The sequence below is a fragment of the Acipenser ruthenus genome, chromosome 45, assembly GCF_902713425.1.
Source record: "Acipenser ruthenus chromosome 45, fAciRut3.2 maternal haplotype, whole genome shotgun sequence".
Classification (NCBI taxonomy): domain Eukaryota; kingdom Metazoa; phylum Chordata; class Actinopteri; order Acipenseriformes; family Acipenseridae; genus Acipenser; species Acipenser ruthenus.
Window position 1 is genome coordinate 5072396 of NC_081233.1, and position 58349 is coordinate 5130744.

Below are 58349 nucleotides of genomic sequence, written 5' to 3' on the forward strand. Positions count from 1 at the left end.
ACACAGCCACGGACACACACACAGCCACGGACACACACAGCCACGGACACACACAGCCACGGACACACACAGCCACGGACACACACACAGCCACGGACACACACAGCCACGGACACACACAGCCACGGACACACACAGCCACGGACACACACACAGCCACGGACACACACAGCCACGGACACACACAGCCACGGACACACACAGCCACGGACACACACACAGCCACGGACACACACAGCCACGGACACACACACAGCCACGGACACACACACAGCCACGGACACACACAGCCACGGACACACACAGCCACGGACACACACACAGCCACGGACACACACAGCCACGGACACACACAGCCACGGACACACATGCAGCCATGGACACACACAGCCACGGACACACATGCAGCCACGGACACACACAGCCACGGACACACATGCAGCCACTGACACACACAGCCACGGACACACACAGCCACGGACACACACAGCCACGGACACACATGCAGCCACGGACACACACAGCCACGGACACACACACAGCCACGGACACACACAGCCACGGACACACATGCAGCCACGGACACACACAGCCACGGACACACATGCAGCCACGGACACACACAGCCACGGACACACATGCAGCCACGGACACACACAGCCACGGACACACATGCAGCCACGGACACACACAGCCACGGACACACATGCAGCCACGGACACACACAGCCACGGACACACACACAGCCACGGACACACACAGCCACGGACACACATGCAGCCACGGACACACACAGCCACGGACACACATGCAGCCACGGACACACACAGCCACGGACACACATGCAGCCACTGACACACACAGCCACGGACACACACAGCCACGGACACACACAGCCACGGACACACATGCAGCCACGGACACACACAGCCACGGACACACACACAGCCACGGACACACACAGCCACGGACACACATGCAGCCACGGACACACACAGCCACGGACACACACGCAGCCACGGACACACACGCAGCCACGGACACACGCAGCCACGGACACACACAGCCACGGACACACATGCAGCCACGGACACACACAGCCACGGACACACATGCAGCCACGGACACACACAGCCACGGACACACACGCAGCCACGGACACACACAGCCACGGACACACATGCAGCCACGGACACACACAGCCACGGACACACATGCAGCCACGGACACACACAGCCACTGACACACACGCAGCCACGGACACACACAGCCACGGACACACATGCAGCCACGGACACACACAGCCACGGACACACATGCAGCCACGGACACACACAGCCACGGACACACATGCAGCCACGGACACACACAGCCACGGACACACATGCAGCCACAGACACACACAGCCACGGACACACATGCAGCCACGGACACACACGCAGCTACTGACACACACAGCCACGGACACACATGCAGCCACGGACACACACAGCCACGGACACACACAGCCACGGACACACATGCAGCCACGGACACACACACAGCCACGGACACACACACAGCCACGGACACACACAGCCACGGACACACACAGTCACTAACACACACAGCCACTGACACACACAGCCACTGACACACACAGTCACTGACACACACAGCTACTGACACACACAGTCACTGACACACACAGCCACTGACACACACAGCCACTGACACACACAGCCACTAGCACACACAGTCACTAGCACACACAGCCACAGAGACACACACAGCCACAGACACACACAGTCACTAGCACACACAGTCACTGACAGACACAGCCATGGACACACAGTCACAGACACACAGTGTCATTAATCTTACCTATTGTGCGCTACCATTCACTATAAACATCACAAATGTGCAGTTTTCAAAAAAAAATATGATGCAGCAAACATGTACCTTTAAATAATACATCTGATAAAGTTTTCAATGTGCTTCCTTTGTATTCCAATAAATCTGTTCCACTTGTACTTCCTCGGGGGTTTCACTTGAAAATACAGCCCTCTTTCAAACTGCCCATCTGAGAGCTCTGTAGTGAAGTGTATGGAATGGTTGTGTTTGTTACAATTAAAGTTAAAGCCTTTTCTCTGTGTCTTGTATAAACATATTCTCAGTTACCCACAATGGCTCATGCGTGGCAGGGCTCTGTTTGTAATGCTAGAGAGGGGATATGGAGGATGGGGTGAGGAGAGCGATGGAAAAGGGGGTGGTGATAGGGAGATTGGGAGAGAGCGAGAGAGAGAAGGAGGGGTGAGGGGATGGAGGGGAGATTGGAGAGGGTTGGGAAAAGGGGGGTGGGAATCGGGAGAGGGGAAATTGGGAGACCCAACTGGTCAGCTGTCCTGTGAGCTCAAAGCAGACACATGCAGGGCTGGCCTTTGTCCTCCAGGGGGCGGTAAGGGAACATCACTGGACATTCTAAATTGGAGGGTAAAACAGAGGTACACTTCTAAACATGTAGTGTATCTTGGTTAAAGCTGAGCCACTGTGTGTTATTCCAGGTTCACGGTATTATACAAACAGGGGAAGGTGTGCGTGCGAATCATGGAGAGCTCAGAGAAAGAAAGAAGACGAGCAACAACTTAATGGAGATCACCATTTCCAAGGAGTGCTCGGAACAGGGACAACCAATAAGAAACTGTGACCTAGGGTTCCAATCCGGGGCTTCCAAACAGGCGTGGCTTTATCAAACTCTTGCCACACCTCCAGGCTGCTGGACTCTGAATTCTCATTAAAGAAATCTCTGTTTGCAAGCTGTGCTTTCAGCTGGTGTTACACTTCCTTGAAATTGTCCCCGCCCCTTCCTGTCATTAACTAACCAGCTGCTGCCAGTATTGACTGACTAACCTTTCACATGTTGTGTGTACGATACCATTGTTGTCTCTGTTTAAAGTATGCCCAACATTCTTGAACCACTGCAGTAAAACGTCACTGTATCTGCTTCTGAGATGTGCAGTGAGGTAGTTTGTAATATGATCACTAGGGGGAGTGCAGCTGTTAGTTGCCATGGTTAGGGAAATCACAGCAAAATAGCAGCTGTGGAGTATCTGGGACTCACCTCCATCTGTCTGTTGGCGTGTTGTCAAGAACTAGTGTTCACTGCAGACAAAACTAGACAAACAACTTCCGTTTCCTATCTATAACTATAGTTTGTGTGTCAAAAAGTATAGTTTTAGGAAAAATAACTCATTATTAATTGTTTTTGTAAGTGGTTGTGTTAAGAAAGGTTATGAGGCCGGATGTGTAATGCAGATTTTTGTAAAAAAAAAAAAAAAAAAAAAAAGTCTTTAATGAACTCCCAGAGGTAAAGCAGCTGTTCATTGTACTAAAACCAAACAGCGCTACAGATTTAAATCCTCTTCAGCACTCTGCGTGTTTTCATTTTGTAACATTAACGTGGTTTTCTCTCCTTAAAAAAATCAGGAGTTCATACAGAGGTGAAAATGTGAACCGCGGTTCTAAATAGGTACAGTTTGAACGCATTGTTGATACAAATGGGCTTCTTTACAGATAGTGTCAAACACAGACTCACTTTACCTGCGAGAAAAACAAACGCGGCCTCCGCGGGGTTTAAATGAGACGTGCCAAACAACAACATTCAAGCTTTCTTGTTATTATATAAATATAATCGTACACAGCTGACAAAGAGGAAGCACAGAATGCGCAATCGACACTGAACTCATTCGGCAACATGCGCTTCGTGTTTCGGGTTAAATATTTGGACAAAGGGTCATTTTCAAGTGAAATGTTTGCACAAAAGTTCACGAAGTGACCCATTTTTTTTTTTTTTTTTTTTTTTTTTTGTACTTTTTGCCACAAAACAATTTGCATAGCTTTCGCAAAGGCTTTTTTCACCGGAATGACGTATCTAGAAAAACACGCTGAGTAAATCTGTGGACACGATCCCTCGCTTGCTTTTTAAGCAAGGCTTTTAGAAGTGCGTACTTGTGCGCTGGGGGGTTGCCTGGCTGCGGTAAGGTGTGTGCAGGTAGAGAAGTCGGCGGTGACTCGCTCTGACAGACTGACTGCGTAATTGAATTAGGCAAAACTGCGCTCTGCAGCTTCTGGGGTGGGTGACACTCGATTTTCAAACACAGAAACAACTTATCACAGACTTTCAGGACTACCTGCGCCGTGACCGAAAGCGTTTTCAGTTGTTGGTTTTGTTTTTAATCATGCACGCCGAGGTCTTGGAAAGGCAGGCGACCCCGAGAAGGCGAGTTTTCTCCAGGTGTATGAGCGAGGACGGCGTTTTAGACTACATGATCAAGGAGGTGAGTGCGAATTTTACATTGCAAAAACAACAGACCAGTGGGTGCGAGCTAATTTCCGGAATTGTCTTCCGAACTACTATGAAGTTTTGGTCTTAAAAATTAATGCGTCGCAGAACAATAGCTCCGTGTATATGATATTGCTAAATGTAGACAGTGTGGCCCGGCTGGTCCCTATGTATTTATAAACGCGTTTTTGGAATTTTGAATATTCCGAAACATGCTTTTAATACTGTTTACAAACTCAATGGGGTATTTGTTCACGGTTTGTAACGTACTGGACTGTTTCCTCTCACACATTTTACAGTTCAGAAAAAATGACCACAATTTCCAGTACGGTGTGTTATTAATCTTGAAGTATGAGACCGCACTACATGTAGGGGTTGGGAACATGTCGTGTAACCGGCTCATATGGATTGTGACGGGCACACCCTGCCGCTGTTTTTTGCCTGTCGATTTGACAGATTTTGATTGGTCTGTCAGGGGACGGCTGGTTGGCATGTACATATGCAAACACATCGCTACGGCGTCACTAACGAGCTTTGCTGCAGTTTTCGGTCCCTGTTTAGGAATGTAGGTCACAGTTGGAAGGTGTTTCTTTATCCAGGGCTACATAAACTAGTGACATTTCTCAAGAAACTGCCTTACATTTCAAAATGACAAACTACAGCTGTATGCGGTGCTGTTCCTGTGACCGCCCTCCCCCTGTAAGCAGATCCATTCAGGTGTGGAGAATGGGCAGTAAAGCACTGTGCTGTTCCAGTGACTGCCCTTCCCTCCCTCTGCACGCCGGTTCATTCAGGTCTCAGTGTGAAGAATGGGCAGTAAAGCACTGTGCTGTTCCAGTGACTGCCCTCCCCTCCCTCTGCACGCCGGTTCATTCAGGTCTCAGTGTGAAGAATGGGCAGTAAAGCACTGTGCTGTTCCAGTGACTGCCCTCCCCTCCCTCTGCACGCCGGTTCATGCAGGTCTCAGTGTGGAGAATGGGCAGTAAAGCACTGTGCTGTTCCAGTGACTGCCCTCCCATCCCTCTGCACGCCGGTTCATGCAGGTCTCAGTGTGGAGAAAGGGCAGGCTGAGTGAGCACACAGGTGCTGTAGGTCAAGCTCACTGCATGGTCTCGCTGCAGTCGCACCATGTGAGCACAGGTACCAGGATGCAGCAGTTTATCTATATTTGTATTGAAGTGACTCAGACACTCTGGTTTAATCCTTAGTCTTGGTTAGGGTGCTTTCACCGCAGAGCAGGAGCTGCTCTTCAGTTTCAGTTTCTTTCTTGAATAAACTTTAAAAACAAACCGAGGGGCCGGATGAAAGGGACCCAACTGGTATCCATGGAACAGGGAAGTGAGGAGAGATTAGTGCTGCAATCAGAATGACTCAGAATTATTGCAAATACCACATCCACAATTTGACTTTGTACTTGTTCCCATAGGGGCAGGGATGGGAATAAGACTCCTATTGCACAGCAGTTTCACCCATTCCAGCCACAGGTAACAAGCTCAGATGTGTCTTACTAAACCCACAGTAAAACCAGGAATGGATCAAACTCCTATGCAATGGGAGTCTTATTCCCATGCCTGCATAGGGGGTATATTCACAGTAATGAACTTCTCTATTGCCACATTCTTAATCCTATGGAGGCTCACTTGTGTAATTTTGCTCATTTGAAGGCTTCCTCGTTGCATCTGTTTTTGAATGTCAGCGCTGTCTTCAAACAACTCCTCTTTTAATATTGATCACACCTCATCATGCTGGAGACTCAAAGGGTGAATTGCAACAAACTAAAATCTGCAGATGATTATTATTATTATTTATTTCTTAGCAGACGCCCTTATCCAGGGCGACTTACAATTGTTACAAGATATCACATTATTTTTACGTACAATTACCCATTTATACAGTTGGGTTTTTACTGGAGCAATCTAGGTAAAGTACCTTACTCAAGGGTACAGCAGCAGCGTCCCCCACCAGGGATTGAACCCACAACTCTCCGGTCAAGAGTCGAGAGCCCTAACCACTACTCCACACTGCTGCCCTGCGGTTAGTTCTTCAGGACTAGACTAAACTAGTACACTAGTTAGCACCAATTGCAATGAACCAAGAACCTCCAGATAGTCCCCAGGTGCCGATTAAAAATGTTCCCAATTGAAACGAACTCCAGATGATGACTGCTGCCCCTTAGATGTACCTCATAGATGGTACTAAATTAAACCATCAAACTCTGTAGACTAAGTAGAAGAGTTTTTTAGTCACTCTAAGGTTGCTAAATTGAAATCATGGCGGTGGATATTGTCTGTAGCCGACATGTTAATTGTTCCCGTAATTCGATTGGTGCAAAGACGAAGGCGAGTACGTTTATGTTTTGTATGCTCAGAGTACAGGCTGGCTGAATGATATCCAGATATTCTCGCTGTTTACAAGATCCATTTGCTACATAAAATGAACAGGAGTTTAAAAGGAGATATCGTTTCTCCAAGGCGGCAGTCAGAAGAGTTGCTGGAACCCTGGCTGCACACCAGAGGAAGAGGAGGCCTCTTATTGACCCCATACTTCAGGTTTTAATAGCTCTGCGATTTTCTGCCAAGGCATGCTTCTTGCATGTTTGGGGGGGTTGCGGGGTTGGGGGGGGGTATGATTAACATCCACGAAAGCACAGCTTGTCATGCCCAATTAAGAGGAGCAACGAGATATTTGCACTGCGTTTTATTCTACAGCTGAAATACCTGGAGTTATTGGAGCCATAGACACACACAGCTGTATTCGTTTTCACAGGCAATATAAGGATCCGAACTTCATCAACAGGCATAGCTACACGTCAGTCAATTGCCAGATGGTGTGTCACCATCATCTCTGTATATGCAACGAGGTAGCACGATGGGCCAGCAGGACGCGCGATGGGCCAGCAGGGCGCACGATGCATGGATTTTTGAGAATAGCTGATTTAAAACTACAATTCCAAGAAGGCTTTTATCACGATGTCCTCTTGGCTGACAAAGGCTATCCTTCAAGGAGGGATCTTCCCACACCGGTGCCAAATCCCACATCGCCTGTGAGCTGAAATACAGTAGGAGTCATAAGAAGGCAAGAGCAGGTATTGAGAAAATGTTTGGAATATTAAAACAGCATTTTGCTTGTCTCTTGTTTGGTTTGCGTACCACGCCCAGCAGAGCAGGCCAAATAATCATTGCATGTGTGGTTACTGTACTTCATAATGAGTCAATCAACTGGGATGACCCCACCATGCCTTACCCAGGGAGATACCAACCAAACCCTGAGAGTTGACACGGTTATGATTGGACCTCGACCAGAAGAAAGGGAAGGACAGGCATTTCCAAGGAGTTTAACATCACCACTTTTCATAGTGGCATGCGAGTACAGTGTTTATATATTGTAAATTAAACTTAATCACCAGCTGTAATAATTCAAAGAAACTATCTCATGCAATAACTCAAAACAAGTTTAATGTATCAAATCCTTTGCAACCCCCTTCAGACATCCCCCGCGACCCCCAGTTTGAGAACCACTTTATTAGGCTGATCTGAAACAAAAACACCAAGTTATCAAAAGTGCTGAGCCATTTAAAGTGGAGATATCAAAAACACAAGCTAAGTTTCAAGAAACAATTGGGGCAGCCTTGCCCAGCACAAAGCAAACAGGCACAACTGTAAAAGCGGTGGGGGTCAAGGTTGCCCCAGTTGTTTCTTGAAACTTGGCTTGTGTTTTCAGGCACAATAAAAGTGGATCGAACTTGCATCAAAGTGTTTGAAGATGACGCTCTCAGTGACAAATGGATGTTTAAAATGAGCGAAGTTGTTGTGGGCCTGTAGGATTCAATACACAGGGGAGAGAAATAATAATGTGGAAATAGACAAGTTAATTTCTACAGATGTACCCAACGGTAGTTGCTTTAAAGATGAAAAAGGTTCCATTGTAAAGAATTATGTTTTTGTTCATCACTTATAGGCAAAATTCTCATGTCCTTTTAACTGGGTCCTTTTCTGTTGGAACTGCCCTTGGGAAATGATTCAGTAGTATTAGCAGTAGACTCTGCCATCTGTAGCAATGTTCACTGGTGCTGTACAAACTTCAACAGCTCTCCCATTGTTTATTGTATCCAGCAGCTACAATACATTCAGCTGCAGTGTTCCACAGCTCAATTCTACACTCTTCTCTAAACCCTTGGGGTCTCTCCTCTACGTTCTCCGTTACCCACAGATCTCTGTGAACAGTCAAGTTTGATTCCACAGGTAGTTTTAGCCTTTAGACTGCAACTTAGTTATAGGCAAGGGTTTGTTTAGTAGAGCTCTGAAACAAGTCCTCTACACCCATCTAGCAAAAAAAACTTCAAACTCCTTTGATTTTGCTATGAGCCCTCTATAGATACTTTGGATTGTATTTGGCAGTAATCAAATAAACGATCAATTTTTTAACCCTTCAGGTATTGCATGCATTGGGTTTATTTTAACCCTTCAGGTATTGCATGCATTGGGTTTATTTGAACCCTTCAGGTATTGCATGCATTGTTTTTGATAAGTCTGTGTTAAGGTGCTTTGACTGTGATTTCATGAGTTGCTCTCCAGTAGCATTGGTCACAGTGCTGTTTGTTAGTAAGAGGCAGCACCATCTAGTGCACAGCAATGTCTGGCCTGCAAAACAAATGGGAATCTGTATGCAAAGTGGCCTGTCACTCGATGGCGCTGATCTAGCCCAGGTTACACATATCTATGGCAGGCAGCTCCTGAACTCAAACTCTTTAACCTGAAAATTAGGTAAGCACAGTATTCTTTTATGTATGTGATCTTTTTCTGCTGATCTCTGTTCTAGTCACACCCTCTGAATGTTGTGTGTCAATGCCAGAGGCAGTACAGTCAGCACAACAGGAACAGCAACTAGTCTCTGGTTTGAATGACAAGTTGTAGAAATCAAGCAACTGGTAGGCCTGTGTCTGGGCTCGCTTTTGTGTTCCAGCTTTATTAACTGTGATACTGGAAATGAACTGGTCAGGCTACACAGTTTGCTGGACTCGATTTTTTAAGTGATTTATTGTAAAACATTTCTACTTATACAATTGCCATTAAAAAAAGCTAGTTATTTCACGTTTCTGCCATTTCAGATCGGTATTTTTATTAAATAAGACAATGAAACTCTATGGGTTTAATTAATGCACTAGAACTGCATTTCTGCAATTTTTTTCATGCTTTGCTTGCAATTGAGCTGCATTTTAAGATCTCTCCACGATTTAGATAGGGCCCTCATTAATTTCAGTATTATATCATGAGTTGTGTTTCGGTGGGAGCACTAAAATCATCACGACGATGCTTCCGCCTCTGTTGTGCTAAGCCATTGTGTGTAGCCAGGTAATATGTTGCTGTTTGAACAGCATCACTTCTGATTGTTCATTCTGCCCTTTAATCAGAAAGGCAGGCTTTAGTACCACATTGTCCCCCATACCCTGGAGAGTCTGCCCTAGCCTGTGGTCTCTCAGGTGTAGTTTGATGTTATTTACTTTTTCAAAGAGCTTCACATTCTTCTTCACCTACACTAAAAGTAATGGGACAGGTGAATACCCTTATAAAAGTTTACCACGTGGTCATTATGCCCTTTTCCCATGCCTGTCCTGTACCACACCCTAGTTTTTCATGTTTTTGCCTCTTTGGGCTTTACAATGCTTTACCAGTCACTGTGCTTTATCACACTGTGATTTTACCATGGGAAACGTTTGTAAGGGTAATTGCAGATCAAATGGGGCTGCGGATTATAGCACATCTTACATGCATGCAAAACATTTTACTAAAATTCCTTTTTTATCTTCAGGGTAAAACAGTTTCTAAGATTCAGCCCCTTTTGGCACAGTGGTTCCTCCCTCACCTGTGATCTTGTGCCAGGTCTTGAAACCGGCATGGAATTCCTCAAGATAGCAGCGCATGTTGAAAAACTGCCACTGATGAAAGCACTGGCTGGAAATGTTAGTCTACTTGACTTAGTTTCTAGATAAGTGCACTGGCTGGAAATGCTTGTCTACCTCACTTAGTTTCATACAAGTTTAATATAATATGATTTTTGAATGTATAACTTGGAACAATTTTCATATGCTTAAAATTAATTTTTGAAAACAGAACAGGTTTTAGCTTTTCTATGAAAAATCAACAATAAAAATGTGGTATCATTTTAAAAAATTTGACATTTTCCGAGCAGTTTTATGTGAGATTGCGTTGCAGATTAAGGAAAGATAATTTTTTAAGTGTACCTCGTTGCAGCAATACCATAATGCAGCACCAGCCCTGCTGCACCCAGGCCTGGGGTTCAGAACTCCCTTCAGTGAAGTTTATTGTTATTGAAATGATCTGGAGCCTGGAGTTTGAGCAGGGTTTGAAACTCACTCTCCCTGCTGCTGCTGCACCCAGTCCTGGGGTTCAGAACTCCCCTCAGCGAAGTCTGTTGTTATTGAAATGATCTGGAGCCAGGAGTTTAAACTTAAACTAGGTCTGGTGCACCACAGCTATCCCTATAGCAGCTCAGAAGAACTGAAGGTCAGATCGTCCTTCGCTCCCCAAGCCAGTCGCCTCTTCACACCCAGGAGCTTCACACCACAAGTGAGCTTTAGAGGCTGGTAGGACAAAGGCCAGCCCTGCTGGTGTCCGCTTGAGCTCACCATGCGGCGGGCAGCATGATGAGGAGAAACAGTCCCTGATTGCTTCCCTAACCCATGGGAGTGCCAGAGGCAATGCTCCCTGTGGGATCCCCAGCAAAAAACCACCTCTCCCCTGACTGTAGGATTCACCCTGCACACCATACAGCCGTGTCTTTACCAGGGGAGACAACCAGAGACCCCTGTGTCCCCCTGTATGACTCACCCTGCACACCATACAGCCGTGTCTTTACCAGGGGAGATAACCAGAGACCCCTGTGTCCCCCTGTATGACTCACCCTGCACACCATACAGCCGTGTCTTTACCCAGAGAGACCATTAGGGACCATGTTCGGCTAAATTTAAATTTAATCTTCAGAATCGCTTCCAAAATGTGACGAAAAGGATTATGAAACATCTAGGCAGCAGTGGCACTGATAACCTTTAGCTTTAAACGGAAATGAATCAGAAATGACCACAAATACTTTCAGTACAATCAATTCTAAACAAACTATGGATAATATCAAGATAATAAATGACATCCCTAGTCTTTATTTGCATCCCTGCTGTCAGTGATCTAAAACCAGTCCCCTGTAATGTCTTTAAAAACGTCCTTACCTTCTTGTGTACATTGTATCTGAGGTTCTGTGTGGGTGTGGGTGTGTTCACCCTCGGTGTGTTTCCACAGTCACTGCTCTGGAATGTAAAGACTACGCCCTCCACAAATCCTCTGCACGTAGTTTACTGTGACAGGATGTGGAGAGGTCTTTACATCAAAGTGTGGCGTTACAAAATTAGCAACATCAGTAACGATCGCATGAAAACGTTGACTCCTTTAATCATTTTAAATGTAAATGTATGAATCCTAAAGACTGACGTTGAAGGCACTAGCCTGTATGTGTCAGCCTGGTGGCTCCAGCTGTACTGAAGCAAGGCTCAAACTGATTGCATCATATAGAGGAAAATAATAGGTCTGAAAATAATAGATGTACAATAAAGGGTTTGGCACGGAATGGTTAATAAGTAACTTCAGAATATATCGATCATTTTAATATGCGTGCTGTTATTCTCAATGTTTCTTATTCACTTACATAAGTGTTTTTCCTTTGTTAATGTGACGATGAATTCCTGTTTTTCAATTCCAATTACTTTAAGTCAATTCCCATTCCATTTTAATCAAGTCCAGCACATCATTGAGCAAAATTGCAATTAGCTGCATTCTGTTCAAATGAGCTTCTCACAGTGGCAACAAATTACTTCAATTGACGTCACTGTTAGTCAGTCAATTAAATCAGCTTCAAGTGAAAGCAGATGAACACTCACAACAACTGTGTTTCTAAAATAAAACAAACCAAATCCGATTCCTTCGATGGACTTGAAAGAGAGGACCTGACCCGCCCCTGGATCTGTAATGTAGGCTTGATCAGCCGAAGTGTCTTTATATGAGCACGGGCCGGCCCCAGCTAGTGCAGCAGCGACTGACAGCAAAACTAAACTTCATCCAAAGAGGCAGACCACTAGACAGCACTGACACGTCCTTCATTTAAAGCATCTTGCACACTAAATTAAAATATACAGTATTTTTGTGTTTTAAATGTATAGTAATTGTTTGGAATGATTTTGTAGTTTTGAGTCTGGTCTACTCAGTCTCTCTTTGTGTTAGCTCTGCACTATTGAGATGTACCTGTGCTGGCCCTGTGGGCACAAAGTGAATAAACTAAAGTAACAGCTGCCAAGACAGCCAGGCACAGCCATGTGTGCTGTGTACACATTAGACCTCTTAAACACAGATCAGTCTTGTTTTATGTGGTCCTGAGTGACAGCAGGCAAGGCAAGGCATTATTTAGAGAGTCCAACAACAGCCCTTTAAAAACCACAGCACAGATCAGCTGGAATGTGTGTGTTGACAGGACTGTGTGAGGGTGCAGGAGCTCGCTGGTGTGCTGAGCAACACGGTCGAATTGGGAAGTTACTAGGTGAAGCATGTGTTGCTGTTAGGGCATTGCTATGCGTCATTGTTGTTGCTTGGTTCGTAAGAGCATAAGAAAATTCAAATCGCCCTGTTCCTAGTAGCTGATTGATCTCAAAGCGTTGTCAAGCTGGGTCTTAAAGGATCCCAATAATGCAGCATCAACAACATGACTAGGTAACCCATTCCATATCCTCACCACTCTCTGTGAAGAAGTGTCTCCTCTGTCCTAAGTCTGTCACCACTTAATTTCCAGCTGTGTCCTGTGGTCCTGGTGCTGTAATAGTGAGGGTTAACTTTGTCAACTCCTTTTGAAGACTTGAAGTCCCCTCTAATTGTTCTAAAATTCCCATCCAGGGTTACAGAGCTCTTTGTTTTATTGAGCTTTCCGTATCATCAGCATAAATGGAGGGAACACCTCCCCAGGATTTGGTTCACTTGAGCTGAAATAACCATTTCATTTTTTTTGTGTAAACTTAGGAAAATAATGTTTTAAGTCGAAGAGTCATATCTGTAGGAGTCGATCTCTCCTAGTTACAAACACTTATTGTGCAGGTTTAAGGAAATAACTAACAATGTAAATGAAATATGATTAAATACATTTCTATTAGCACTGGAACGAACATCATTCATCTTTCAAAAGTTACAAAATACCCCAGTTTGGGGGTGTGCTGATATCCAACGTGGGGGGTGTGCTGTTATCCAGCGAGGGGGGGTGTGCTGTTATCCAGCGAGGGGGGGGGTGCTGATATCCAGCGAGGGGGGGATGCTGATATCCAGCGAGGGAGTGTGCTGATATCCAGCGAGGGGTGCTGATATCCAGCGAGGGGGGGGTGCTGATATCCAGTGTGGGGGTGTGCTGATATCCAGCGAGGGGGGGATGCTGATATCCAGCGAGGGAGTGTGCTGATATCCAGCGAGGGGGGGGGGGGGGGGGTGCTGATATCCAGCGTGGGGGTGTGCTGATATCCAGCGTGGGGGTGTGCTGATATCCAGCGAGGGAGTGTGCTGATATCCAGCGAGGGGCTGTGCTGATATCCAGTGTGGGGCTGTGCTGATATCCAGCGTGGGGGTGTGCTGATATCCAGCGTGGGGGTGTGCTGATATCCAACGTGGGGGGGTGCTGATATCCAGCGAGGGGGGGGTGCTGATATCCAGCGAGGGGGGGGTGCTGATATCCAGCGAGGGGGGGATGCTGATATCCAGCGAGGGGGGGATGCTGATATCCAGCGAGGGGGGGATGCTGATATCCAGCGAGGGGGGGATGCTGATATCCAGCGAGGGGGGGATGCTGATATCCAGCGAGGGGGGGATGCTGATATCCAACGTGGGGGGGTGCTGATATCCAGCGAGGGGGGTGTGCTGATATCCAGCGAGGGAGTGTGCTGATATCCAGTGTGGGGGTGTGCTGATATCCAACGTGGGGGGGTGCTGATATCCAGCGAGGGGGGTGTGCTGATATCCAGCGAGGGAGGGTGCTGATATCCAGTGTGGGAGGGTGCTGATATCCAGCGTGGGAGTGTGCTGATATCCAGCGTGGGAGTGTGCTGATATCCAGCGAGGGGGTGTGCTGATATCCAGCGAGGGAGTGTGCTGATATCCAGCGAGGGGGTGTGCTGATATCCAGCGTGGGAGGGTGCTGATATCCAGCGTGGGAGGGTGCTGATATCCAGCGAGGGGGTGTGCTGATATCCAGCGAGGGAGTGTGCTGATATCCAGCGAGGGAGTGTGCTGATATCCAGTGTGGGGGTGTGCTGATATCCAGCGAGGGGGTGTGCTGATATCCAACGTGGGGGGGATGCTGATATCCAGCGAGGGGGTGTGCTGATATCCAACGTGGGGGGGATGCTGATATCCAGCGTGGGTGGGTGCTGATATCCAGCGGGGGGGGGTTGCTGATATCCAGCGAGGGAGGGTGCTGATATCCAGTGTGGGAGGGTGCTGATATCCAGCGAGGGAGTGTGCTGATATCCAGTGTGGGGGTGTGCTGATATCCAGTGTGGGGGTGTGCTGATATCCAGTGTGGGGGTGTGCTGATATCCAGCGTGGGGGTGTGCTGATATCCAGCGTGGGGGGGGGGGGGTGCTGATATCCAGCGAGGGGGGGATGCTGGTATCCAGCGTGGGGGTGTGCTGATATCCAGCGAGGGGGGGGGTGCTGATATCCAGCGTGGGGGTGTGCTGATATCCAGCGAGGGGGGGATGCTGATATCCAGCGAGGGAGTGTGCTGATATCCAGCGTGGGGGTGTGCTGATATCCAGCGTGGGGGGGGGGGGGGGTGTGCTGATATCCAGTGAGGGGCTGTGCTGATATCCAGCGAGGGGGATGCTGACACTGCCATTTTACTTGTGATCTGACCTGCTTTCAAAGCCAGAATAAACCCAGACCTGTTAGATACCAGGTTACTGAAAACTGAATACGTGTGATAAACACCTCAGAGTGGTGAATTGGTGTGTCAGATACCTTCTGGAATAGCTTGTGGGTAGAGAGCTGACTGTGTGTGTCTGGTCTGTGTTTCAGGGTGAAGGGCCACTGTCTGCAAAGCGAGGGGCCCGAACACAAGCCAGACGGGCGCACCTGAAGAGCCTGGAGAATGAGAAGCAGCAGGTGAGAGAGAGGCAGGGCTGTGAGGCTCCGTTACTGAGCTCTCCTGCAAAGTGGGTGCAATTTACCAAGAATATACGTTTATCATAAGCCATGTTTGAGAAATCAACCACAGATGTCATCCTGTGCTGAGAACACAATTCAAAAGTAAAACAAAAAACCTTTATATGTTTAATAGTACAGCTCAGGCCAAAAGTTTAGCAGCACCGAGGATTTAGGATTGAGGCATAGTTATATAAAAAAAAAACAACTATGTGAACATAATTTAGATATTTTATTTGACATCATGTTATCAAAGAAACTACAAAATTATATTGCAAAAGTCTACATGAAGCCATAATAACAGTACAGTAGAAATGTCACATTTTTCAGTTTGTCAGTTTTTCATTCAGTAAATGGAAAACTACAAAGTGGTATGTAATTCAATATGTTAACGTAACATTATTCAGCACCTTTCATTCGACTTTATGAAGCCAAATGTGTTCTCTGTATAGAGTGATGCAAACCTTCTGTCCATAGCTGAACCCAGACTGCAGCAGATCACTCTTACAGGCCAGCAGAGACAGCCCTGTGTACACTCTGCTTATCAGCTGCAATTTGCACATAGGGGAAAATAAAGGCAATGCTTCCTTTTGCATTTCTATAACATCTACATATTTTATTTGACAATGATGTTCCAGACTTTGCACTGGAGAAAAACTTGTATCTATTCCCTCGTTTTGAAGAATACTGAATTCATCAAAACTGAAGCTAATTGAAGTTTTTGGAAACGTGGGCTCTGGTAGAAGAATATAATTACAGTTTGGTATCTGCTGTTTGTTTAAAGCTTCTGGAAGGCTTGCTGCATCATTAATTATAGTCTCTGAACTTAATGGAAAAACTGAAGTAGGTGTTTACACACAGCAGGTGTGAAAGTGAAGTTGATCAGGAACATTTTTCCTCAAACAGGCAACACTAGCAGCACCATAACTCCCATGGTGTGTGTGTGTGTGTGTGCATGTGTGGGTCTGTGTGCGTCTGTGTGTTGTGTGTTGCGTGTGCGTGCGTGCGTGCGTGTGTGTGTGTGTGCGTGTGCGTGTGTGTGCATTTTAATACATGTAAGGACCATAGTTTGTTTAAACATAAAGAGAATTCAGAAACTTAAAAGTAATAAGATCTGATATTCCAGTGAAAAATTTAACTGATCTGGTTGGACGCTTTCTTTTGAAGGGTGATCAGACAGTAAGTGAACCACATGAGACGTGGTGCGTTGATCTGGCAAACTTACTTTCTTATCACCATGAATATTAAAACCAAGAAAGAGTTTTAAGGATCATTATTTAATCTGCAGTTTGTCATGCAATTTTTATATTTTTTTTCTAAAATTAAAAATCAAACCCTACAATTTTTTATTTTATTTTATTAGTTAAAAAAAAAAAAAAATCATAGACTGCATAAATTGGCATAAATTTATCTTACTTGGCTGTTAGCAGGCATGCTCACTATTGTATAATATATATAATGTTATACTCTGTGATTCGAATTTGTATGCTATATATATATATATATATATATATATATATAAATTCTAAATACTGAAATGTATTATTTTTCTCAATAACAGTTGGCAAAATTCAGTGCTTACCCGGCATATTAACACCCCGCCTCTGCTCACTAATGATTGGACAGCTGTCAGGTCTTTCACTTTCCCATTGGCTACTCGCTCGCCTTCAATTTTCATGCAGAATACCGTGAACGGCCTCTGCTTGCTTATGATTGGACAGCTGCGTAAAACTTGGCAGATATTTGACTCTCCTATTCGTTAAACTTACTGTCAGTACCTTCAACTGTAACTGACACAGTTTATGTCCCACCCAGCTAATTTATGATTGGGCTACTGCAGAGAAAATGCAGATATTCAATTGGTTGATCGTATCGCAGATGCCCTTCAGGAAATATACAAATATGTCGAGAACGTAAAAGCACAGCATAAGCGAGCAGTGCTGTCAGACTGCTGTGATGCTTTTGTTGGAAAAACGTGTTTAAAGCTTTATTTATTTTCCCACGCTACGACCCCCCCCAGAAATGTGTTCACGACCCATAGTTTAAGAACAGCTACCGCGGGCACGATGGCCTGGCTTCTCGGGCACCACTTTGAGGACCACTGGTGTAGTGAGATTAACAGAAGACTAAGATGACGAATGCATGTTCAAGTTCATCCCAAGCGTGCTCATTTGGATTGAGGTCCAGGGATTATGGCGGTCGTGTAAGATGTCTCTGAAGTCTCTGTCATGCTCCTCAACCCAATCAGTTCTGGCACTGTGGATGATTATTATCTTGAAAGTAGCCATCGGGGGTTCAGCATTGTTGGGTGGATCCACAATAATGCTTCAGTAAACTACAATATGAATTTGGCCTTCCAGCATAATCAAGGGACCCAGGGTATACCAGGAGAACACGCCCCCCACCGGGGTGATAGAGGCCAGGCAATGAATACAGCACCTCTCATTCAGAGAGTCCTGTCACTCAGGTGTGCTGTACCTCCTGTCTACAGCAGACTGAGCCTTGCAGTGTGTTTGTGTCGTCACTGTGCTCCTGTTTACTTTATACTAGAAGTAAATGCGTTGTGTGTTACTGTTCTAAGAGATGACATCTCATACAGCTTGGGGAAAGCTGGGCGGTTCTGTCTGCTCCAAATGTGCAAAATGAGTCTTACAATCGCCCAACATGTAACTTATTATAAATCACAAAAATGAACTACCTTTTTAAAGATCTTTTTTTTTAGCTTTTGGACTATACTGTGTTTTCTATGCATGGAATCACATCTGTATACAGGATACGTGTACTGGAATTTTGAGTTGTTTATAAGGAGTTACAAGAAATTGCATTTAGTTATGTTTCTGCGTATTTTCCCAATAATCATTTATTAATTTCCCTCCACCACCCTTTTAGACTGAAGAGGAGGAGCTGGTGTTGAAATCTCTAGAGATGGTAAGGATTTGTATTGCAATAGCACTAGATTTAAAATATCACAAAACCTTTAAATTGTGCAATAACTTTCAGCTCTTCTTGTGGGGTGGTTTCTGAGAACACACAGGGTGGGTGCGTGTCGTGATGCAAATCAAGTCCCCTCCTTCCCTTCTTTTTTTTTTTCTAGGCTGAAGAGTCTTTTAACCTGTCCTCATGGCTCATGTCATTAAGTCCTGGGATCAGCCTGGTTGCTCTTCTCTGTACCTCGAGTGCAATGATGTCTTTATTACAATGCAGTGACCAGAGCTGCATTCTAGGTGGGGTCTAACTGGACTTCCACACCTTCGCAATATAACTGAACATTTGATTTGAGTTGCCTCACCACATTGGCGAGATGCTTTCAATGACTCCACTATAACCCTGAGATCCTTTTCAAAGTCTTCATTCCCTATTTCCATCCTATTCATTTTATACTTATAACCTAGATTTGCACGCCCAATATGCAAGACTTTACATTCTTAACATTCAAATGAATACACATGTGTGCTGAGTTACAGAGAAGGACCAATACTTGTCCAGTACTACCCTCTCCTCTCTTGTCCAGTACTACCCTGTCCTCTCTAGTCCAGTACTACCCCTGTCCTCTCTTCTCCGGTGCTACTCTGTGCTCTCTTGTCTCTCCTCCAGTCTGATGAGAGTGAGCTGCAGGAGCAGTATGAGGAAGCCCTGCAGTCTGTGAAGCAGCTGGAGGTCCAGCAGGGGGTCCTGTGCTTCGAGGTGGACTGGCTACGGGACGTGCTGGAGGGGACGGAGGAGCAGCTCGCTGAGGCGGAGAGGCAGAGCCGAGACGCATACCTGGTACCGTCCTTCAGATCTTTATAAAGACAGGTGATGCGTGTGAGCACATGGGTGTACAGAGCTGTGTAACAACCCGGTTCTCCTGTGTTTAGGAGATGGAGCGCGAGAGACAGGCCAAGCAAGAGCTGGAAGGAACAGTGAGGAGGCTGCTGCAGGAGCTGGAGAGGCTGAGAGAGGCAAGGACTAGAGGAGAGAGTACAGCCCACTGCATGAGGCCTTACTGATGCGTACAGCCCACTGCGTGAGGCCTTACTGATGTGTACAGCCCACTGCATCAGGCCCAGTTGATGAAATCCCCAGAGATGGTCATCCATTCATTTGTCCACTTTACATTTTTTCATATATCTGGAAAACCGATTATCCAGTTGGGATCTGCCTTGGTATTAACATTATTTCTCATGTTATTTAAGTATTAGTTCAGTGGCCGTATGGAGTGTGTGTCTGTACATGCATTCCCCAGCTGTAGATCACACATGTTGCATAGAGCTTGATAACTGCTTATTCCACTGTGATGAAAGCTGCAGTTATTTGGAGTTATTTCCACATACTGTAAACCAGTCATTGTAATATACTTTACCATCATACTCGCCCCGTATTAGCGTGCCTCATGCCATCTAGGTCTTAAGTGTCACTTATCTAATTTTCATGAAACTATTCCTTGCCATTTCGTCATGTTGATCTGATCTTGAATTTGCAGTGGGGGGTCGATGTTACTGACGTACTTGCTGTAAGAGTTACGATGAATAGTAACACTAAACTGTTTGTTAATTCCAGGAGAATTCCACCAATCAGGTCACAATGGTGGAGAAAGCTTGTGGGACAGAAGATATGGAAGGAAGCTGGACTGTGAGGGAGGAGAGGAAAGGGAGAGCTGGAAGGTACGGCGAAAGACAAGGAAAATGGGAAGATGGAGGAGGAGAGAGGGAAGAAAACAGAGATGAAGAGAGAATCCAGGAAGAGAACCACCAGGATCTTGAAAAATACCAGCTTCCTGTTTATAAAACCAGCGCCGGCAGCATTCCAGACATTCCCAAACCTCCCGGTGAAGTGAGTTTGGAAAACCGGGAAGGGAAATATTCCGACATGGGATGGGAAAGGGAAGAAAAGACTCATTTTATAAAGGACATGGAAAACTCCCAGCAAGAAAGAGTAGTTCCTGACGACAGCCAGGGAGCAGACTGGGACTCTAGTGAGAAACTCGAGGAAGAGAGAGGGAAAGAGGATGATAAAAAGGTAGAAGAGACTGCTGGAAAGAGGGAGTTGAAGGCAGGACCAAAGGAGGATGAGCAGAAACCAGGGAAATTGGAGACAAAAGCCGGAGGAATTCTGTCATCCTTTTTTGGAAAACTAAGTGCGAAGCCTCTAGATCTCAAGACTGGAAACCCCCAACAGCTACAAAAAGAGGAGACGGCAATCCTGAACCCTGAACACCAGGTGGTACTAGAGAGCAGTGGAAACACAGTGACGGCAGCAGCAACAGAGATGGGGCTTCAAACAGGGAGCCAGCATAGGAGTGCAGATTCAGGACCGACTCAAACACAAATACTGCTAGTAAACAGAGCAGGATTGGAAGGGGGTGGAGGGCAGGCACTGGGAGTTCCTAGCACTGCAACAGGAGATGAAGGGGGGGTAGCAAAGGGGGGCGGAGATGGAGTGCAAGTCATAAAGGGAGAATGGAGCAGGGTGTCCATAGATGGAAGCACAGATTTAGCCACAAATTCTGATTTAAATAAAGATTTATTCACGGTTTTAGCCACGGATTTGGGGAAGACAAATGCAGAGCCAGACAAGGGGATAGAAGAAGCCGTGCAGGAGAAGATTGCAGATCTCAAAGCAACTGAGGACAAGGAGGAAGATGAACGCGCCATGGTCAAACTCGAGAAAATGTTCCACAAGACTTTATCCAAGTTTCCCAGCTTCCGTGTTTCAGGGCCACCTAGTGATGAAACAGGAGGGAAACGGAATGTCATTGGGAAAAGTGGGATCTCGGAAGAAGAGAAGAAAAATTCCAATGAGATCAAAGAGAATGCTGAGGAAACCAAGGAAGATCCACTGAAATGGGATGCCCGGGATGAAATGAAGATGAAAGAGGCTCGGTCTTCTTCCGGGGAGGACGATATGCAGGACTGTCTGGAGAGGGTGGACGGAAATCTGGAATCTCCTTTTCTGGATGCTTTGGGAAGCCCGGAAGCAGCTGATGGGCAAACCCAGTCATTGCAAGGTCAGGAATCTACCCCATCCATGAATTCCCCTCCCAGCGACCTCTCCCAGTCCCGGGAATCTCTGAATGAGAAACACAATTCCGGGACACAAAGTGGGAATAGTCCGGAACCCTGCAACATCTCCTGAAACATTCCCCAGGGGTTTTCAAGCTGATGGAATTACTTTAGATTTGTTCACGTATTTTATGTTCTTATTTCTAGATGTTTATTTGAGGAGCACAACTGGGACACCGTGTCACTCTCCCTCTGTCCGTCTCCACCCCGCATCTCAACACTTTGTTCTGGGTTTTTGTATAAATAATCAAATATAATAATACCATTTCCAGGTATCTGATTGTCCAGAATGGTTTTTACCATTTAGAAGAAAAAGACCACTACAGCATTGAATCCTCAGTAGGACTGCTTGAAACTCGCACTAGCCCAGCGCCGGGGTTCAGAACAGTCTTCAGACAAGCATATCATTGAAATGATCAGGAGTTTGATGTTAAATAACGTGTTTCTCCCTTATAGCTGCATGAACAGCTCTTATTAGCAGATTCTCCAGGGTCCTAGCCCCTCCTGCCCCTGCTCATTTCAATAATATTCCTGTACAGGGGAATGTCTGAAGCCCAGGACTGGGTGCGGGGCTAGTGCAAGACTTGGAACTCCCACCCTAGTGTAAACTACAGTAGCAGACAAACGAGTTAGGATCTCTCTTGTTAGCCACTGCTCTGAAACTTCAAGCAAAACAATGCAAGCATCAGCCAAAGAGTACAAACCTCTCATTTTAAACACTTCTTTTAAGGTTGGACTTGGACCGTTTGCTTGTCAATGATAGACATGTTAAACCACATTACTAGAGGAAGAGACTGCCCTGCACTAAGGACTGCTTTTGAGAACTACCTTGAATTCTGTTATAAAATGTGCCAGCAGTTGGGCCCATGCTAAACCCTTCCATAGTTACCTGGGTGTTTTCCGATCGATCCATTGAAGACTCCGGTTTTGAGATTTGATCATCTGTTGGATATCACCTGTAATACCTGTCCTGTCATTTTCTTCTCTGTAGTGTAATAACCAGGACTAGATCAATCAAACCCGTCGCATATCTTTTCTCCAGTTTCTTTTTGTGTTGTTTGTATCTGCACAGCAGCGTTCGGTGGCAGATACAGGGTATTATAAATTACTGTATTAAAGATCTGTCGAAACTCCAGCTCTCCTGTGTAAAAATAGCTCTGACTTCACCAGGTGATGAAGGAGATGTTCGTGGTCCTGAGATGCTTCTAACACCAGATTTCGTCTCATTACTGTTTTTAACTTTTGTTTTAGCTATGATATAAATATATGTAGAGGTATATTGTTTTTAATATGGATGTAAGAATGCATGTGCTGTTACGGTGATGCAAATGTGTTGGCTGAAGAATAAAAATAGTATTTTTATTATTTTAATATGTTTCTTTGTAACATTTCTTTGCGATCTCAAGTTACAAGCTACAGTGCTTAGCTGTGGGAGTTCTCATTATTGGATTGCCTGCCTGTAAAATCTCATTAAGGAGTTATTAACTCTGCTGCAAGGCTTTCATCTGTCTTCGTAAAAGCTCCCACACACTCCTTCCAAGCCATTTTTAAAGCAGCTTCAGGAACTGTAGCAGCATTGGTGAAGCACTTCCTCATAGTGAGGCCCTCCTTCATTCTAATAGTGTGAGACTGACACACACACACACACACACACAGAGAAGAGCCCGCTCTGTAATAACGTGAGGCTGACACACACGCACACACACATACAGAGAAGAGCCCACTCTGTAATAACGTGAGGCTGACACACACGCACACACACACACAGAAGAGCCCGCTCTGTAATAATGTGAGGCTGAAACGAAGAGGACATTTGTAATGGATTTGTCCATTGTGTTTATAAATGACCTTGCACGTTGTTTTAAACAGGGAAGGTGGAAAACAATTTATAAACATGTACGCTTCGTTGCTGTGTAATAAAAGCGATGCCCTTCAGATGACTTATTATTTTTAAATGGCATCTCTGACACACACTGAGTAATGTATTCCAGCTCTCTGGACTGTGAACAAGCAGATTCGTCTCCATCTTCGTATTGATCTGCCTACTTGCAGACTTATCCTGTACCAAATGCTGTGCCTTTTGTTATGGGATGTGCATTACTGTTCACTAATGGAGAAGATGAGGTCGCATTTCAATTAAACCTAAAAGCTGTACCTTTAGAGATTCATTAATTAACTCAATGTTAAACTAAGGGGTTGATCTGAACCCATCAGAATAATCCACAGCATGTTCCAGGGCCACCATTGAACCAGACATAAACATGTGACTTGAGTATTGAACACCAGCTGACCTTCTCCTGAGCTGTTGTGGGAGGGGAATGTAAATGGCCATTCTGAACTGGGGAGGGGAAACCTGTATAGCTCTCAGATGTGATGACTGCTGCTAAACTAAGAAACTCAAGGTCTCACTTTGATTGCTTTACTTTCGGATGTTTCACTTCTGAAGTCATTTCACCTCAGCAGTGTCTTCTGGCTCGTGTTACTGGCTGAAAAGCATGTCAGTCAATAGGGGAAGCAGCTGGTTGGTTAATGGCAGAAAGAAAGCATTGAAGGGGTGGGGCCAATTACACCCTCCAGATGACCAAGGCAGTTCAGCACTGTCTGAAAGCAAAGCTTGCAAACAGATTTGAGTCAGGACGACTCGTGATCTTATTCCATCCTTGTCTGTCGAATCCTATGTTGACCCACTTGTGCAAATTTGCAGGTCATTTGATCTCCTTTGCATCCATTTTGAATAAGCGCCATCTTTAAAAAACAAAAAAATCATATTTATCACATCGTACTGCTAAACAACATACTGGAGTTATTTAACGATGGACCTGACATTAGAAACAGATGCTGAGGAGTTTAATAAAATGGGCAGGATTAGCCTACGTGGGATTCAATGGCAACAGACTGCTTCATTTCATCAGTCTATCCCCTATGCTACTTATATTAAAGTTGAAACAACTTCCAGAGGAAATATTTCATTTTTGTCTGTCGCTTGTAGGCAGAATTCTCATCTTATAGACCTTGTCCTCTCTTTGATCTCTAGCAACACCATATGTGAAAGCCCTCCCAGCCTCCTTGTAAATTGTAGGTAAATCTAAAATGGACCATTCTTGGTCAGTTGCATGAACTAACAGTATCTACTACTGGAGATGATCCTGCGGTCGATACAGAGGACTGTACTAATGAGAGGCTGCAGGATAGGTTCATTTGCAGTGAATGGACCACTTCAAGGTAGACTGCAGGTAGGTATTAAGATGTTCTCAATTGAACACAATGTATTAAGTCTTCGATTCTGATTGTATTCATAGTACTAAAAAGAAACTTGGCTATAAAAGGAGAGATCAAGTCTGGTAGAACTGTTCAATTCTCTACAGTACCACAGATTTTCATTTCCATTTTGATTGAGTGTTCTGGGTAAGTCAAACTGACACCTCATTATCTCCCTCTCTTCAGTGCTAAAACTTAATATCCTATTAAATGTGATTTATTGTCAAATGTAAATGTGCCTATTTTTACTTCACAAGAAGCGTGTTCATAAATAATTCACAAATGAGATTATCTGACATTATTTAATGAATAAATATAAAAATGTAACATTAAAAATAATACTGTCTTTAGCTTGTGATCAAAACTCTACAAAGCAATACTTTGTGCAGCACAGAAACCAGGAGCGGAGGACACAGCTGTCAATGAAGTGGAGATTCAGGACAGAAGGAAGGAGACACTTCGTCACAGCCTGGTGAGGTTTTGGAATGGGTACCTAGTCATGCTGTTGATGCTGAATCACTGGGATCCCTTAAGACTTGGCAAAGTTTTGAGATGAATCAGCTACTAGCAAACAGAGGAGCACTGATGGGCTGAATGGCCTCCTCTCGTTCAGTTATAATCTTATGATCTTTAGGCCTAAATTTGCAAGTCGGTGGCGATTTACTGCCTTTTTTCTAAATAATCTGATAAGTAAAAAGTCAGTTTGCTGTGTTTCTAGATGAGCTTGTGACCCACAGCCAGATTGAACCCAGGCTTCCAGCGATAAACAAATGAGCCCACTGCCCTTTCATTATCTATCTATCTGTAAATCATCTGAGAGAACAGGGGCAGCTTTACCCAGGCAGCCTGGCACTGAAGCAGCCAGCGACTGACTACACTGTCCTTGAGAAGACACCATAAATCAAAAACAGCACAGCTACAGAAGAGTGGAGCTGAGGATGGAGTTACTATTAACAATTCCACTGGAGACAATCCTGTTCAACAATACTGATGAACTAGGAGGTGTTAAAGAAGAGACTGGGAGCTGAGGGAAGCAGTGTGGCTCTAGTGGTTAGAGCTGAGGGACTGGGAGGGAGGGAAGCAGTGTGGCTCTAGTGGTTAGAGCTGAGGGACTGGGAGGGAGGGAAGCAGTGTGGCTCTAGTGGTTTGAGCTGAGGGACTGGGAGGGAGGGAAGCAGTGTGGCTCTAGTGGTTAGAGCTGAGGGACTGGGAAGGAGGGAAGCAGTGTGGCTTAATGGTTAGTGCTGAGCGACGGGGAGAGAGGGACGCAGTGTGACTAGTGGTTTGAGTTGAAAAGATACTGTTTGTATTAGGAACGAGGAGAGAGTGATTGTCTCATAATCAGGCAAAATGAAAAGTGACCTAAACCTTATCAGAGATCAAAGCAGCAAACTCCCACCTTCTAATGAAACCCCAGTGATGTCACACCCCAGAAACACTGTCTCAAACTCCCGCCTTCTAATGAAACCCCAGTGATGTCACACCCCAGAAACGCTGTCTCAAACTCCCGCCTTCTAATGAAACCCCAGTGATGTCACACCCCAGAAACACTGTCTCAAACTCCCGCCTTCTAATGAAACCCCAGTGATGTCACACCCCAGAAACACTGTCTCAAACTCCCGCCTTCTAATGAAACCCCAGTGATGTCACACCCCAGAAACACTGTCTCAAACTCCCGCCTTCTAATGAAACCCCAGTGATGTCACACCCCAGAAACACTGTCTCAAACTACCACCTTCTAATGAAACCCCAGTGATGTCACACCCCAGAAACACTGTCTCAAACTCCCGCCTTCTAATGAAACCCCAGTGATGTCACACCCCAGAAACACTGTCTCAAACTCCCGCCTTCTAATGAAACCCCACTGATGTCACACCCCAGAAACACTGTCTCAAACTCCCGCCTTCTAATGAAACCCCAGTGATGTCACACCCCAGAAACACGGTCTCAAACTCCCGCCTTCTAATGAAACCCCAGTGATGTCACACCCCAGAAACACGGTCTCAAACTCCCGCCTTCTAATGAAACCCCAGTGATGTCACACCCCAGAAACACTGTCTCAAACTCCCGCCTTCTAATGAAACCCCAGTGATGTCACACCCCAGAAACACTGTCTCAAACTCCCACCTTCTAATGAAACCCCAGTGATGTCACACCCCAGAAACGCTGTCTCAAACTCCCGCCTTCTAATGAAACCCCAGTGATGTCACACCCCAGAAACACGGTCTCAAACTCCCGCCTTCTAATGAAACCCCAGTGATGTCACACCCCAGAAACACGGTCTCAAACTCCCGCCTTCTAATGAAACCCCAGTGATGTCACACCCCAGAAACACGGTCTCAAACTCCCGCCTTCTAATGAAACCCCAGTGATGTCACACCCCAGAAACACTGTCTCAAACTCCCGCCTTCTAATGAAACCCCAGTGATGTCACACCCCAGAAACACTGTCTCAAACTCCCACCTTCTAATGAAACCCCAGTGATGTCACACCCCAGAAACGCTGTCTCAAACTCCCGCCTTCTAATGAAACCCCAGTGATGTCACACCCCAGAAACACTGTCTCAAACTCCCGCCTTCTAATGAAACCCCAGTGATGTCACACCCCAGAAACACTGTCTCAAACTCCCGCCTTCTAATGAAACCCCAGTGATGTCACACCCCAGAAACGCTGTCTCAAACTCCCGCCTTCTAATGAAACCCCAGTGATGTCACACCCCAGAAACACTGTCTCAAACTCCCACCTTCTAATGAAACCCCAGTGATGTCACACCCCAGAAACACTGTCTCAAACTCCCGCCTTCTAATGAAACCCCAGTGATGTCACACCCCAGAAACGCTGTCTCAAACTCCCGCCTTCTAATGAAACCCCAGTGATGTCACACCCCAGAAACACGGTCTCAAACTCCCGCCTTCTAATGAAACCCCAGTGATGTCACACCCCAGAAACACTGTCTCAAACTCCCGCCTTCTAATGAAACCCCAGTGATGTCACACCCCAGAAACACTGTCTCAAACTCCCGCCTTCTAATGAAACCCCACTGATGTCACACCCCAGAAACACTGTCTCAAACTCCCGCCTTCTAATGAAACCCCAGTGATGTCACACCCCAGAAACGCTGTCTCAAACTCCCACCTTCTAATGAAACCCCAGTGATGTCACACCCCAGAAACGCTGTCTCAAACTCCCGCCTTCTAATGAAACCCCAGTGATGTCACACCCCAGAAACACGGTCTCAAACTCCCGCCTTCTAATGAAACCCCAGTGATGTCACACCCCAGAAACACGGCCTCTCCCACATAATACCTAGCACTCAAGGGTTAAGCAGGCAGCGGGTTTCTGTAGGACTGATGACTCACATAACTGTGCAATAGACAGGTCTCTGAAACAGCTCCCTGAGATTAGCAGGGAATAAAGCCTGCCGGGGACAGTTAACAAACAAATCATGCATTTTGTTTTCTATTATAGCTGTTGTTTACAAGTTGTTTAGATATTCTCAAAGTCATTTGATGTTCCAGGATTCATTGTCAACTTTGAGTCAAATAGTGCAGTGATTCCCCACACAGCTCAGCAGAACTAAAGGAATCAGTGGGCGTCCTGCAATCCCACGACTGAGCCAGCTTCCTCTTCTACACCCAGGAACTCGAGAGCGGATCAGCGAGCTACCAGCCTCTGGAGGACAAAGGCCAGCCATGCAGGTGTCCGCTCTGAGCTCCCTGGGCACCTGGCCAGTAGAGTCCGCTGTACCATGATGAGGAGAAACAGTCTGCCGGTTTTGCCTCCCGAACCCACGAGAGCACCAGAGCCAATGTGATGCTCCCTTTGGAAACCCCAGTGAAGACCAGTGACTCTACTCAGCCAGAACCTGCACTCCCCTGACTGTGTGACTCACCCTGCACACCACATGTGTTACAGCATGTCTGTAGATATTCTGAGAGGGTTACACAATTTGACTAACAAATGCAAATGTAGTATTTTTTACACGCTGTTATTTTTGGTGAACAAAAACCAAGTATCCCCGGGGTGCATAATGTCAGGAGATACTGAATCTAATGGAAGAGCTGCAGTACAACTGAACATTGGAAAAGATCCAATCAAATCATGTGACATCATGTTTTATAGTTAATTCAGTCAGGCAACCTATTATTCCTGGATATTACAGTTACAGATATAATATTATGATTGCAAATTGTCTTGTTAGATTTAGCTAAGAATTGCACAGCATGTGATTGGAACAGGAAAGTGAAAGTAGTTTTATTGTTTTTATATAACTTCAATATGTTAGTTAGCTTAGGCATTGTATTCATTTCTATCAGTTTATATGATTGATAACCTATTAAGTTTGACCTGTTGTCAGAGCAATAAAATCTAGCAAAACACCTGATTTTTGTCTCCAGTTTATTACTAGAAGTAATAAGTAAAAAAATAAATAAGAATACAGGGATATATGGTCTAATCCAAGGCTATTATTGCAGCATGGCCAGGTCCTGTTGCAGGTGAGTACCCAGAGTCTGGAAAGTATGGGGAGGATTTCAGAGAATACTGTGGAGATTAAAATGGCCAAGTCAAGTGCATAATGAGTAGTGCCTGATACACTGAATATTAGAGGGGTATTTCAGCCCCTATTGTGCATGGTTTGACTTGCACCTTTGTGTATCATTTTATATAGCAGAGTTGTTTTTTTAAGGATATCTTGAAACCCCTGTGTGACATCTTTCATCTACAGAGACAGAGATCAGGTGGGGCTGGCACTGCTGCTGTCAAAGCAACTCACACACAGGTTAAGATTTAGAGAAAAATGAGAACTTAATACTGGAGCAACATCAATGTAAAAAGGCAATTCAAATGGCATTCAGAGTTATTTATTAAGCATCAGTGTAAGGGGAGCTTGTTGTCATCCTTCTCCTCTCCCCCATCTCTTACCACCCCTCTTTCTCCTTCTTTTCTTGTACATCTCTCCTCTCCATCTCCCCCTGCTTCTCTGTCCCTGCCCCCCCCGCTGCTCTCTCATCGTCCCCGGTCCTCTGTCACTGCCCCCCCAGCTCTTCTATTACCCCAACTTCTCTGCCCCCCATTTCTCTGTCCCTGCCCCCCCCCCGCTCCTCTGTCCTCCCCATTCCTCTGTCCCTGCCCCCCTGCTCCTCTGACCCTGCCCCCCCGCTCCTCTGTCCCCCCATTCCTCTGTCCCTGGCCCCCCCGCTCCTCTGTCCCCCCATTTCTCTGTCCCTGCCCCCCCGCTCCTCTGTCCCCCCCATTCCTCTGTCCCTGCCCCCCCGCTCCTCTGTCCCCCATTCCTCTGTCCCTGCCCCCTGCTCCTCTGCCCCCCATTCCTCTGTCCCTGCCCCCCCGCCCCTTTGTCCCCCATTCCTCTGTCCCTGGCCCCCCCGCCCCTCTGTCTGCCCATTCCTCGGTCCCTGGCCCCCCCGCTCCTCTTTCCCCCCATTCCTCTGTCCCTGTCCCCCCTGCTCCTCTGTCATCATCCTCTGTCCCTGCCCCCCCTCACAGTCCCCCGCCAGTGTTTTTGAGGAGATATTTATTGTTGTCATTTTAAAGTGTCCCTCTGATTCTGCAGTCTTTGAATCATGAAGCAAACACCCGACACAGAGGTGAAACAAACCACACACACAGACACACACACACACACATAGACAGAATCACACACACACACAGAGACAGAATCACACACACACACACATATACACCCACACACACACACACACAGAGACAGAATCACACACACACACACAGACAGAATCTCACACACACACACACAGACACACATACACACACACACACACACACACACCTACACACACACACGCACACACACACACACACACAGACACACAAACACACACACACACACACACACACACACACACACACACGCACACATAGACACACAAACACACACACATAGACACACATAGACACATACACAATTACACACAGAGACAGAATCACACACAATCAAAAACACAGACACACACAACATAATCACACACACAGAATCACATACCCACAATCACACACACACACACACACACACAGAATCACATACCCACAATCACACACACACACACACATTGAATCACACAAACTAACACACACAAACACACAATCACAAACACACACAATCACAAACACACACAATCACACACACGCTTGTTTGATTACCAAGTCATTCTGGTGTCTCCTTTTCTGCAATTCTGTGAAAATGTAACCATCACGGCTTAAGAGTCTGTAAACAAATATTTCACACGCAGTGGCGGATATTAAAACATGCAGTAAAGACAACAGCAACAAAAGAAGCAACGCCACAAATCAAAGAGCACTCTCAAGACAGCGCTGTCAAACAGGATTGATTACCAGAGGGGCAGCGTTCAGCTGAAACTGTCCTTGAGAGATCGGAGCATTCCTCAGTGACCTCCCTCCTCTGTTCCCTTCACTGAAGTTACATTGGGGTGAAGATGTGGAAGAGCTTTCTCTTACATGTTGAGGAGGCCATTCGCCTAACAAATGAATTATGTGAGCAACATCCATTTTAACCAAAGTCTGTACTGCTGTACATATTGCAGTGCTGTTTATAAGCACCTGTATTGCTGAAGCACATTCTGTAAAGCAATCCAGAGTGTTCTAGAGCAATGTGCTGTAGTGCTGGATCCATTCAGAACACCAGTTTATTCTTCAAGAGGGCCCCAGAGTCTCCGAGGGAAGGGGCTCCCAGCCTTTTTGCTTCCTTGCTGTTCTTCAGCCCTTACAGTTGAACTTGTTGAAGGAAGTTCTGCATCATCATTCTGTAGGTTTTGTAGTTTTGATGCTGAATGGTCGAATTAAAAATGTATCCATATCTGGTATTTATTGTGTGTGTTTCCAACGATTTTTCCTCTGCTTTGTAATCTGTCGTGCTCCCGCTGAAATAGCTCTATTACACCTGAGAACGTGTTAGTAACCTCAGAACACGTTCATTTCTGTGCATGCTTCTCACATGCTAAAGCTAATCGGTCTCAGCATGTAAGCATGCAGGGAAAATAACACATTCTCTGGTTTATTTTTGGAGGACCCCTTGAAACCTCCTCAAGGCCCCCTAAGGGGCCACAGACCCCCAGTAGAGAACCCCATGTCCTAGGGTGTTCTAGAGCAGTGTGGAACATTCTGTAATATTCTGGATTCTGGAGTACTTTAGTCTTCAATAATTGTTGTTTTAATGTGTTCCAGGGTAATGTGGAGAACAGTTTTCTAGAGTATTCTGGATTGCACTTTAGTCCTAAAGAGTGTTCTAGACTGTTGAAGGTTCTAGACTGTCAGAGGTTCTAGACTCACAGCATTCCCTCGCTCCGCTTGCCCAGCCAGATGATGAGAGCGGTGACCAGGAGCGTGGAGAGGACAGGAGCCAGGATGAGAGGCACGAGCACAAAGAGGGGGGGGTCACGGAGTGGGGCAATGTAGCGAGGGCAGGCTTTCAGCCAACGGCCATGAACCCCCACAAACAGGGAGTCCACCTCGGGGTTCGGCCACTCACACTGCAGAGCGTCAGCCAGCATCTCCGTACACACAGTCAGGTCATTATAGAGACTGGAGGGAGAGAGAGGGACACTCTCAACACAGCTGGAGGGCAGGATAGTTCAGATCACTTCTTTACTCTTATTGATTAGCATGTTATCACCAATAATTGTGTATCTGACAGTCATCTAATACTCAATAAGGATCACTGCCACTGAGACGGTCCTCTCTCTTACTGAGCTGTCCATAAAGACATGTGTGTCGTGTGTAATTAAACTGGGGATCACAAAATGACTTGAACTCAGGCTCTCCTCTATCAATTATACACTATACCATAATGATATTCACAAATATGCAACTCATGAGTGATGTCGTGCACGTTCTTTCAAATTATTATTATTATTATTATTATTATTATTATTATTATTATTATTATTATTATTATTATTATTATTATTATTATTACTGCTGTACAGCTCTGAATTTTTACACAGCGTCTCAGCCCTACCTGGAGAGGACAGTCCAGTCACACCAACGCTGCGGGTCGGTCCAGTTCATCTGGACCTCGAAGTTTGTTACACAGTGCTGGATACTGCTGGAATACAGGGTCAGGTCACACGCTGCACAGAGGGCTGGAGAAACACAGACATTCAAAACAGCCGTCACTAGCTACCGCTAAAAAATACACTTAGGTGTATGTAAGTGTAGGCGCAGTGCAAATAATTGCGGAGGGAACAATCTAATTGCATTGCGGCCAGGCCATTATTTTGCAATAATTTTCCACTATAATTATCCGCGATTATGATTATGAGGGTCTCAATGATTTTATGATGGGAACAGCGTTCAGGATAAAGAGTCGGGTTAAAACAGCGAGTTTCAGACTCTCAGAAGAAGCTTTTGGTATTCAGGGATAACGTGTTTCAATAAGCTACGGTACAGACCTGGAGGCCGTTAGCGTTCAACATGCTTGAATGTCTCCTGTAAGGTTTCAATGCGTTCTTCTTGTACATCGGAATGAATGGACTGTCCGCTAAATTATATTACTGAACCGTGATATCGCGGCTCCTCTGTGCTTCCAGCGCCAGTCCGCACTCCTTTAAAGAATAAGTGAAAGAAAGAAACAAGTCGTTTTGTTCACGCTATAGCGCGCCTGTCTGAAGGACTCGCTCCGGGGGTAGACTCTGTTCAAATTACAGCTTAATGGATTCTGTTCAGTTTTTGTGTAAGTGATAATAGACATTTTAACGACTTCAACTGTGCGTCAACTTTCCAGTAAAATAAATGTTCACCGTGTATAAGAAGAAGAAGAAGAAGAAGTATCACTTATGTCTCATAATTATAAACCTATAACTTCAAAGAGAAGATACCTATAGATTTGTCACTGCTGTCTGTGGAAATGATTTACCAGTATAGCTGTGTATATACGAAAGTATGACAGTGTTTTAGAAACCATGCAGACGTTTCTATATATTAAACAACAAGATCGGCTTTTGTCTTCAGTAATAAAATACACATTTAAATATCTATTTACCATATAAACGTTTTTTTTTAAAAAATGGAGAACGATTTCCTAAAATGTATTTGAAATACAAAGTCGTAGTTTTACACGCACGCTTTATCGAGGTGTTATTATTCGGGTGTAACATTGATATCAGAGTGCTGTGTACTCGATTTTCTATGGAGAAGTTCTGGAGACCTGCTGGCTCGCATCTTCAGCGACACTAGATACATCTGTAAGAGGCTCGTTCTTGTGTTATACAGCGCATGGACGACATGCTGAACTTTCAGCATGAATTCGATCATAACATATCGTGGCAATGCCTTACCGGGCAGCAGCAGGAGTCCGCGGAGCAGCCGATAAAGCCGTGAAGTCGGAGTCATGTCGGCTTCATTTCTTCACTGGAGCGCTGGCTGAACCGCGGAGCTGGAAGAGCACAGAGAGGCAGGATGGAGAGACCGCCCCTGCCATACAGGTGAGCAGCAGCGGGTGGCGTCAAGGATCCCGCTTGCAGGCAAACTGAAGAGAGGTTTGCTTATTATTATTATTAGCAGCAGCAGCAGCAGCAGCAGCAGCAGCAGCAGTAGTAGTAGTAGTAGTAGTAGTAGTAGTAGTAGTAGTAGTGGGTGAGGGAGCAATTCAAACTGTGCCTCAAGCCTGCCCTGGACTGGAGGGAGTACACTTTCTCTGAACACAGGCACTAAACACCCACAGTAATTCCTAAGAGGCTGTATAGTACTGCACCTCTGTGTATAGTACATTACGGCTCTGTGTATAGTACTGCACCTCTGTGTATAGTACAGCATGGCTCTGTGTATAGTACAGCACGGCTCTGTGTATAGTACAGCATGGCTCTGTGTATAGTACAGCACCTCTGTGTATAGTACAGCATGGCTCTGTGTATAGTACAGCACGGCTCTGTGTATAGTACAGCATGGCTCTGTGTATAGTACTGCACCTCTGTGTATAGTACAGCACGGCTCTGTGTATAGTACAGCACGGCTCTGTGTATAGTACTGCACCTATGTGTATAGTACAGCATGGCTCTGTGTATAGTACAGCACGGCTCTGTGTATAGTACTGCACCTATGTGTATAGTACAGCATGGCTCTGTGTATAGTACAGCACGGCTCTGTGTATAGTACTGCACGGCTCTGTGTATAGTACAGCATGGCTCTGTGTATAGTACTGCACCTCTGTGTATAGTACTGCACGGCTCTGTGTATAGTACAGCATGGCTCTGTGTATAGTACAGCACGGCTCTGTGTATAGTACAGCATGGCTCTGTGTATAGTATAGCACGGCTCTGTGTATAGTACAGCATGGCTCTGTGTATAGTACAGCATGGCTCTGTGTATAGTACAGCACGGCTCTGTGTATAGTACTGCACGGCTCTGTGTATAGTACAGCACGGCTCTGTGTATAGTACAGCATGGCTCTGTGTATAGTACAGCACGGCTCTGTGTATAGTACAGCACGGCTCTGTGTATAGTACAGCATGGCTCTGTGTATAGTACTGCACCTCTGTGTATAGTACTGCACCTCTGTGTATAGTACAGCACGGCTCTGTGTATAGTACAGCATGGCTCTGTGTATAGTATAGCACGGCTCTGTGTATAGTACAGCATGGCTCTGTGTATAGTACAGCATGGCTCTGTGTATAGTACAGCATGGCTCTGTGTATAGTACTGCACCTCTGTGTATAGTACTGCACCTCTGTGTATAGTACTGCATGGCTCTATGTATAGTACAGCATGGCTCTGTGTATAGTACAGCATGGCTCTGTGTATAGTACAGCACCTCTGTGTATAGTACAGCACCTCTGTGTATAGTACAGCACGGCTCTGTGTATAGTACAGCATGGCTCTGTGTATAGTACCGCACGGCTCTGTGTATAGTACAGCATGGCTCTGTGTATAGTACAGCATGGCTCTGTGTATAGTACTGCACCTCTGTGTATAGTACTGCACCTCTGTGTATAGTACAGCATGGCTCTGTGTATAGTACTGCACCTCTGTGTATAGTACTGCACCTCTGTGTATAGTACAGCATGGCTCTGTGTATAGTACAGCATGGCTCTGTGTATAGTACAGCTCCTCTGTGTATAGTACAGCACGGCTCTGTGTATAGTACAGCACGGCTCTGTGTATAGTACAGCATGGCTCTGTGTATAGTACTGCACCTCTGTGTATAGTACAGCATGGCTCTGTGTATAGTACAGTATGGCTCTGTGTATAGTACAGCACGGCTCTGTGTATAGTACTGCACCTCTGTGTATAGTACAGCATGGCTCTGTGTATAGTACAGCACGGCTCTGTGTATAGTACAGCACGGCTCTGTGTATAGTACAGCATGGCTCTGTGTATAGTACTGCACCTCTGTGTATAGTACAGCACCTCTGTTTATAGTACAGCACGGCTCTGTGTATAGTACAGCACTTCTGTGTATAGTACAGCATGGCTCTGTGTATAGTACAGCACCTCTGTGTATAGTACAGCACGGCTCTGTGTATAGTACAGCATGGCTCTGTGTATAGTACAGCATGGCTCTGTGTATAGTACTGCACCTCTGTGTATAGTACAGCATGGCTCTGTGTATAGTACAGCATGGCTCTGTGTATAGTACAGCACCTCTGTGTATAGTAAAGCACGGCTCTGTGTATAGTACTGCACCTCTGTGTATAGTACAGCACCTCTGTGTATAGTACAGCATGGCTCTGTGTATAGTACAGCACCTCTGTGTATAGTACAGCACGGCTCTGTGTATAGTACAGCATGGCTCTGTGTATAGTACAGCATGGCTCTGTGTATAGTACTGCACCTCTGTGTATAGTACAGCATGGCTCTGTGTATAGTACAGCATGGCTCTGTGTATAGTACAGCACCTCTGTGTATAGTACAGCACGGCTCTGTGTATAGTACTGCACCTCTGTGTATAGTACAGCACCTCTGTGTATAGTACAGCACGGCTCTGTGTATAGTACAGCATGGCTCTGTGTATAGTATAGCACTGCTCTGTGTATAGTACAGCATGGCTCTGTGTATAGTACAGCACGGCTCTGTGTATAGTACCGCACGGCTCTGTGTATAGTACTGCACCTCTGTGTATAGTACAGCACGGCTCTGTGTATAGTACAGCACGGCTCTGTGTATAGTACTGCACGGCTCTGTGTATAGTACTGCACGGCTCTGTGTATAGTACAGCATGGCTCTGTGTATAGTACAGCACCTCTGTGTATAGTACAGCACGGCTCTGTGTATAGTACAGCACCTCTGTGTATAGTACAGCACGGCTCTGTGTATAGTACAGCATGGCTCTGTGTATAGTACAGCATGGCTCTGTGTATAGTACTGCACCTCTGTGTATAGTACAGCATGGCTCTGTGTATAGTACAGCATGGCTCTGTGTATAGTACAGCACCTCTGTGTATAGTACAGCACGGCTCTGTGTATAGTACTGCACCTCTGTGTATAGTACAGCACCTCTGTGTATAGTACAGCACGGCTCTGTGTATAGTACAGCATGGCTCTGTGTATAGTATAGCACTGCTCTGTGTATAGTACAGCATGGCTCTGTGTATAGTACAGCACGGCTCTGTGTATAGTACCGCACGGCTCTGTGTATAGTACTGCACCTCTGTGTATAGTACAGCACGGCTCTGTGTATAGTACAGCACGGCTCTGTGTATAGTACTGCACGGCTCTGTGTATAGTACTGCACGGCTCTGTGTATAGTACAGCATGGCTCTGTGTATAGTACCGCACGGCTCTGTGTATAGTACAGCATGGCTCTGTGTATAGTACAGCATGGCTCTGTGTATAGTACTGCACCTCTGTGTATAGTACAGCACGGCTCTGTGTATAGTACAGCATGGCTCTGTGTATAGTACTGCACGGCTCTGTGTATAGTACTGCACCTCTGTGTATAGTACAGCATGGCTCTGTGTATAGTACAGCATGGCTCTGTGTATAGTACAGCACCTCTGTGCATAGTACAGCACGGCTCTGTGTATAGTACAGCACGGCTCTGTGTATAGTACAGCATGGCTCTGTGTATAGTACTGCACCTCTGTGTATAGTACAGCATGGCTCTGTGTATAGTACAGCATGGCTCTGTGTATAGTACAGCATGGCTCTGTGTATAGTACAGCACCTCTGTGTATAGTACAGCACGGCTCTGTGTATAGTACAGCACCTCTGTGTATAGTACAGCATGGCTCTGTGTATAGTACAGCACCTCTGTGTATAGTACAGCACGGCTCTGTGTATAGTACAGCATGGCTCTGTGTATAGTACAGCATGGCTCTGTGTATAGTACTGCACCTCTGTGTATAGTACAGCACCTCTGTGTATAGTACAGCACGGCTCTGTGTATAGTACAGCACCTCTGTGTATAGTACAGCATGGCTCTGTGTATAGTACAGCACCTCTGTGTATAGTACAGCATGGCTCTGTGTGTAGTACAGCACGGCTCTGTGTATAGTACAGCATGGCTCTGTGTATAGTACAGCATGGCTCTGTGTATAGTACAGCACCTCTGTGTATAGTACAGCACGGCTCTGTGTATAGTACTGCACCTCTGTGTATAGTACAGCATGGCTCTGTGTATAGTACAGCATGGCTCTGTGTATAGTACAGCACCTCTGTGTATAGTACAGCACGGCTCTGTGTATAGTACAGCACGGCTCTGTGTATAGTACAGCATTGCTCTGTGTATAGTACTGCACCTCTGTGTATAGTACAGCATGGCTCTGTGTATAGTACAGCATGGCTCTGTGTATAGTACAGCACCTCTGTGTATAGTACAGCACCTCTGTGTATAGTACAGCACGGCTCTGTGTATAGTACAGCACCTCTGTGTATAGTACAGCATGGCTCTGTGTATAGTACAGCACCTCTGTGTATAGTACAGCACGGCTCTGTGTATAGTACAGCATGGCTCTGTGTATAGTACAGCATGGCTCTGTGTATAGTACCGCACCTCTGTGTATAGTACAGCACCTCTGTGTATAGTACAGCACGGCTCTGTGTATAGTACAGCACCTCTGTGTATAGTACAGCATGGCTCTGTGTATAGTACAGCACCTCTGTGTATAGTACAGCATGGCTCTGTGTGTAGTACAGCACGGCTCTGTGTATAGTACAGCATGGCTCTGTGTATAGTACAGCATGGCTCTGTGTATAGTACAGCACCTCTGTGTATAGTACAGCACGGCTCTGTGTATAGTACTGCACCTCTGTGTATAGTACAGCATGGCTCTGTGTATAGTACTGCACCTCTGTGTATAGTACAGCACGGCTCTGTGTATAGTACAGCATGGCTCTGTGTATAGTACAGCATGGCTCTGTGTATAGTACTGCACCTCTGTGTATAGTACAGCATGGCTCTGTGTATAGTACAGCATGGCTCTGTGTATAGTACAGCACCTCTGTGTATAGTACAGCACGGCTCTGTGTATAGTACTGCACCTCTGTGTATAGTACAGCGGCTCTGTGTATAGTACAGCATGGCTCTGTGTATAGTATAGCACGGCTCTGTGTATAGTACAGCATGGCTCTGTGTATAGTACAGCACGGCTCTGTGTATAGTACCGCACGGCTCTGTGTATAGTACAGCACGGCTCTGTGTATAGTACTGCACCTCTGTGTATAGTACTGCACGGCTCTGTGTATAGTACTGCACGGCTCTGTGTATAGTACAGCATGGCTCTGTGTATAGTACTGCACCTCTGTGTATAGTACAGCATGGCTCTGTGTATAGTACTGCACCTCTGTGTATAGTACAGCATGGCTCTGTGTATAGTACTGCACCTCTGTGTATAGTACAGCATGGCTCTGTGTATAGTATTGCACGTCTGTGTATAGTACTGCACGGCTCTGTGTATAGTACCGCACGGCTCTGTGTATAGTACTGCACGGCTCTGTGTATAGTACAGCACGGCTCTGTGTATAGTACAGCACCTCTGTGTATAGTACTGCACCTCTGTGTATAGTACAGCATGGCTCTGTGTATAGTACAGCACGGCTCTGTGTATAGTACAGCACGGCTCTGTGTATAGTACAGCACCTCTGTGTATAGTACTGCACCTCTGTGTATAGTACAGCATGGCTCTGTGTATAGTACAGCATGGCTCTGTGTATAGTATAGCACGGCTCTGTGTATAGTACAGCATGGCTCTGTGTATAGTACAGCATGGCTCTGTGTATAGTACAGCACGGCTCTGTGTATAGTACAGCATGGCTCTGTGTATAGTACCGCACGGCTCTGTGTATAGTACAGCACGGCTCTGTGTATAGTACTGCACCTCTGTGTATAGTACAGCATGGCTCTGTGTATAGTATAGCACGGCTCTGTGTATAGTACAGCATGGCTCTGTGTATAGTACATTACGGCTCTGTGTATAGTACTGCACCTCTGTGTATAGTACAGCATGGCTCTGTGTATAGTACAGCACAGCTCTGTGTATAGTACAGCATGGCTCTGTGTATAGTACTGCACCTCTGTGTATAGTACATTACGGCTCTGTGTATAGTACAGCATGGCTCTGTGTATAGTACAGCATGGCTCTGTGTATAGTACAGCATGGCTCTGTTTATAGTACTGCACGGCTCTGTGTATAGTACTGCACCTCTGTGTATAGTACAGCATGGCTCTGTGTATAGTACAGCACGGCTCTGTGTATAGTACAGCACGGCTATGTGTATAGTACCGCACGGCTCTGTGATAGATCACTGCACTAGGTTCACAGTCACTGCTTATTGCTATGGGACTGTGCCAGGCTTTTATAGCGCTATTAGTTTTAATTATGTTTGTGCAGTAAGCTGTAAACTGGGATTAATGTGTTACTGTTGGCAGTCACTAGGACGTCTTTGGAACATGAAGCTCAATGGTAAATGTGTCACATCTCACATTCGACTTCAAATGCTCTTTACTGTCATTGTCCTAGAAAGTGTGCCGCGTGCTCTATTGCTGGCGTGTGAAGGGAAAGGGGTTTCAGTGTGCATTTTACCAGAGGGTTGTTGAGTGATAATGTCATCTCTTGTATCTGAACGATTTTACCACTTAGTTTGGCAGTTAGTTTGACTGAAATCACAGAGACTCCTGCTGTCTAATTTCAGAGCCCCGGCACTCCAGGGCATGCTGTCAATCCCCTTCCTCCAGTCTTTAATTCACTCCTATTCTACAATAGTGTTGCAACATGATTAATAAGGGAGCAGTCCTAGCAGACCTCACTTCTGTCACCTCATGTGGTTTGGTTTCCAGTTCTTCTTGTTTCTGTCACATCATTCAAACTGAGCTTACGTGGTTCATATCAAAGGTCATAGCACTGCTAGGGCAAGGGCTTTCTGCATCACTAATGTGAGACTAAAGGGAAGAGAGAGATACATGTGACTGTTAAAAGCACAGGCAAGGAACTGGCCCGTACAGGCTGTAATGGTCTTCAGCAGACACTGCTATGAACCATGCTGAGCTCAAACTTCTCAAAGAGGTAACAGAAGTAATATGAACTGGAAACCAAATAGCGTACATGGGAACCATTATTAGAGTTTATATCCCTGCTTTGTTCTGCCTTCGGTTTACTAATCAAGCCCTCATTTTTCACTTTAATTTTACAGAACTCTTTCTGTTTTCCTGCCACACTAAAAGTTCCTGCCTGTGTGCCTTACACTTGAGTTCTATTCCGAGACCAGTAACAACCTGGTGCCCTCATGACTTGAATGAGAAGAGGGAGGCACCTCCAGCCATCCTATTGGTGTTACACTAATGACAGCGAAGACACAAATCTCCAAAAGGTTATAAGTGAAAAGTTACAAATTAAACTATTAAACTGCACTGACCAGACAGGATAAAATAACAACACTCGGGTATAATAAGAAAGGGAATCCATTTAATACATACATGAAGACAGTACTTTTTATATTTCTTACATTAATTGTGGATCAGCCACCGTATTTCTGCGCCATGATTGTTACCTCGATAGCACAGCAGAGGCTTTTCTCTGCTTAGTATTGAGTCATACACTATTACGTATTTATTTATTTTTAGCAACTTAATTAAAAATGAAGATATAAGTTATAAACAGGGTTATAAATGCTGCAGTTTCTCCAATTCTGTTTGGATCCCCCCCCCCCCCCCCCATTTATTCTTTAATGCTGTTAAATTATGGCACCACTGTAACAGTAAGTTACAGCGATGGCGCCTTACACTTTCATTTTATTCCAGGCTGTATCCGTTTTTAAAACTTGGGGTAAAGTTCCGATCTGTTTTTTATTCACACATGCATTCTTCGTTCCTATGCAACCAGATTGCAAAATGTTACAGAAATTGAACTTCACTGTGCTGTGCTTTTAATTATTCACTGCGGTACTTTTTTATAAGCAGCGTTTCTCCCTCTTCATAAACCAATCCAATCAAACTCCCGCACACAGGAGAGGGGTTATCCTCAGCCAGTAGGGACTGTATTAGTAGTACTGGAATATAATTCAAGCTGTTTGTATTCATCAGTAGTATCAATCATCATTAAAAGCTTTAATATACCAAAATTAGAGTGCAAATTATATTGAATTATATTATTCTGTATGAATTTTTACTTAGATTATTAAAAAGGAAGTCATTTTTATTGATTTTTTGATTATTTTTAATTCTGAGTAGTTCTGGCTTCTGTTGCTGCAATGTTGAGTTAAAATCATTTTTTTCTCCAAATCTGTCTAACTGTCTTTGAGCTTCTCTGTAGAATCCTAACTGCCAGCACAGAAATCGTGCAACAGTGTGACCTCACAGTGTGACCTCACAGCTCCCCACCTGCTGTCTGGCCGTATAAAGGTGGAAGTGTCACATGACGTGAAGGGAACGAGGAAGGCTGTTCAGTCCCGGTAGTTAGGATTCTCTAGGTAAGCAGCTCAACAATACGACAGAATCCAGAACCACTCTCAACGATTGCAAACACCATACAATGATGAGAGAAATGGAAAAAAGAAATTCAAACAGCAGGACGGTGCTCTCCAATATTACTGGCATGTTATATATTGTCACTAGGGAGGGCACTATGTTTTGACAAAGTCTTTCCTTGTTCAAGTTCTGTTTAAAAGAAAGTGCCTCTTCCGCTCGACTTCAGCCGAATCCGTCATTCAGGGACAGGCTGCTGCGCTGTCAATGGGAGCCTTTGTGACGTCCCTGTATGTCAGAGGGAAGTACTCAGGATAATGAAAGTCAATGGCAAAGCGATTCCATTTATTATATTAAAACTTTCGATTCACCGCAAGCCAGAATTAACTGTAGCTTCTAGAAGTCTGCATCCGACATTTCCCCAGCTCAGGTGTGTTGAACAGCCATTGTAAGAAAAGTGATTCTGCAGCTATACTAATGCAGTAAGAGATACAAAATAATAATAATAATAATAATAATAATAATAATAATAATAATAATAATACACTTCACTTTCATTTACAGAAGTTTGTTCTGAATACAATCATCTAGGAGTGTTAATTCTGGTTTTAATAATATCTGTAAAAGATGAGAAAGGAAAAGGAGGAGGGCTTGAGTTTTGATAGATTTGAGCCTTATTACATTTAATATTATCCTTTTGAGACCTGATTCGTGTTCGTTGGATTTCATTCCGCTTTGAACTACTGTTACTTGAGAGACATTTTTGGAAACAGTAATAACCCATGGAAAACAATGTGCATTATATGCACACAAGATCGCAAAAGACTATTCATTTATTTTTAAATAGAATTGGGTTTGAACCTAAAATTGACCATTTTAAAGCTGCAGTCAGCAGACTAGTCTTCCCTAGTTTTTCAGACATAGTTGAGTTTTAAAAACAGGTCACTAAAGGGACACACGCGTCCTCTCCTTGTTAACCATGCTTGCTACTCTGTCAACCCCACACTGGCACGCTCCTGGTACTGCCTGCAGCAGTTGAAGGTTATAACTGATGTCAAGCACTGGTATTGTTCAGGAAGCTAAACATTCAACAGGGGCAGCAAAGCACCCTGTTCCAAATTCCATTCATAAACCTCAATGGAGCATCTTTAAAATCAACCGGACAGGGATCACTATTTCAAAAGTACCCAAACAAGTGGCCTGGGCTAGATATGGTTAATGGGATTGCACAGGGGCAATGCTACTGTTCTGGACACCAATTTAAAAATAAACTTCTTTCAAAGCCTGGTTTTGATGTCCGTCATGCCGTGATGGAAGCTGGACTCCGTTTCCGAGGGGAGAGGGAGCCAGGCTGGTCGTCAGGCTGCAGCTTTGAGTTTCTGATCCCCTGATCCTCTCCGGCTGGAAAATTTTAACTAACCGCCCCCCCCCCCCCCACAGCCTCACTGCCCCTGTGGTGTTGTTACTGTAGAACACATTCTCTCTCTCTCTCTCATTCTCTCCCCCCCCCCCCCCCCCCCACCCATCACCCCAGCCTCGTTGCCCTGGCCCCATATCTAGTTGCCACAGCACTGGCTCCTGCTGGGCTGGTTCTGCTCGTTCAGGTCCACCCCCCCTCGGACCTGGCTCGGGGGCCCCCCGCTGCTGCCCTGGGGCTCGCTCTTTGGCAACTTCTTAGCTGGAAGAGAGAGAGACAGACAGAGAGAGGGGGTTGGACTTCACAATGTTTAGTCACAGAAAAATAGCATTACAGTGACCGTTATACAAGTCTCAAATTATTTTAAAACATGATACCTGGTACTGCACGTGGGTAAAGAAATCTCTGTTTGCAAGCCATGCTTTCAGTTAGTGTTGCACTTGCTTGGTCACCTGGAGGGTGAAATTGTCTCCATCCCAGCTGCTTCTCCTATTGACTGACATGCTTTGTAGACAGTAACATGCTTTTTTTATATATATATTTGGAATCGCCAATTATTTTTAATGGTTTTCTCCACAATTTGAAATGCCCAATTATTTTTATTTCAACCCGGCTCACCGCAGCCACCCCTGCGCGGACTCTGGAGAGACAAAGACGGATGCACGCATGCGTCCTCCGAAACGTGTGCCGTCAGCGGTCCACTTCTTTTCAATCTGCGGGCCCACCATGCCGCCACCTTGGAGCTACAGCGTCGGAGGACAACGCAGCTCTGTGCAGCTTACAGGCAAGCCTGCAGGCGCCTGGCCAGTCCACAGGGGTCGCTGGTGCGTGGTGAGCTGAGGACACCCTGGCCGACCTAAACCCTCACCCACCAGGGCGGCGCTCGGCCAATTGTGCGCCGCCCCCTGGGAACTCACATCCACGGTCGGCAGTGGAATAGCCTGGACTCGAACCAGCGACCTCCAGGCTATAGGGCACATCCTGAACTCCACACGGAATGCCTTTGCCGGATGCACAGTAACATGCTTTGACCCAGAAATGCTGAGGCGAAATGACACGGAAGTCCAAACAGATACCCAAAAGAATAAGGCACAGAAACTGAGAGGCCCCTTCAAGCCAAACTAGCACCAGATATCAGGGTTAAAATGAAAATGTGCAAGACCACGTTTCTTTCAGAACTGCATGTTTGAGTTAATGGAAGGTGTGACAGGCTATATGAATGTATTGTGGTTATTTTTTCTGCCGTGTACTGATAAGCTATTCCATGCATTTCTAACTCTCTGTTAAACAAAATACTTCCACCATCAAGACCAGCTCTGCAGGAAGGAGCCCATTCCAGCTGCACTGCCTTCTTTGTGAACAGCCCAGCAGCGAGGGGGTCCTGCAAGCACCTTGTATAACTAAACTTGTTCCTAATAAGTTTTAGTGATGCCTGGAACGTGCAGTAACAGTTGTACTGCCAGTCCTAAATAAACTGACAGCCTCATTTCAAGAATCGGTGCTGATCCACAATCTCACAACACTCAATCCGAATTCTTAGGTATAACTAGAAGAAAATAAGTCAAGCAGACCAGCGCCTGGCTCCAGTGCCTCTACAGCACACTGAAAGCAGGCCTGTCTGAAACACGGTCTACTTCACTTTGTTTCTTACTGCTTGAGCTCGAGATCCTTTCGCTGAGACTGAAACAAACTCTGGTTGAGAATCGTTCCTTTCCTGCTTTGAATATTCAAATCCTGAATTTGTGTGCGGTCTGCTTTTGCCTGATAATCCCTCAGCCTCTGGCTACACGCCCTGGACCTGATTGGTTTTTCTGCTTGTGTGAAACAGGTCTGAAGACGGGAGGGGACTGTAATATTGCAAAGGTCATTTCACATTTAAAGGATATTTAAATAAGGCTCCTGCACGGCTCTCCGAGCACAAACAAATATTAAAAAGAATGTGGTTTCCATTGTATCAATAAACTAAACTAAAGTGAAACATGTATCCTGGTTGTGGTAAGTGTTTGGGAAATGCAAGGATTCTAGACGCCCCCCTGTGGTTACAGAGTGTACTCCCGACCTGGCTTCCAGCCCAAAGATCTTCCCACAAACAGTCAGTCTCCCTCGACTGGCCACATACATGGTGTCAGTAAGCTGGCTGGCAAAGCACAGAAGCAATCTTAAACCAGTCATTTAATATATTTCATGTCAAGCTACCTCAAGTACTAGTTTTTTTTTTCTTTTAAACATATTCTCTTACTGTTAATTCTAGTGATCACCAAGATTTAAACTTCAACAAGTGGACCAATCTATGTAACAATGTAGGGTCAACACATGCAAGTGCATACAGACAGCCACCTCCTCATATGCCTCTGCAGGGAATAAACACTTCTGTAAACTTTGAAGCATCACCACTGAAGGAACAGCACTACAGAGCAGGACTTTCCTCTCCATGTTGAGCTGCATGTGTGAAAGGAGGGCTAACCATGTTTTTAAATGATTGATGTATTACCTTTTTATTAGCACTAGCCATATAAGAGGTAACAACAATGGCAAGTGCCTCTTTCAGTGTGCCAATGTTCTCTGTGCTGGACAGTTCTACTGTAGTGCCTCTGACCATCTAACCAGCCTCTGCATTATTCAGCATTTCAACCATTCACAGGACACACCATGAAAGTTCATAAGGCACTGTAGTTATTCCACGAATGTAGACAGCCGCATAACCCAGACGAGAAAGGATTGCTTACAGCTATCCTCATGAGTGACATTGTCTGGATTGTGCAGTGTGTTCATGGGCAGTAGTAAGAGTAGATTGGTGCAGTGTGTTCACGGGCAGTAGTAAGAGTGGATTGGTGCAGTGTGTTCACAGGCAGTAGTAAGAGTGGATTGGTGCAGTGTGTTCACGGGCAGTAGTAAGAGTGGATTGGTGCAGTGTGTTCACGGGCAGTAGTAAGAGTGGATTGGTGCAGTGTGTTCACGGGCAGTAGTAAGAGTGGATTGGTGCAGTGTGTTCACGGGCAGTAGTAAGAGTGGATTGGTGCTGGTGTCTCACCTATTGCCAGGAAGAGGTCGTTGACGTTCATCGCAGTCTTGGCTGATGTTTCCATGAAGAGCAGACTGTTGTCATCAGCGTAGGCTTGTGCTTCCTAATGAGAAAAAAATTCAAGGAAGTTTAGGGAGACGCATGAACACTGGTTCACCAAAAGTATGACAAACCCAAAATAGTATTATTATTATTATTATTATTATTATTATTATTATTATTATTATTATTATTATTATTATTATTATTTAAGACCAGATCACGATTAAGCTAAATCCTGTCGAGGGCAGTGTAAAATCCACTTGTATATTAAGGCCATTATGACCACACTATTCTGTATTAAAACCACATCATGCAGTACAAGACCTCTGATTCAGTACCCCTCTAGAAAGTACAAGCTGTAAAATGTCAATTAGAATAGTTGTTAGCACATAGAAAACTCTCCTTAACCCATGAAGTACCAAATTAGATTCTTTGAAAACGTATGTAATTTGATACATTACATTTAGACTTAACTTTCGTAGTTAACAAAATTAGAGTAAGTTATCATATCAATATAGTTAGAGATAATTAAAATAACAGGTAGGTGCCAGTTATAAATGCTCCAAAAAAATTACAAAGTGGCCTGTCCTCAAATTAGGACAATGGCACTGAATGAGTTAAAAGAAAACAAAAATAAATGACATCAAGAATTGCTAACACTGTTCAATAAATTAACTTGAGAACTGAAATGAATCGGAAGATAATTCCAAAATGGAATTAGGATCATTCAATACCCAGATATTCTATGGAGCAGAGAGCAGCTTGTATCATGCAGCACCTACATGATATTCTACATACAGCAACATCAGAATTTTGCATCTTTTCAATTCTACTTAAACGCGACCACGGTGCGTCACAGTTTTTGTGAATTATGAATTGAATCGCCCTGCATGTATCAACATGTTGCAACTACAGAGAACAAAAAATACAAAACGCTTCGAAGAGCATGCTACTATTTGACATCAGCTGGATCGACAGCTACCTCATATTCCACTGCCCTCTTGCTGGACAGGTCTGCCTTGTTTCCAGACAGTGCGATCACAATGCTGGGGCTGGCTTGTCTCTGCAGCTCTTTGACCCAAGTCTTTGCTCGTGCAAACGTTTCCTGCAACAAACACAAAAGGGTCAGCCGTTGGTCCACAAATACTGTGCATCCACCCCCCAGCCGCAGCTGTGAATCAGACCGGACATTGTGACAAAAAAGTTGAACAGTATGATAAAAAACTGAATAGTACAGAATAAAAATGGTGATGAAGAGTGTAACTGAAATTGGGTAAGTGGTATTCAAGATGTCATTAAGTAAATGAGGTGCTAGTATCATGGGAAAGTATACTAACATGCTCGATGTAGAGCGTGTGGAATAATGCCTGTTCTCAAGATGTAAACGTGTGACATACAGAGAGAGAGGTGCCTCCATGTAACCACACAATCTGACACTCCAAATAACTTAGGATGAGAATACCAAGTTCCATCCATTCTATAAGTGGTTCTCCAGATCAGAAATACTAAAAAACAAAACATAATAAACTCAATGACAAACATTTCAACCAGAAGTCTTTTTAAATACCTTTTATTGGACTAACTAAACAATAATTAAAATCACAAGCTTTCAAGACCTCAGAAGGTCTCTTCTTCAGGTGAAAATACGTTAAACAAGACTTGTAGTTAAAATATTTGTCACTGAAGTTTTCTTAGTATTTCTAAATTCAGCACGATTGAGTGTTTAATAGTTATTGTCGGTTTGCCCAGACATGTGCAAACATTTAACTGTGACACAAATGTACAGACAGTTATCCCCCTATATCCCCAGAATGTCACACTCTCAGTAACTAAATCATGTTATTACTTTCACTAGACCTGAATAAGCAGGTTTCCAGATAAATGGAAAGGTGTGATATGTACTGTACATACGACCGCCTCCACTACAGCCCTGTCACTGGGCACAGGTGTGGTTTTGTGTGCTCGGAGTGGCGGTGAGGCACACACCTGGTTGGTGATGTCGAACACCACGATGGCAGCCTGGGCCCCGCGGTAGTACATGGGTGCCAGGCTGTGGTATCTCTCCTGGCCTGCTGTGTCCCAGATCTCAAACTTCACTGTGGTGTCATCCAGACACACTGACTGAGTCAGGAAAGCGGCTGAGAGAGAGAGAGAGAGACAGAGAGAGAGATCATTGCTAGGGTTTGTAGTATTGGGGAGGTCCTGTAGTAATTAAATTACATCGCTTTAAATATTTACTTTCATAAAATCTAATTCTGGTATTAAGTAGGGAACTTCCTACATCATAAACATATCTAGTAGCACACTATGCGTGCAGTTCGGATGTCAGAACTACACACTACAGGGTATCATAGGACACATAGCTCTTAATTGTAGGCATGTAATACACGAGGGCCACGATGCGTAATGCATGTCTGCAGATCTGATACTTTGTTAGATTAGCTAGAATACATAATCACTAGCTTTCAAGACCTCAAAAGCACCGAGAGCCACAAGTAGCTACCAGTGCTTTTGGTCTCATATAAGTATCATAAACACCTTGGCCAGTCAAGGGACCAATCAAATGTGGCCTTACTACTGAAGTTCCTGTACACGTCATTCAAAACATTTGTAAAGAATTTTACTGTAGGGTTATCAGCGAGCGATGGAATATGTGGTGGAATATCAGCATGAGTAGAAGTGAACGGAGCGAGGCTGAAAGCACTGAGTGCTGATATAACCCTCACACAGGCACACACCATCCAGAACTCTATTATATACTGCTTTATTACTAGTTACAAATCCACCTATATTGACTCTTCATTTAAAAGCCACATCATAACATGTTAATATACTTGTACTGTATGAAGAGTTGTTACTGTCGTGGGCATCACTGTGTAGAGCAGCTCTTCTTTAAGCGCTTCAGAATAATTGACACGCGCAAACTAAAAAATCCTTCATCCAAGTCGCTCCCCACAAATCTGAACTTTTATTTCGGTCAGAAAAGTGCGACTTGGATTCAGAAGTAGTACAGCAATGCATTTCGGACACAGAATTGGTCCTGTTCTGCAGGCAGTGTTGTCTGGCATGCAAGCGCTGAGCCTCACCCCCGATGGTGCTCTCCTGGTACTCGTGGAACTGCCCCTTCACGAAGCGCAGCACCAGGCTGGACTTGCCCACAGCCGACTCTCCCAGCAGCACCAGTTTGAACTGGCAGATCTTACTGGCCTGAGACTGGCCATTGGGCCGGGAAGCTGCGCGGCCTGCCATGGCTGGCTGAACTGTGAGGGGGGTGGGGAGGAGGGGTGAGGGGTTGGGGGGCTTCACCGATGGGGCAGATCACTGGATTGGGAGCCTCGCTGATGAACTCTGCGGATAGAGAAGAGACAAGTAGGTTACTCCTGTAAACAGCACAGCATGCTGCAGAATCACTCTGACTACATTCCACAGTGGATTAGGAACAGGTTTAGGACTGCTGAATATTTAGACTCCCACTGCAGAGCATTCAGTTTGAGCCACTCCAGGCTTCAGCAACAGCCAACACTCCCATTGCAGAGCATGTATTACATTTTGTGCTTCGCAATGATTCAGGCCTGGGGCCTCTAGGGTGTTTGACTAGGGGTTTAATACACTGAAGATACAAATAAATTTCACAAATCTGCAGGACCCAATACAAGGTGAATTGTGATACACTATTTGATGGCCTACTTTTTACGATCATATTTTATTTAAGATAAAATGATCATTAGCAATAGACAAAAAACTTGTATTAAGCAATGTGATAATCAAGCAGCAGAGCTTGGTTCCTTAGGGAGTTCTCACACACAGCATTAGTAACACTAGTGTTTATGGAGAGTTCTCACACACAGCATTAGTAACACTAGTGTTTGTGCAGAGTTCTCACACACAGCATTAGTAACACTAGTGTTTGTGCAGAGTTCTCACACACAGCATCGGTAACACTAGTGTTTGTGCAGAGTTCTCACACACAGCATTAGTAACACTAGTGTTTGTGCAGAGTTCTCACACACAGCATTAGTAACACTGGTGTTTGTGCATAGTTCTCACACACAGCATTAGTAACACTAGTGTTTGTGCAGAGTTCTCACACACAGCATTAGTAACACTGGTGTTTGTGCAGAGTTCTCACACACAGCATTAGTAACACTAGTGTTTGTGCAGAGTTCTCACACACAGCATTAGTAACACTAGTGTTTGTGCAGAGTTCTCACACACAGCATTAGTAACACTGGTGTTTGTGCAGAGTTCTCACACACAGCATTAGTAACACTAGTGACGAATGTTCCACATGGCCTATTTCTGTCAGTGAGCTGTTCAAAGCAAACCACAAAGGGACTGCCTCACTCAGGACACACACACCCAGTACTGACTAAACAGGAGAGCAAACAGGAGGTACGAGCCCATCACTGACTCCCAGGCATTCAACAGACCTGCCTGCCAAGCTGTATGAAGCAGGAATCTCACACAGTACAGTGAACAGGGGACCCTCAGCACTCCACTCAGAGCTGCACGGGACCCTCAGCACAGCAGGCATCAGAGCTGCACGGGACCCTCAGCACTCCACTCAGAGCTGCATGGGACCCTCAGCACATCACTCATTTAGAGAGGCACGGGACCCTCAGCACATCACTCATCAGAGCACGGGACCCTCAGCACACCAGGCATCAGAGCTGCACGGGACCCTCAGCACTCCACTCAGAGCTGTACGGGACCCTCAGCACATCACTCATTAGAGAGGCACGGGACCCTCAGCACATCACTCATCAGAGCACAGGACCCTCAGCACACCACTTATCAGAGCACGGGACCCTCAGCACATCACTCATCAGAGCACGGGACCCTCAGCACATCACTCATTAGAGAGGCATGGGACCCTCAGCACTCCACTCAGAGCTGCACGGGACCCTCAGCACACCAGGCATCAGAGCTGCACGGGACCCTCAGCACTCCACTCAGAGCTGCACGGGACCCTCAGCACATCACTCATTAGAGAGGCACGGGACCCTCAGCACATCACTCATCAGAGCACAGGACCCTCAGCACACCACTTATCAGAGCACGGGACCCTCAGCACATCACTCATCAGAGCACGGGACCCTCAGCACATCACTCATTAGAGAGGCATGGGACCCTCAGCACTCCACTCAGAGCTGCACGGGACCCTCAGCACACCAGGCATCAGAGCTGCACGGGACCCTCAGCACTCCACTCAGAGCTGCATGGGACCCTCAGCACATCACTCATTTAGAGAGGCACGGGACCCTCAGCACATCACTCATCAGAGCACAGGACCCTCAGCACACCACTTATCAGAGAGGCATGGGACCCTCAGCACTCCACTCAGAGCTGCACGGGACCCTCAGCACACCAGGCATCAGAGCTGCACGGGACCCTCAGCACTCCACTCAGAGCTGCACGGGACCCTCAGCACACCAGGCATCAGAGCTGCATGGGACCCTCAGCACATCACTCATTTAGAGAGGCACGGGACCCTCAGCACATCACTCATCAGAGCACGGGACCCTCAGCACATCACTCATTAGAGAGGCATGGGACCCTCAGCACTCCACTCAGAGCTGCACGGGACCCTCAGCACACCAGGCATCAGAGCTGCACGGGACCCTCAGCACTCCACTCAGAGCTGCATGGGACCCTCAGCACATCACTCATTTAGAGAGGCACGGGACCCTCAGCACATCACTCATCAGAGCACGGGACCCTCAGCACACCAGGCATCAGAGCTGCACGGGACCCTCAGCACTCCACTCAGAGCTGCACGGGACCCTCAGCACATCACTCATTAGAGAGGCACGGGACCCTCAGCACATCACTCATCAGAGCACAGGACCCTCAGCACACCACTTATCAGAGCACGGGACCCTCAGCACATCACTCATCAGAGCACGGGACCCTCAGCACATCACTCATTAGAGAGGCATGGGACCCTCAGCACATCACTCAGAGAGGCACGGGACCCTCAGCACACCACTCAGAGAGGCGCAGTCTGATTATTGGGATTGAAGTCTCCACAGAATCAGGTGAGGGTCTTTGGTGTTGATCGGGCTAATTTACCATTTCATGTGAACAAACAGCTGCTTGGGTTTGTGTGGCTTGCTGTTCTCCACAGAGTCTAAGAAAAGCACCGATCAAACAATTCAAAGTTTACATCCTGTCACATTTAGTGTAAACAGTAAATAAATAATGCTTAACGTATTCTGATAGTGAGCTCTTCAGTGGTTTATGTTCTCTTTTATTAGATACGGTACTTCAGTAATAAATTACCAAGCAACGCAAGTGGTCTATATAGAAGATAGACCATGAACACTCTGTAGATATCCACTGAGGAGAGCGGAATAACATCAGATTACTCCAGACACGGCTGACAATGGAACAAGCTGCTTTTAAATACATCATACTAAACATCTATAAAAAGCTGAGCTGTTTAGCTCTGTAGTAAATTTCAACCCAATACCTCAAAGCAAGGTTGCTAACACATTACAGCCAAATATATCCCTGATAATAGTCATTCATCCAAAACTACTAAACACTGACTCAATAGTGCTGAATTTTGAAATACTACAGAAAATTAATTAATTTGAAGTCAAATATTTCAACCAAAAGTCCTTTTCCTGCTGACATTTAGTATGGATCTCAAATGGTTCCTGAGACAAAAGCTGACTGCAAAGAAACGATCCGCGTTTATATTATATGAGAAGAACGACTGAAAAGTGTTGTCTGTTTCCATAACACTGCAAATATGAAACATGTTCTGCATCTCAAAAGGTGTATCTGTGGAGCTACAAAAGCAACATTACACACCTCATACAGATATATGCGTATGTGTAGCTTTCCATAGTCCCCGATTCTGTGAACTCACGTCATTAGAAACCACTGTGGCTGGCTCTCCAGTTTGTACAAGCCGCTGGACTCGCTGCCCAAGCCTCGCGTCACTAATGTCACTCCGTGAACTGAACATGTGTACCTGCAGCAGCTGGTGGTTATGCAATGTAACTCGGAGAAGCAAAATGTAAACAAACACGAGAAAGCGGTTCAGAACAGTGGCTTGCTTTACTTATTTTTTAGAACGGATACTGTTTTTCAGAAATAAGTGTTAGGCTTCAGTAGAAGGCATTACATATTAAATGTGTAAACTCTGGGGTACTGAACGTCAGTGTTGTTTACTGTGGAATTCCATTACACGCACAGCACAAACACGAAAGTATTTTAAGAGGACGGCAACTGAACGCTACTGAATAAGTCCCTCGTTGCTTGACAGCGATATCAGTAGTTATAATGGAAAATAATGAATAAATAACAACACTGTGCGTCTCCCATCCCCCCCACCTCTCGCTGGCTCAATAACAGTACCCCACCCCCTCCCGAACTCGCCTCCTCCCGGCCCGCGACAGACTGGCACCCAGACAGCGCCGCGAAACCAAGACACGACACTCGACAACTACCCACAAGCCAGCCCGCAGACCCGGTTCTGCCCCGTCCTTCCCGGGGTGCTCGTACCTGTCGCTCGGTCTCTTCCTGTCACGTACCTCGGAGCTGCGGAGCTTGTTGCGTCTCTACCGAACCTGACGGGCAGGACACTGCAGTGACAGACAGGCGCTCCCGGCAATGGGCTGAGCTCTGGCAATGGAGGTGGGGCATGTTGGAGAATGACGGTTTGGGGACCCAATGGTAGAATAGCATGAATAAGAACACGCCTCCGGTGGGTGGTCGCAGTAATGCGTATAGGGCGAGAGGCAGAGTCAAAATGTTGACAGACATTGAACTTGGCCAATACCAAAGTAATATTGAGAACACGTCATAGTTAAGGCAACTTTCATAAAGTCATTCCACAAAAATATTAAAAACCATTTTGCCCATAACACATTAATATGTAGTTATATCTTATTCTTGAACTTGACTACAAATACCCCCCCTGAAAAAAGCCAAGCAAAGTCGATAAATACATGTCCGTCCTATCTAACCACAGCAGTTTGATTGACGTTCAAGACCACACCAATTGTCGCTTCATAAACAAACCCAAAGCGAGGGGGTGGAGACGCTCCCAACACCAATACAGATTGAACAGAGCGATACCCTCCAATAGCGAGGCGCGCCTTCCTGCACCAACGTTAGACTGTCTCTTACATGCCTCCCGATTGGTCAGCAGGTTGAATGATGTAATTCAATTACATCATCCCAGAATATTTTAACCCTTACTGCGCCAGGGGAAACAGGAACAGACTACACAGCGATACCTGCGATATGTAACACACACTTGTGCGTAACCCGCTGTCCCTCACAGAGCACAAGAGTTTCTAAAATTTTGTCTTCAACTGACGGCTACAAATGAAATATTTCCTATGTAAGATTTTTCACCTTTAATGGAACGGGGTAAATTGCAGTAAGAGCTTGTCTATTGCTAGTCTTATTGTTCCCATGTGTATTGAAGAATCAGAAGAATCCGACCCTTCCTCACCAACTATGCTACCCAGCTCCTGGTCCAGGCCCTGGTACTCTCCCGCCTAGACTACTGCAACTCCCTCCTGGCTGGCCTCTAGAACTCTGCTGCCCGCCTGGTGTTCTCTCTGCCTCGCTTCGCCCACGCTACTCCACTACTCCGCTCGCTCCACTGGCTCCCAATCACCGCTCGCATCCAGTTCAAGACTCTTATACTAGCCTACAGATGCCTTGACCAGACTGCACCCAGCTACCTCCAGACCCCATCTCTCCCTACACCCCCACTCGACCTCTCCGCTCCGCCTGCACTAGAAGACTAGCTCTACCTCCACTACGCTCCCCTGCCTCCAGAGCCCGCTCCTTCTCCACCCTTGCTCCGCAGTGGTGGAATGACCTTCCTACAGATGTCAGGACTGCCCAGTCCCTGACCACATTCCGGCGCCTCCTTAAGACTCACCTCTTCAAACAGCACCTGTAGAACTCCTCTGTTTTTCCCCTGGGACACTATCACCCTTCATGTAAATGTGCTTTATTTTGCTCTATCTGCCCCCTATTTTACTGCATTTGATCCTGTACTTCAGAATACTGTAATCTGCCAAGTGTTTAACCTGTAGTACTTTGTATTTAATCACATCCTGATGTAACTATCACTATTTAATCATATCCTGATGTAACTATCACTATTATCTGCTGTATTATTGAATTTTGGTTTGTCACACTTGTACTTTGCTTGAACAAAAGTTATTGTATTTCTTGCTCTTATTGTAACACTTGAAATGTATTTGCTTACGATTGTAAGTCGCCCTGGATAAGGGCATCTGCTAATAAATAAATAATAATAATAATAATAATAATAATAATAATAATAATAATAATTGAACCCTATGGAGGTCCTCTTGTATATTTCTCATATTTTGCATCCATTTTTAATATGAGGGTCGTGTTCAAACCGTGTTTAATATTCCCCTGCTGTAAATCAGTTTCAGCAAAGGCAGTCAGACTTTGTGATCCGCCTTGACGTTAACACTGCATGGCCTACACCTAATAGCGGGTCTCCTTGATCTCAGCCTCGACACGGCACAGACTCCACAAGGTGTTGGAAGGGAGCCGTTCTGAGTGTTTCTCAGCCTCTCGAGTCCTTTCCCTGTGCGGGAGGGGTAGTAACCTCGTTCCATCTTCTCCCATTTCTGGTAGACTGTTTCTAATTGGGCTGCAGGGGTCACATGTCACATCACATGATCAACTGGATTTGTACCTGTAATTCAGGACAATGGCAGGCGGATGCTATTAAAGTGATCAGGATTGGAATGCATTTCTGAGCACTCCTTTAACAAGGCACTTCTCTAAGCAGCCCTGGTCATCACTAGTAGTTATTACTCCCATTCAACTGGATGGAAAACACACACACACACCACTCCAAACCAGATAAAACCTTCAATGTATTTTGGGTTTTAAACAGTAAATGGCAACACTATTATACATGTGAACCTCACAGGTCTTCCAGAGCAGTTTCATTGCAATCTGCAATGGGACCACAATGCGCCCCTAGAAGACAAGGCATCAAATTATCCATAGTGGTGCCGGATACAACTTCAAAAACACCCTCACATTGGCATGCAAGCACTCAGCCTCACCCCCGATGGAGCACGTGGGGCTGGAGTTAATGAATCAGACTGTGGGATGTGGAGCATGTGGAGCTGGAGTTAATGAATCAGCCTGTAGGATGTGGAGCACATGGAGCTGGAGTTAATGAATCAGCCTGTGAGATGTGGAGCATGTGGGGCTGGAGTTAATGAATCAGCCTGTAGGATGTGGAGCACGTGGGGCTGGAGTTAATGAATCAGCCTGTAGGATGTGGAGCATGTGGAGCTGGAGTTAATGAATCAGCCTGTAGGATGTGGAGCATGTGGGGCTGGAGTTAATGAATCAGCCTGTAGGATGTGGAGCACGTGGGGCTGGAGTTAATGAATCAGCCTGTAGGATGTGGAGCATGTGAAGCTGGAGTTAATGAATCAGCCTGTAAGATGTGGAGCACGTGGGGCTGGAGTTAATGAATCAGCCTGTAGGATGTGGAGTTGGAGATAATGAAGCAGCCTGTAGAATGTGGAGCACGTGGAGCTGGAGTTAATGAATCAGCCTGTAGGATGTGGAGCATGTGGGGCTGAAGTTAATGAATCAGCCTGTAGGATGTGGAGGACATGGAGCTGGAGTTAATGAATCAGCCTGTGGGATGTGGAGGACATGGAGCTGGAGTTAATGAATCAGCCTGTGGGATGTGGAGCATGTGGGGCTGGAGTTAATGAATCAGCCTGTGGGATGTGGAGCATGTGGGGCTGGAGTTAATGAATCAGCCTGTAGGATGTGGAGCACGTGGGGCTGGAGTTAATGAATCAGCCTGTGGGATGTGGAGCACGTGGGGCTGGAGTTAATGAATCAGCCTGTAGGATGTGGAGGACATGGAGCTGGAGTTAATGAATCAGCCTGTGGGATGTGGAGCATGTGGGGCTGGAGTTAATGAATCAGCCTGTGGGATGTGGAGCATGTGGGGCTGGAGTTAATGAATCAGCCTGTAGGATGTGGAGCACGTGGGGCTGGAGTTAATGAATCAGCCTGTAGGATGTGGAGCATGTGGAGTTGGAGTTAATGAATCAGCCTGTAGGATGTGGAGCT

The 58349-nt window shown here is 45.6% G+C and overlaps 3 protein-coding genes across 4 annotated transcripts; 1 reads left to right on the forward strand and 2 right to left on the reverse strand.

The window, feature by feature from the left end:
* Positions 1-3390: 3390 nt before the first annotated feature.
* Positions 3391-22970, forward strand: LOC117401123 (trichohyalin). Its single transcript, XM_059013283.1, has 6 exons — positions 3391-4316; positions 15433-15519; positions 18448-18486; positions 19153-19323; positions 19416-19499; positions 20098-22970. The coding sequence occupies exons 1-6, from the start codon at positions 4218-4220 to the stop codon at positions 21670-21672; spliced, it is 2055 nt and encodes a 684-aa protein (XP_058869266.1). The 5' UTR covers positions 3391-4217; the 3' UTR covers positions 21673-22970.
* Positions 22971-30731: 7761 nt separating this feature from the next.
* On the reverse strand, positions 30732-34346 carry LOC117400954 (receptor activity-modifying protein 1-like). Its single transcript, XM_034001317.3, has 3 exons — positions 34187-34346; positions 32869-32992; positions 30732-32432 (listed from the first exon to the last, which is right to left on the reverse strand). The coding sequence occupies exons 1-3, from the start codon at positions 34239-34241 to the stop codon at positions 32177-32179; spliced, it is 435 nt and encodes a 144-aa protein (XP_033857208.2). The 5' UTR covers positions 34242-34346; the 3' UTR covers positions 30732-32176.
* A 9915-nt stretch (positions 34347-44261) lies between these two features.
* On the reverse strand, positions 44262-54872 carry LOC117967041 (ras-related protein Rab-5B-like). 2 transcript variants are annotated; one of them, XM_059013274.1, is made up of 6 exons: positions 54741-54872; positions 50312-50573; positions 49212-49363; positions 48208-48330; positions 47193-47286; positions 44262-44422 (listed from the first exon to the last, which is right to left on the reverse strand). In XM_059013274.1, the coding sequence occupies exons 2-6, from the start codon at positions 50472-50474 to the stop codon at positions 44301-44303; spliced, it is 654 nt and encodes a 217-aa protein (XP_058869257.1). In that variant the 5' UTR covers positions 50475-50573; positions 54741-54872; the 3' UTR covers positions 44262-44300. The 2 variants fall into 2 exon arrangements, with proteins under 2 accessions (XP_058869257.1, XP_058869258.1); XM_059013275.1 differs by having other exon boundaries at positions 54770-54848.
* Positions 54873-58349: the final 3477 nt, after the last annotated feature.

What these genes read in the sequence shown, in the direction of transcription:
- LOC117400954 (XM_034001317.3), bottom strand. Translation starts at nt 34,241, where the DNA reads ATGACTCCGACTTCACGGCTTTATCGGCTGCTCCGCGGACTCCTGCTG. An exon ending in CGGACTCCTGCTGCTGCCCG is followed by an intron (nt 32,993 to 34,186) that starts GTAAGGCATTGC and finishes GTGTTTCTCCAG; the next exon opens with CCCTCTGTGCAGCGTGTGAC. An exon ending in GACTGGACTGTCCTCTCCAG is followed by an intron (nt 32,433 to 32,868) that starts GTAGGGCTGAGA and finishes CTCTCCCTCCAG; the next exon opens with TCTCTATAATGACCTGACTG.
- LOC117967041 (XM_059013274.1), bottom strand. Translation starts at nt 50,474, where the DNA reads ATGGCAGGCCGCGCAGCTTCCCGGCCCAATGGCCAGTCTCAGGCCAGT. An exon ending in CCAGGAGAGCACCATCGGGG is followed by an intron (nt 49,364 to 50,311) that starts GTGAGGCTCAGC and finishes TCTCTCTCTCAG; the next exon opens with CCGCTTTCCTGACTCAGTCA. An exon ending in AGAGGGCAGTGGAATATGAG is followed by an intron (nt 47,287 to 48,207) that starts GTAGCTGTCGAT and finishes TTTTCTCATTAG; the next exon opens with GAAGCACAAGCCTACGCTGA.
- LOC117401123 (XM_059013283.1), top strand. Translation starts at nt 4,218, where the DNA reads ATGCACGCCGAGGTCTTGGAAAGGCAGGCGACCCCGAGAAGGCGAGTT. An exon ending in TGGAGAATGAGAAGCAGCAG is followed by an intron (nt 15,520 to 18,447) that starts GTGAGAGAGAGG and finishes CCACCCTTTTAG; the next exon opens with ACTGAAGAGGAGGAGCTGGT. An exon ending in AGCTGGAGAGGCTGAGAGAG is followed by an intron (nt 19,500 to 20,097) that starts GCAAGGACTAGA and finishes TGTTAATTCCAG; the next exon opens with GAGAATTCCACCAATCAGGT.